The sequence below is a fragment of the Varanus komodoensis genome, unplaced genomic scaffold (assembly GCF_004798865.1).
Source record: "Varanus komodoensis strain SLA01 unplaced genomic scaffold, ASM479886v1 scaffold29_1, whole genome shotgun sequence".
NCBI lineage: Eukaryota > Metazoa > Chordata > Lepidosauria > Squamata > Varanidae > Varanus > Varanus komodoensis.
Window position 1 is genome coordinate 8,211,616 of NW_025335759.1, and position 69,320 is coordinate 8,280,935.

General features: G+C 44.9%; 4 protein-coding genes and 2 long non-coding RNA genes across 11 annotated transcripts; 3 read left to right on the top strand and 3 right to left on the bottom strand.

The window, feature by feature from the left end:
• Positions 1–1,749: 1,749 nt before the first annotated feature.
• LOC123025764 lies at positions 1,750–2,790 on the bottom strand. The gene is made up of 2 exons (XR_006415177.1): positions 2,594–2,790; positions 1,750–1,860 (listed from the first exon to the last, which is right to left on the bottom strand). It is a non-coding gene; the product is annotated as an uncharacterized LOC123025764 (long non-coding RNA).
• A 135-nt stretch (positions 2,791–2,925) lies between these two features.
• Positions 2,926–19,342, top strand: RHCE (Rh blood group CcEe antigens). Its single transcript, XM_044434744.1, has 10 exons — positions 2,926–3,144; positions 5,799–5,985; positions 7,116–7,266; positions 8,474–8,621; positions 12,035–12,201; positions 13,229–13,366; positions 14,590–14,720; positions 15,974–16,053; positions 16,654–16,727; positions 17,114–19,342. Exons 1-10 carry the CDS (start codon positions 3,003–3,005, stop codon positions 17,138–17,140), a joined length of 1,245 nt encoding a protein of 414 aa, XP_044290679.1. The 5' UTR covers positions 2,926–3,002; the 3' UTR covers positions 17,141–19,342.
• TMEM50A (transmembrane protein 50A) lies at positions 12,726–29,544 on the bottom strand. 2 transcript variants are annotated; one of them, XM_044434746.1, is made up of 7 exons: positions 29,396–29,544; positions 24,541–24,652; positions 23,328–23,440; positions 22,286–22,353; positions 20,645–20,737; positions 19,650–19,719; positions 12,726–13,842 (listed from the first exon to the last, which is right to left on the bottom strand). In XM_044434746.1, exons 2-7 carry the CDS (start codon positions 24,631–24,633, stop codon positions 13,815–13,817), a joined length of 465 nt encoding a protein of 154 aa, XP_044290681.1. In that variant the 5' UTR covers positions 24,634–24,652; positions 29,396–29,544; the 3' UTR covers positions 12,726–13,814. The 2 variants fall into 2 exon arrangements, with proteins under 2 accessions (XP_044290681.1, XP_044290680.1); XM_044434745.1 differs by lacking the exon at positions 12,726–13,842 and adding an exon at positions 18,255–18,587.
• Positions 29,545–31,440: 1,896 nt separating this feature from the next.
• RSRP1 (arginine and serine rich protein 1) lies at positions 31,441–37,281 on the top strand. 5 transcript variants are annotated; one of them, XM_044434921.1, is made up of 6 exons: positions 31,441–31,742; positions 32,636–32,694; positions 33,432–34,025; positions 34,438–34,577; positions 34,937–34,980; positions 36,217–36,306. In XM_044434921.1, exons 1-5 carry the CDS (start codon positions 31,669–31,671, stop codon positions 34,943–34,945), a joined length of 876 nt encoding a protein of 291 aa, XP_044290856.1. In that variant the 5' UTR covers positions 31,441–31,668; the 3' UTR covers positions 34,946–34,980; positions 36,217–36,306. The 5 variants fall into 5 exon arrangements, with proteins under 5 accessions (XP_044290856.1, XP_044290855.1, XP_044290853.1 ...); XM_044434920.1 differs by lacking the exon at positions 36,217–36,306 and adding an exon at positions 35,221–35,338; XM_044434918.1 differs by lacking the exon at positions 34,937–34,980 and having other exon boundaries at positions 35,221–37,281.
• Positions 37,282–38,432: 1,151 nt separating this feature from the next.
• Positions 38,433–45,082, bottom strand: SYF2 (SYF2 pre-mRNA splicing factor). Its single transcript, XM_044434923.1, has 7 exons — positions 44,996–45,082; positions 43,967–44,068; positions 42,393–42,518; positions 41,469–41,586; positions 41,275–41,365; positions 39,517–39,615; positions 38,433–38,883 (listed from the first exon to the last, which is right to left on the bottom strand). Exons 1-7 carry the CDS (start codon positions 45,035–45,037, stop codon positions 38,718–38,720), a joined length of 744 nt encoding a protein of 247 aa, XP_044290858.1. The 5' UTR covers positions 45,038–45,082; the 3' UTR covers positions 38,433–38,717.
• Positions 45,083–45,199: 117 nt separating this feature from the next.
• Positions 45,200–58,411, top strand: LOC123025992. The gene is made up of 5 exons (XR_006415231.1): positions 45,200–45,561; positions 54,235–55,805; positions 55,911–55,991; positions 56,276–56,332; positions 56,951–58,411. It is a non-coding gene; the product is annotated as an uncharacterized LOC123025992 (long non-coding RNA).
• The last annotated feature ends 10,909 nt before the right edge of the window (positions 58,412–69,320 follow it).

The window sequence follows — 69,320 nt, forward strand, 5'->3', positions numbered from 1 at the left end:
ATCCCATTTTAACTCAGTGAAAGTTACTTCCAGATGGATGCCCATGGCTTTCAGCTTGAGCTAGCAAACCTGTGCAGAACCACCAGTGATCCTGCCTTTGTCCTTTCTTTATTCTGTTTTCCTTTTCCTGCTTTTTCTCTTTATTTCACAATATAGAAACGGCCATGCTACTGTAGCCCCCATAGCTGCTACCTGGAGTTGTGGATTCATGCACTTGCTGCTTAAACCTTCCTACAAATAAGAAGCAAACCAATTCCATTAGGCTCCAGGCCACAGACCTCGCCCCTTTGGTGGAGTATTTCCTTGGCTGGGCTGATAAAGGTATTTCCATTGCCACCAGCACTACCAATGCTGCACAGCTCCCCTGTTCCCTGATGTATATGATCACAGCCATCTCCCAAAATGCTCTTTCTCCTCCCTCTTGAGGTTTATAACCTACCAATGTTAAAGGTCCATCAACACAACTACATATGTCTCTGGATGTGCAGTAGAATGAGGTGATACTGCCCACATCCTAGGGAGGCTATACCACATCAGGCTGCTGCGGGCACAAGAATCACCTTTTAGCTCTTTCTTAAATGGAAAACACCACCTGTAAGTGGAAAATTAGCATGATGGGGAATGGGCCCCAGTCCTTCTCCCAGATGAGACAGGGATTCTGCAGTCAGAAGAAGAGAATGTGCTCTGCCACCATCCCTCCTCCTCCTGTAGGCTAGGTTTGGGGCACAATTCTGTGCAGGCAGGTAAAAAGCACTGTGATGCTCTGCATGCCGGAACCAGCACAGCTGATTAAAGCACCTGCAGCTCCTGACTTCTTTGATGTCCCAACATGCATAGGATTTTGCTTGTGGCTCAATGAGAGGCAGGGTGGGTCTGGGACGCAGGCGATCTGGTCCCCACTCAGCCACGGAACCCGCTGGGCGACTTTGGGCCAGGCACAGACTCGCAGCCCAACCTCCCTCACAGGATTATTACTCGAAGGGTAAGACCGAGACCATTGGAAGAATTATGGAAGCCCCCTTGAGTTCCTTACAAGGAAAAAGGTGGGATATAAATATAACGAATAAAGAGCTAACACAGATGTTAGCATAGGCAGCATACCTGCAAAAGTGACTGTTTGCCACTTGCATGTTCAGTGCAAGGAAGAAAGGTGGGCTATAAATATAATAAATAAGCTACTCGTGAAAGGTGGCTGAGCACTGCAGAGGAGAAAGCCTTCCTCATGGGCCATGCATAAGCCCTTAAGGCTTGTTCCCTTGGGAATAACATCACACTGAAAACCTGCCCGGTACCTGCTCGCTCCCTGTTGCCTGTATGGATGAGCATCATTTCTCTGGTGTTTCTAGAATGACTTTTCCCAGCTTTACTGGGGGATGTTGGGAACCACACCAGAGACCTCCTGCATGCAAGGCATGCTTTCTGACACTGAGCCATGGCCCTTGCCCAGACAGCATCTGATACCCTCCACACAGAAAGCGGCCTTTTCCCAAGTCAGGCCATGGACCCATCTGGCTTAGCAGTGCCTGCTCAGGCTAGTAGCTTCTCTGCAGGGTTTTGGGCAATCTCTCTCCTCGACTACCTGAAAATGCCAAGGAGTGACCTTGTATATGCAAAGCACACACTCCACAGAACTCCAGCAATAACTGAATTTAACGGCATCACCTCTGGTTGCCGCAGCAGAGCAATTACAGAAGGTGTTTTCAGCTGCAGACCTGTGAAGTATCACAAACACTCCATTCCTTTCCCATATTAGGATCTGTTAGATAATTTCATTTTGCCAGCAGGTGGCTTTCTTTCCATTTCAAGCATCTGGTACAAAATCACAGATATGGTCTTGCAGCATATCACCTAGAACCGTGCCTGTTAAGAGAGAGAACATTTTATTTCCATAGATTCGATGCTTTCCCTAACATTAATTTTGATTTTCCTAAGTTCTTGTTTGCACCTTTAAATGTATGTCTCTTTATCTAGGTGATCAGTGCACTACACAACTGGCCTACTCTGTTGATTTCCAAACCATGCTCCATGAGATAACCATCTCTCTGCTATGAGAAATGATTTAGCCAATTAATTAATAAATGGCAGCTATGAGCCTGAACCAAGGTCTGTTCCCAACTTCTTCAAAAAGGAGGACCAAAAGTCATGGCAAACTCTCCTCACCATTTGGCCCACTCGGCCGCTTGGTTTGTGGCAATAGTCACAATTTGTCACCCTAGATGCAGTTCCATCACGTAACAGCTCAGGTAAGCCTCACTAGAATCTTCACAGGAGAGGGAACGAGGTGAGGAGATGAATGTCCCAAGCATTTGTTGCCTGTTGCAAAGTATCTGGGGTGGCCTAGTCAATCAAGACCAATTAGCTTTACAAAAGAGCTCCTCCTGGTGGACGTGATGCAGATCAACACTGGACCTTCCCCAGGTGAGGGGGGGGCTGTAATTGTGGGGGCCACATCGAGGAGTGCTTTCACTTTAAAATAGACCACTGTTTTCCAATGTGGCCTGCAGTTGCGGCATGCGGGACAAGACCAGGGTCAATGCACATCTTGGTCCGGCCAGCCAAAATTGAATCTTGCCTTCCCCTGTGGTATGCCCACCTTTGATGACACAGGCTTCTTTCGTGGTGACTAGTTGACTGATGGTTGGACCCCGTCTCCATACAGGTTGCTCAGCAGCAGAAGCTCCTCAAGACCACCGATGGCACATGCGAATCGCCTGCACTTGGGACCTCTGTTAACTGCCACATTCTGGTGCAGCCACATCCCTCGACTGCAGATCACAAGACTGACGGTCTGAAATATATCTTTGCAGGTCGGCCTGGTCCCTGGGACTGACTTAGATAAAGACTGGGTGGTTGCTTAATGCTGCCTGGGGTATCTTATCGCATTCAAACTTTCTCTACTACTTTCTTTCACTTTTTAAATTTGAGCTTTATGGAGCATTTGTACAGAACGGAAAAATATTGACTCTTGTTACCTTTTTTATAAATGTTGCAGGGAATTTATCATGGCCTCCCAATATCCTCCAAACCTCCGTTTTGGTCTGTCGGGACTCGTGTACTTTTTGGAAGTTGTTTTCCTCTTTTTATTTTACTTCTTTGTTTCTTATGACCATCAACATTCTCAAAGGGATGCTACTCTCTACCCAGGTAAGTTTGCTTATTAGTTATATGGTGTTTGTGATGTTAATTGAGTAAATTCTTACCTGACAGGAGAGATTCTCTCATAATGAGGTCCAGGTATTATGCAGGTGCCTGTATTTTCCCTTAAATGTGACAAACCCGAGTGAATTGTTTGTGGGAGTGCAAGACAGGGTTCAGAGGGAGCGAAATGGCAGAGTAGCTCAGCTGTAAAGGCATTTTTTGCATGCAAATCTTGGGCAAGTACTAGCCCCAGGATCTCCGGGTAATCTTTGAATGTCACGGTAGAAAATTATACTTGTAACAGATTGGTGTTTTCTGAGTGTAAAGCAGGGTCCACTAAGGTCCACAAGTTATTACTTTCCGAACGCATGGTTAGGAAAGAGGAAGTATATCCAGAAAGAGTAGACAACAGGCGGACCGGATTTGGAGAGGGAAAGCAATTGCCAGTGTATAGGTCACTGCTCTTCCATCATAAGGTTCATTATCCTTAACCTAGATCTGGTCCACAGTCTTCTCCACAAAGTGGGACCTGATCACCTAGCATAACACTCTCCCTCCCTAACCCTGTTTATATGGATTCCTATACATTTGCCAAGCCACATGGGAATGCCTTCTGTGTGTTTCTCAGGTGTCTGTGGGGTGTGAAGCGGCTTTGCTAGGCCTGGGTCCACGTTTTTAAATCTGAGGGGGGTGGATTTCCTCCAAGAGGAAAAGATAAAGATGGTGGGGTGGGAGATGGTGGGGTGGGAGAAATGGAGGCCGCTTTGGCTATTTGGTGGTATAGAAATAAAAATCACCATCATAGCAAATGCATTGTAACTAGAAAGGAACTACCAACTGTCTTTGGCAGACTGGAAATGAAGTGAAGAGCCTATTTAATTGGAAGGGGTTTGGATGAGAAAAGTTGAGATCAGCTTTGGCTTCTGTGAAATTTCAATGAAGGCTAGTAATGATGCCAAACTTTGGCTATACAGATATAAATTAATACGTGTAATTTTGATGGAGATTTGTGCCCTATGGACTGGGCCCCCCAAACTTTGGCCTACCAATTTCTGGGGTGGGGTATAAATCCCTCATCCATATGATGGGATCATAGGGGGTTCCCCCTCTCACTGTGTGAGACAGGGGCGCCAAATGTAGGGTGGGAAACATTTGAGGAGGAAATAGGAAGGGATGGGGTCAGGAAAAGGACTGGAGCCAGAGGGGTGTAGTGGTTGAAGTGCTGGACTGGGTCTTGGGAGATCCCAGTTCTAGTCCTCACTCACACATGAAGCCCACCGGGCAACTTTGGGCCAGTCACTGACTTTGAGGCTCACAGGGGTGTTACGAGGATAAAGTGGAAAGGAGGATGAAGTGCAAGAGGAAAAAGGGAGGTATAAAATGCAGTCAGCACAAACTCTTTCCACACGACATGCCTGCTAAACTGTCTCTAAAAACTTGCTTCCTGAAGCACTTTCCCCGCTGGTCTTTCCACCCTTCCTGCTCAGAAGCTGAAGTTGATAAGCCTTGCTTATCATGGGAAAGGCCGAGTCTCTGCTCTTTGCTGATTCCAAAGCTAGCTTTGTGCAAATATGAAGCCTCAAGCATGAAGGTGCAATTACTGCAAAACAAAACAAAAAAGCTGGGGGGGGGGAGTTGAACACACCCAATCAGCTCTGAACAGACATTGAATGGAAACACAGAAACAGCTCAGATGAAAGAGTTTGGTAAACACCATGCCCAGATTCTTCATAAACAGCGAGTCAACAAAGGGTGACAATTGTGGAGAAAAGGTCCGGTGTGGAAGCAGCCTGAATATTTCAAGTTTGGCATTCTTGGCATTCAGGGCCAAATGGCATGCAATGGGCACGCAATGTGAATTTGTGTGTAGCTCCGGGATCTTCCTTTAATTTGCTGTAGTGTGAGGCTGCATCCAGACTAGGATCAGTGCCATTTGGAGAGGGGAGGATTAAACCTTGTCCATCCCAGTGTCAGGGATTTTAATCTCCAATCAGTCAGGTTCATTTGTCTAACCATGAAAGACAAAAACAAACAAAAACCAAAACCTGCCCGCAAGCTCTCCCAGGAAACTGCTTTACTGAAGCACAAAGCCAGTGACACGGAGCTGCCTGCTCATCAGCGCTCTTACTAACAATTCAAACGCTTTTATATGTTCCGAGCCACTTATCAATCACTGGCTGTCTTGATCTCTCCACATCGACACTTTGAACTTTCTTTCTGCCCACTGGTGCAGGCTCTAGTTCTTGGAGGAAGACATTCTCCATGCCCCTCCCGCATGATCGGCCTTCACACCACCATCAGCACCAAGCTCTGGTGACCCTCACTCTTTCTCACCATGGCTTCCGCTTGCTTGCTGGACAGGCAGAGGGGTCAGGAAGCAAGGGGACCTGGACTACTGCTGCTTCTTCCTGCGCTCATCATGGCCTGGGCCAGCGCAAGAGAGACATGAGCAAGCAGGTGGCAGTGGGGAAGGTGATGGACAGGTTGGGGGAACTCTTTTCAGTGGGCCTCTGCTGGGGTTCGGGCTCTCACCAGTTGTCCAGCCCTGCCCACCTCTGAAGGCACATGGCTCAGGTTCTGATCCCACCAGCCTGTTGCTCCCAGATGTTGCACCGCTGTCCTGATGTGCCTCATCCACGTCAACGTTCTCTGCCCTGCAGCGTTTCAAGACGTTAACGTCATGGTGATCTTTGGCTTCGGCTTCCTCCTGGCCTTCCTGAAGAACTATGGCTTCAGCAGCACTGCGTTTGGACTTCTTCTTGCTGCCTTAGGCACACAGTGGGCCGTGATCATGGATGGATTCCTCTTCCACTTCTCGGATGGGACAGTGCGGATGAACCTCCAAAGGTAGCTCACGCCATTTGCAGCGTCTTCTTCCTTGCTTGGATTCCAGGTTGCGTCAAGCCACAGGCACTATGCCTGTGCGTGGATGGGTTCAGCTCAGTAGCTGTGGGGCAGATAGCTGCTTTGAATAGGCTTACGGACCCCTTACTGTTATTTGGTAGGTGCTGAAAACAGCACAGCCTTGGCACCTGCCTCACCTCCCCAGGCAGGGAATTCCACAGAAAGGGGGCTGCCCCTCCTGCTGATCAGACGTGCAGTGGGCCATGGGTCCATGTGCAACCAGCAGGAGAACATCCTCCGAGGTCCTCCATACCCAGGCAGGTGGGTAAGAGAGAAGGCACTCCCTGCATATCCTGTGCTGAGGTTGCTCAGGAGTATTCAAACAGAGAACCTGGTAGGCAGTGCAGTTCCTTCAGCGGAAGAGCAGCTGAGTTGCTGGCTTGACCTCCAGCGCCTGCAACAGCACCTGAGGCAGCCCCACACAGAATCCTGTCCTGACATGCTCCGTGCCCACATTAGCTTGTGGAAGCATGGGCCAGGGCAGAGAGCTGCCGTAGCTGAACAGCACGTCTGTCCACCCCTGCTTCCCTTCCCAGTTCACTTTGGCATTCTTGGGGTGTGTGTGTATGTCTGCACATTGCTTCAGATATCTTTTTTAAGTGGGGAGAAAATTAATATATCCAATACATACTGAAGCTGCATCCGGTCAATGTAAATTCCACAAGGGAAAGGTGGAAGAGCTGCAAAAGGTCTGCAGATGGGGAGTCTGCCAAGCCTTCCACCTGGAAGCACCCAACATGAGGGACGAAAGTGTGAAAATGCAGTATGTTTCCAGGGGAGGCATGGCTGGGTACCTCCCAGGGGCCCACAGCCCAACAGGGGCCCACTGACAAGAGTGCCCCATCTTGCTCCTCCTCTTTAGTACTCCTGCTTGCTTGTTCTCCTGCTTCTCCCTCTTGTCCAGCAATGCTCATGGTGAGGAGGGGGAGCAGGAGATGCCATGGTCTGCCTGCTACAAAAGAGGGCAGAAGGCCTCCTAATATGAGCAGGAGGGAAGAAAACCCCAGAACATTCCATGTTCTAAAGCCAAACCACTGTGCATATTTCTTCCTGCTATTCTTCCTACATGAAAGCATCATAGAAGCTGTTATGAGTGTCACCACAGTGTTAATCTCCTCTGGAGCTGTTCTTGGCAAAGTCAACCTGATGCAGCTGGTCTTCATGGCTATGGTGGAAGTGACGGCTTTCATCGTGAACAGATGGCTAGCTGAGCATTTTCTGCAGGTACTGTAAGCCACTCTGCAGCTGGGATGAGGATGCCTCCTTTGCTGTGGAGACATCGCTCTTTCTCCCTTGAACATGTCCAATACTGTATGCCATTTTTCTCCGACTTGATGCACTCCAGATGTGCTGGGTTGCAACTTCCACCATGCAGGTAAGGGACGATCAGAGTTGTGGTTCAAGACATCCAGAGGGTACCACACTGAGGGAAGTCTGCTTTGTACTATCTATCTTGAGCTAGCCAAAATGACAGCTCCACCATATGCAAGGGGGAGGTATCAACAGGCATAGGGCAAACCCTAAGGTGGGCAAATGGACCAAAGAAAAGAAGTAAGGGGAGCTCACCTCCAGAACAGTCCAGTGAGGAGGGGGAGGGAAATGGAATTGAGTATAATGAAAGAGGGCACGGCTGACTGGCTGAAACCCTGAACACTCCACAGTACAACCTTTCTGAAAAGCCATTTAAGGCAGTGGCCATCACCACACTCTCTGGCAGCAGATTCCATTGTGTGAGGCATCCTACCTCAGTCTAGCCAGAAGCTGAAGTCCCTCTGTTTGATGTGCTTGGAAATGCACAGGTTGAGCAGGGAAGAAACAGGCATGCAAGCTGGCAACACTCATCCTTAAAGGAGTGGCAACCCCCCGCCCCCAAAGCAAACAAAGGCCCCCAGTTCCTCTGCCCAAGATTGCTACTTGCCAGCTAACTCCAGAACTTTCTTTTGCTTTGTTTTGTTGTTTTATCTTTATCAGACATTTAGAATTATAGCAAATAAAATCAGAGCTAATAATACATGCCATGGATGATTTTTCCTCCCTGCAAAACAGGGCTGAAGCCCAGTTCAAATTAAAACCCTGCACAAAGTCTAATTTTACTTGCCTGTCAAATGCCGAATCTGACTGTGGCAGATGCAACCATTCATGCCACCATGAGCCTCGCATGGAGCTGCTTAATGCTACTGAATTGCAGTGAAGGCTAAGGAGTGTTGGGGGGCATTTGCAGTGGGGCACTGAAGGAGAAGAATTAAAGCACAATCCTAGCGTGCGGAGTCAGAAAAAAATCCAGCATCGGATTTGTTGGATACTTTCCTGTCTAAAGATGCACAGGACCATGTTCCTCTTCCTCCTTCCCCTGGAAGTTCACCCACACATGTCCCAGAGTCCACCCCATTGTGGCTCCATATGATACATCCCCTGTTTTTCTTGTCTGCAGATTAAAAGCCATGTAACCCTGATGCATGTCCCTTTATTTGGGGCCTACTTTGGCTTGATGGTCTCCTGGATACTCTACCATTCCTCGCTGAACAGAACAGTTGAGAAGGAAAGCTCAAGGCCTGTCTCCAATCTGTTTGCAATGCTGGGTAAACTGCTTTCTCTACTTTTTAAAGTCAACTTATAAAATCAGCTGAAATCTGGATAATACTAAAACATTATTAATCTGTTTTGTAAGCTGTCCAGAGACACGATGTATTGGACAGGTCAGAAATACCCCAAATAAATAAATAAACATGTCATTTATGCAATACATATATGTAGCAGCTGGGAAAACAGTAATAGCTTTTCCATGAAAGGCCAAAAGAAGCAGGAATGCTTTAAAAACCCTTTGAAAAGTATTCATAAATTTGATTGGCTAACCTTCCTGGTGAACTATGGGAATTCTGTGGATGTAATCTATCTTGACACCAGCAAAGCTTCTGATAACCTGTTCTATGATATCCTGATTAGCACACTAGCTAAAAGCGAGCTAGATGGAACAACTAGCAGGAGGATCCATAGTTGGCTGCAGAATTAGCTTCCAAAAAGTACCCATCAATGGCACTTCTCCAAGTGAGGAAAAGTAATGAGTGGGTACCATATGGTTCAGCCCAGGGGTTAATGCTTTTTAATATTTTCATTCATGATTTGGATGATGAGGTGTGAGGAATACTTTTGAAATGTGGGTGGGATACACTTTATCCTCCAAGATGGAAACTAAATTCAAAGCTGTCTTGATAGCTTGGAGCACTGAACTGAAAGCAACAGAATGAAATTTAACAGGGACAAATGCCAAGTTCTGCAGCGAGGAAAAAGAAACCAAATCTATTGTTACAAGATGGGGGATATTTTACTCAATATTACTATAAACGAGAAGGATCTTGGAATTGGCATGGAGAAGAGCTAGTGGCAGGCGAGTTGTTAGCCCAGGGTTCTTCAGCCTCTTTCAGCCCAAGGCCTACATTTCATTTGGAGAAGCTCTGGGGAGTTACATTCCAGGAATGGGTGGGGCCCAAATACCAGGGGGGAAAAAAAGGAATTACTCCACTGCATCCTGATTAGTAAACGAGCTAAAATGGACTTGGTGGAACAGTACAGAATGTGTTGCAGCTTGAAATTCTTCCCGCCAGTAGCTTTGTCTTCAGTATTTTAGATGGGGGAAACTGTACAAAGGCCAGGAAAACTGCTGGCTGGGGCAGAAGGGGGCAGAGCTGGGGAGAAACCAGTGTGTCTTTTCTGGGCAACCCCAGGTCAACTGGGTTTGGCCTGTAGGTCTGAGCTCCTGCACTCCTGCCTTGACTCTTCCTTCTTCCACTTCTTCCAGGCCCTCCACAATTATTATTCAAACTACTACTTCCTGTCCCTCCACAATAAATAGGCAGCCATGATGCCATTACCTACCCTTGTGTGCTGTTTGGCCGTTAGTCTGATTTTGCAATAGGGCATTAAAAGCTCATTCACTTTTTTTAAAGCCTTTTTGTTACTTTCCAAGCACTTGCAAATCAAAAGCAATTATATCTTTGATTAAGCACTCCCGGGAGCCCCTAGGAAGTAATGCAAGCCAGTCAGGAACGTCAAAGACGAACGACAAAACAGCCCGAGTGAACAAGCCCGAGTGAACAAATCTGTGTCTCGGCATCAGGGAACAGATGGCGAGAAGGGGGAACGTATGAGATCCTGGAGCTAGCATTTCCAGAGGCAGGTTCAGCACGAGAGACGCTCATCCCTTTGACTTGCAGACAGGTGAGGCGACCTGGCAGTCCGCTCTTTGCTGCGCTTAGTCCACACAGACGCCTGCCTGCCTCCCAGGCCCTCAGTAAATCACAAGTCAGCGGCACCTGTTGTTTCCTATCAAACATAATACTGCAGGGAAGATCCAGTTACAGGTCTCCTTGGTTTGAGGCTTGTTCCGCCACCCACTGATTGCTAGGCTGAATCTTGAGTTTGGATTTTAAAAAAAGAGCAGAAGCCAAAGCAGAGATGATAAACAAGTGGTAGGCAGCCATTTCCTAGTTCTGCTCCTGGTATATGTGTAGGGGAAGGCCAAAGGCAATATAGGCAATCTGTCTTTGAAGGGTGCCAGGTGCTGCAGAGACAGCCTGAACTAGGTGGCTTGTTGGCTACCTCTGGGATTCCAAACCAAGTTAGATGTGGCCACAGATCTGTGCACTTCCAACATGGGACTAACCCAATTACATAAAAATGGCAGGAGGGGAGAAAACCATTTTAAAAGCAAATGGGTGGGCGGATTGAAGAGAGGTAAACCCTCCACCCACCACCTTCCTTTTCATAGTCCTTCCTCCTTTCTTCCAGCTCACTCACTTTCGTACTGGGGTACCAACTGGAAATGGAAGAGCAGGGAGAGGGAAGACAGGGAAGTCAAGCCAGACGTGTCTTGGGGAGGAAGGTTTGGCATTCCTCTGCCACATGTCCTTTAAAGATTAGGCCCCCATCCCCTTCTTTCTATATCACTGGGGATGTTTGATCGGATCCCTATTGGGATGCCTAGTTCATCCCTGACTGCTCAGCACGATGCATGTTCAGGTCTCAGGAACTTCTGCCAATAGCAGAGACAGTTAGGCTTCACCACTGGTAGGCAGTATGGAGGTGGGGAGGGGTGAGCTTTAGTGGGATGGTGAAGTAGCTCACTTTCCAGGTGACCATCCTCCATTTGAAGGGTTAGCAGAGGACACACCTCTGTTTGGACAGCTGTACAGTTCAAATCCCATCTGAAGATAAAAGGAGAGCTTTGAGTCTTAAAGCTGATCACACAGGCATAATGTGTAGCAACACTAGAAGAATGGCAAGAAGGTTAGTGAGGTCCACCAGGTAGTGTGGGGATCTTTCCCAGAGTCCAAAAGCCAGGATAATTTCTTGAAGGCATGCCAAGGCCTCATGGCCTTCAGCTTGTTAGGAAAAGCACCCTGGAGCTGCTTTCCCCAGTCATTTGGTAGAAAAGGGCTGCTTTTGCTGTGAGAACAAAACTGTTTGCCTTAATGAAGCAGCTTTGTGCCCCCACTTCCATTTCTCAAGAAGTGATGTTGGCACCTGTGTGGCTCTGCGACCTGTGGGGGACAGGGATGTTATGAAATCCGTAGCAAGAGTATTTTTGTTCTCTGTCTTGGGGGAGGAATTTATGTTCAGTCGCCCAATCAATTCTGCAGGCATACCCTGGCCTATTCAGGGAAGCAACATGGCCAAAGGGAAAGGCACTCTGTGCTTTCTTTTGCTTGTTCATATTCTGTTTTCATTATATTCAATAACCTGTATATAATATTTGGCAGGAGGAGACTGTTGGGGTGAAGACTGAGGTAGAAAAGTGATTATTTATAAGCATATTCATAGGCTGCCTATACTGCTGAGGTCTTCTTTGTCTTGAGCTGTACTGGTTTTTATTATTTTACTTTCATAAGCCTTGTACCTTGTGAGCATGAATAGGTCACCTGAGGTTTGCTCAAAAAGGATCTGAAGGATTACAGAGGAGACTAACAATTGCTCTTTGTTTTTTGGGATCTACCAGGTACTTTATTCCTTTGGATGTTCTGGCCCAGCTTCAATTCTGTGCTGATAGAAGACAGATCAGGGAAGCTGAATGCGGTCTGCAACACTTACTTTGCCATTGCTGCAAGTTCTGTTGCTGCCTTTTCAATCTCAGTGGCTACCAGCAAAAATGGAAAGCTCAGCATGGTGAGAAAGAAGAACCCACTGTCTGTTGTGGTAGAGGGGGCTTTTCTCGAAAGCGTCATGTATCAAAAAGAGATGCTGGCATGTGGAGGTCTTCACTGGGGTTGGGTCCATCATAATTAGTGGCACCACTAGGACTGTACCACTGGGCATAGGTCTGGGGCCCTGCGATCTGTGGGCCTCCAAATGCAGCCTTCACATTTTTTAAAACTTACCACTGAAGTTGGGTGCACTGCGGAGCAAAGCTGCACTGTGCTGGTAATCTGCTTCTCCACAGGGTCTTTAGGCCTGATGTGGGCTCAAAATCACCTGAGAGAAAGCAAGGCATCTCTTCATATAAGCTGTACTTTGTGGTATCCAAAATTTTACAAGTTTGGCATATGTGGAATATTCCCCATAGTTCTACAGTGCTTATGCTCTGGAATTCCCTACCAGCCCTCAGGGTTTTTGGCACCTTACTGAAAACATACTTTTCCCAGCAGCTATTCCCAGGAAGGGAAGGTTATTTTGCACAAAACCACATCATCTTAAAGAGGACAGAGCTTAGAAATGCCTTTAATGCAAACAATTCATAAATAGCATTAAATAATAAAATACAGAGAGTTTTACAGAAACAAACATATTTAATCAAGTGCAATCCCACTCTGTGTTCAACTGCAAATACACAGTACTTTGGGTAATGTGTTTACTGGCCTCTGCATAAGAAACATGATGGATTGGGGTCAAATATGCAGGTTAAGCGAAAGGCAAATAGGCGAGACAGAGTAGGTTCCCGCAGCCTGGAGGCTTACCTCTGCCCCTTAAAGATCACATTGGCTCCCTCTGCAATTCTGAAATTACTAAAAAATGTGTTTTACATGGAGTCCAAAATGGCATGTGCGCTCGCTCGCTCGCTCTCTCACACACATACACACGAGGGAGGAGACCGTGTGTGCATGCATGTGCACAAAACTACGAGTGCCTTACACCAATAAAACGCTGTTGCTTGGCATTTCTCATGTCTTGATTTCTTCTGTTGTTCATCCCATAGGCCCACATCCAGAAGGCAACCCTGGCAGGCGGGGTGGCTGTTGGTTTTTCAGCTTCCACCATCCAGCAGCCTTGGATTGCATTGCTTTTGGGATTGGTGGCTGGTGTGGTTTCTGTACTTGGCTCTGCCTTTTTACAGGTAAGTGGTCCCGGTTTCAAACCATTCCATTTCTGACTGTGGACAATGGGAAGACTTGCACAGAGCATCTTGGAGGAGGGTGGCCATGCACCCTCGTTTACAGAGAGCCAGAAGGGCTACCTGAAGGCATCTCCTATTTGAAAGGCAAGCCTCTCCAAGTCTGCTTAACACATAACACGAACTATAGAAAAGGAAAGCAGAGCAGAGCCTTGATGCACCTGGATAGCAGTGGGCTCACCAGTGACTGGTAGAATCAGGCTCTACATCAGGCAGGCCAGGGGAGGAATCCAGCAGGTGAGTCTGATATGCAGGCAGATGGTCAAGTGCAAAGTTTCAGTCCAGCAGAGGATCAGGCTAAGGCTGGAACGGCCAAAAGAGCGGTCTGAGGCGCAGCTAAGGTTGAAACACGGGAGAGTGGTCCAGTAGAAGCACAGTCCAAACAGCAGAGTCAGCCAGGACTTTGAACCTTCTTGCTACTGACCTCCAAACACAAGGGAAGGCAAGTGAAAATGCCACACCAAAGTTGGAAAAAAGACATTGTTTCAGGAAAATCTAGGCTGAAAGCAAAGGCATCGATAGCTGGAACTTCCTGAACTCCACCCAAAGTTCAGTACACACTCTTTGCAAAAGCCCTACTTATGGGGAGGGCCTTGCTCTCAACGAGTCTCCTTTGTAACTGAGCATTTCACTGTGGAGCTGTCTGTGTCTGGGAGCTCAGCTCTTCCTTCTCTTTGGATTTCTCTAGAGGCGCCACAACAACAATCTTTCCCACTAGAATGGGACGCATTGCATTGCTATTTAAATGATAGTAATTATATTCACATTTTCATGTATTATTAGAAATGAGTCTATATATGTCGCAAAACTTGTGCCCTCTTCCTTAGTGATGCATCGAGTGGCAATGTGACTTGGAGAGTGGCTGGAAGTATTTGGAACTAGAAATCTTCACTCTCTTCGTTGAAGGAGAGCTGGGTTCTTTTCCAGCGTTGCTACCCAAAGGTCCTCAAGAGGAAGATGCCAGGGATTGCACAAGCATTGAACATGCCTATGGGCACTCATGTTCTGCCACTGGCCCGCCACACTCTGCACTTCACACTGCTATGGTGCACTTGCCACCCACTGTTCTGTTGACAGCCAGCCACATGCCATGAGATACACTTTCTGATTTGCAATTAAACGCTTATTTCTCTCTCTCTTTTTATGTCCCTTTCCACCAAACTCAGAAATACATGAATACAGCAGTCAAGATACATGATACCTCTGGAATTCATTCTACCTTTGGCTTGTGCAGTGTATTTGGAGGGATTGTCCACGTCATTCTTACCCTGATAGAAAACCATGAAAACCTATCCGAGTAGGTTGAGTCTGGCTCTTATGCATTATCCTTGGTTAATTTCTCAAAAGCACAGAGCTGGGAGGGGCCTCATCAGTCACAGCCCCCCTGCTGAATTGGGAAGTCAACTGCTGTGGCACCCTGTGGCCTTAAATGTTTTGTTTAAAAAATACTAATTGCTGTTTAGCAGGGAAACTCTCCAACAGTGGCACAGATGATGGCTTTCAGATTGGATCAGCACACAGAATCAGTGCTTCCTGTGATTGCTAATGCCTGCCTGGGTGTCCAGGCTGCTGGGCGGGCGCACCATTTCTCCTTTCAAATCCTGCTGGCTAGGAAGCTGTTTCATCCTGAAACAGGCCATTGGTCCCTCTGGCCCAGAGCAGCAGCACTGACTAGCAATTTCCAGGGATTCAGGCAGGATTCTTCCTCAGCCCTACCGAGAGAAGTAGTGAGCACTGAACTAGGAACTGACTGCATGTAGGTCAGGTGCCCTGTCACTGAGCTATGATTTCTCCTATGAAAGCTCTGGTCATTGTAATTGGGGAGTGGGGAATGGCTGAATTAAATAAGTAGTTGCCTTGTATCCAATCAGACCATGGGGCCATTGTTTGCCTGCACTGGCAGCTGCTCTCCAGGCCTCCAGGCAGGAGTCCTACCAGCCCAGAGATGAGCATCTGATGCAAGGCATGGCCATCTCCGCTGTGCCTTGCATTTTTTGTGGACAGCTGTTTTCAGCCATCTAAATTTAGGGGCAGAAGGATGGGGCACCACTTGGAAAAGATGCAACTCTGGGGTCCCCCTCCCTGGGGCTCAGTTGTGACACTGTGTGGGCATACGAGGCAGCAGGCAAGGTCTTTCTGCTGTGGTTGTGAGAACAGCATGGAGGCCTGGCCTTTAGAGCACTGAGGCTGCTCAGACTCTGAAAAATCCTATGGTTTCCCAGATGATGCCGGAAGACCACAGCATTGTGCTGTGGTCCCCCCCCCCCTTCTCCATCCCTTTTTCCTTGTGTGTTACATCTTTTTAGACTATAAGTTGATAGGCAGGGACTGCCTTGCTTCATGGACTCAGTGTAAGCTGTTCCAGAAGCCTTTTAGCATATGAAATGAAAATACTTTTAAATAATGCTTGAACAAATGGGAAATGCATTATGGGTATAACACAGGGCAAGTAAAGAACTTTACTTAGCTTTTACATGCCACTTGTCTTTGTAAAGGTTCACTTTAGAGCTTTGCTGTTTGAGAACGGTTTCTTTGTGTTGTTATTTTCAGACTAGGCTACTTGGCCTTAATTGAAGTTGGTGCTCTCAGCCTGAGCTTGGCCATTGGTCTGGCAAGTGGTGTTCTGACAGGTACCGCTCTATGGTTTTCTTTCCTACATGAATACCTAAATTCTGTTACATTGGAGTTTGAATTCCATGCTCATATTGCATATTGATCCTGCAATATTGATAATACATATTTGATTATTTCTGATTGGAAGAGTCGAGTGTCTAATAAATTTATAATTTTTTGTTAGGTGGGGAATGGAAGAGGGAATGACTAACGCATCTTCCCTCCTTGAATAGGGAAGATTTTCTGATTATTCTAGGGATATGAACTATGTATATTCTGCCTCCTTATGGTTACTTCAAGGGCTAGAAGGCTAGGATTTTTACAAAGTGGTATCTTCCCTATATCAAATGTTGCCCAGACTGGCTGTTCTGGTGCCATTTTTCCAAAATTTTTATCACCATCTAAATAACATCTACTGTTAGTCTTTGTCTCTTACTTTAAAATTCCATGTTTTAACTGCATTTTAGTTTTAATAGTTTGCATTGTTTTAAATTGTATCTTATTTGCTTGTGCAAAGAACTCTGTTAGAGAGTGCCGATATAAACATAGAAAGAAAGTGGAATGCTGAAAGGCATTATGGAAACTTGCCTCCATTTGCTAAGAATGTTTCTTCCTAGGTTTCATCTTGAAATGCAAATTATGGAAAGCCCCTCCTGTAAGAAAATACTTTGATGATCAAGCTTATTGGGAGGTAAGATTCAACTGTACATTACTTGGCCAAATCTGGAACCAAATTGGACTGATTCAGGAAACGGGGTTTCTTTGAAGCAGAATGTGCCTAAAGTTAAATGCTTCTAAAGATACCAATTGGCACAGACAGTGTCTGCCCCAAAACTCACAGGGTCTTGGTTTAAAGGTTCTACATTGTATGCTTGCCCATAGACTTCTAGATGCACTCAGCACAGAAATGACAAATCATTTACTTGTAAGTTGCTTTGACCGCAAAGGAGTGGTCTTCTATGTAAATGCATTTAGTAATGTCTTATTTAAAAAATAAGAGTTCCATAAAAGGAAGCAATTCAACAATGTTTCATTATCTGTTTGTCCTCTCATGCAACCGTATTTCCTTATTTTCAGTTCCCCCATGCAGCTGTTGGATACTGAATACAGCCATCAAAACTGCAGGAAGTGAGTGTTTACTCCACAAGAATATGTTAAAATGACACTTGCTTTATTAAAACTGCCAGAGGTGGTATATTTACCTTTTTGTATGGAATATTTGTAAGGCTAGATGAATGATATCTATACTATTATTTAAAGAAAGCTGCCCTCCATCTTCTCTTCTCCAATGTGTGCACTGATCCAAGTCACATGTGAAGATCAACAATGGGCTATTCATGGTTGGTTGAAACTATGTGGGCTGCCTCCCATCCATTCACAAAACTCCAAAATGCAGTGTCCCTGGGTTGTTTTCTGTGATGTGCAAACCTGCAACCAGGGTTGTTGGAGTAACAACCCAGTTTAAGTCAAACCATGGTTCTTGGATTGTTTTGTTCACTGAAAACAAAGTGGAAGCAGTGAGAGGCTGCACACTCCTACCTGTGCAGCCTCAAAAGCTGATGAGCTAAGTAAAACAGAGATGGTGGTTATGTGCCAACTGGGTAGCTGTTTACCATTAAGATACTTAGGATTTTAATGGCAGTGAGGAAAAGAGGAAGAATGTAATGTTAGATCTAAGTACTAACTCTGGCTCTCCACACTCTGTGCTCATGGATTGGTTTTCACATATTCTGCTTTCATTTTCCACTCTGGCCTTGATTGCTCTTCACATTTACAGTGTAGCCTAAGCTATTCCCAACACTTCCTGAAGCTGCATATTATGCGGGCAGACTGGTAGTGTGAGCAAGTTCTCTTTGAATGAGGCTTTGCCATTACTGACCTTCACATTCTGAGGAACCCCAAAAGGAAGACTGCTATCTCAGGCACCCCAGTTGGTGTGCTCCAGACATGTTGGACTACAGCTCCCATACCTGCCAGCATGGTCGTTAGGTAGGGAGGAGCGGAACTGTACTCCAACTCATTTGCAAAACACCACTTGGAAAGCTCAGCTGTACCACCTTATTACTGGATAGTAGGCATAATTCCCAGGCATTTTTCTATTACATTTTAATGCATAGAATTAACATTATCCATTAAAAAACTATCCACACAGAATGTCAGTCACATATTTCCATATTCAAAAATATCTGTTCTATTGTGAAGACACATCACATATAAAGAGCTGTAAAACAAATAGTGTTTAATATTCATTTATAACAAAAACATTCAGTAAGAGGACCTCAAAGTTCTCTTCCTTCTCAGTTTTACATTTTAGTCACATGCTACAATATTTAATGTCAAAAGCTGAGAGTAGAAAATAGCCTTAAATAGAATGAAAAATAATGGAAATGTCTTTCATGATTTTTTTAAAATGGGAGAGTTTTCTTCGTCACTGATACTAGAGCACAAGTGTTACAAAAAGAGAGTGGGTAATTAAAAAATAGCAGGACAGATGCTCTAGGTCACTTATTGCCACAAATCTTCAGTGCGACCAAACTTAAAGACCAGACCTCTGTTAATGAAAGAGAGAGACTAGCTTAACTCCACCAAATATTAAAGACATTTACATCCAAAAGAGTAGAGCAACATCTTTATTTTACTGAAATGCAGGGTAAAAACTTTAAGGTATATTCTATGCAAGTCTAGACAGAAAAAATGCGTACAATTCCAAGCATGCGACCAATAGCATACTCTACAAAAGCCTGCAAGTGACTTTTAATAGCATTCACAAATCTGTGTCTTACAAGAATACTGATATTATTGGGATAAGTGCAAATGGGCCCTATCACCTGCTGTGAAGAATCATGTAATGCAGAGAAAAACTGGTGGAAGCCATTAATTTAGACACTGTCTGAAAATAACCTTTTACACCTTGCTTCCCTTGGAAGATTGCTACAACCAAGTGTAACTCCAGTGGTATTCTAAGCCACAAATTTTACCTTGCAGGAACTTTCCTTCTTTTCGTCCCAACTTGCTCTTTTAGCATGCTAAACCTGTACTCTTTCCAAGCTCTTTGCAGCATGTGATCCATTCTCTGAGCGTCCCTGATGCCAATTTTATGCAGTTTTAGGCAACAAATAATAATTCTTTTCTCTGGAGCTTTTAATTAAAATGTAAACATGTGATTTTAGGGCTTTGACTGTCTTTATTTTATTAGACTCTGATAAAACAGCTGCTTTATCTTGTTTGATGCTGCTTTTTGCCTTTCTGTTTTTGTATGGTGACTTACTTTGCAAATTACAGAATAATAACCAACAATTTATGTGAGTTGCCTTGTGAGTTTTGTATGTAAATTGAAATATGGGATATAAATGGACTTGTTTATATATTTAGGACAACTTAAAAAAAAAGGCTTACATTTTTTATGCCTCATAGTGGCACCCTCACACACCATCTCTGAACCTTATACCAGTACCGTTCTTTTTCAGCACTGCTCTGAACCCTTGTTTGCTACTAAAGGTTCCCAAAACCTCTAATGGTCTTCATGAACCTTGGCTATAGAGTAATCACAAATGTTGATCCACATTAAACTTAAATACAAGCAAACAAAGAAAAGAGAGGAAAGTGTGCTTACCCAAAAAAGATAAAAGCATTCTGGAAGAAGACTGCTATTCCTGGGTATATTGATGGTTTTTCTGTTTTATCTGAGAATAGAGTGGGAGGGGAGTGCTTCATTTGGTTTTCATACATTTATTCTTAGCCCATTCTCCCAACACAATCTAACATTTATTTTGTAAATTTTGAGGGCATCACTAGATGGCTTCTTAGGATACCATTTCTATAAGATCTGGCAAATAGGTTTTGTTTATCTGCTGTATCATACTGCATTTCTATCATACTTGTTCTCAAAATGGTTCACAGTAACAAAACAAAACATTATATTTAAAGTTGCAATCAACAGCCAGACATCTTAAGAAAGCAGAAGTTCAACTGGAGTTATAGATAAGAACAGTCGACAAAAAAGAAAGAAAAGGGGCAGCTACTGATGGCTCATGCATATCCTCTGAAGGTCTCAGCTTCTGAGTCCAGGTGCTGAAGTTGCAATTCTAAATATACTTAACTAAAGAAGAAGACCCACTGAACCCAAGGGGACTTACTTCTGAGTTACAGATTATAACTTTGGTTTCTCACATTTGTAGTACCCCACCTTTCTTCAGTAGACCAAGGAGTATATGGAGAGTTCCCGAAAACCTGCCATCCTAGCACTGGCCAAATCTAGACTTGCCTAGCTGTGGTAAGGTTGCTGCATGATGAGCCTTCAGACCGTAGCTCTCCAAAGAAAATGGAAGAGGCTGCAGCAGTTAGCACAGTTTTGCCTTTGGAAAAGTTTTGCCTCAGGGCCATACTTTGGGCAGAAGTACAACATACCGGACATTTTGTACACTGTTCTGAGAGCTTTTTGCTAATTGACCGGTTTAGAAAAGCCATAAATAAATAACTTATTTAGTCCCTTGAGTGTTCATGTCCCTCTAGAAGGCTTTCATAAGCAAAAGAAGGAACACTGCCCCCAATCTAAAATCACACGCTAAGGTGTTAATTTCAAAAGGTAACCCTTAACAGTGAACCTACCATTAATAACATAGCCTCCAAAGAGGATCCACATAGATGCAATCAGAGATCCAAATGCCAACATAAAACCGATGAACAGCCAGATGCGAGCACCTTAAAAGAACACATTCATCTTTATTATTTAAATGACGGCTCCGTTGTTAAGAAATAGTTTGCCAGAAGATGGCACAAATAAGCTTCCCCACCAGAACTCCATAAAGCCCATGTACATCATCGCCACTACCACTGCCTTTCATCTTGCAAGGAACTTGAGGCAGCTAACAAGCTTCTCCATTTTTTCATCCTTGCAACAACAATTCTGTGAAGTAGGTGAGTCTGTGACTACCCCAAGGTCACCCAATGGGCTCCATTACTGAGAACCCAGATCACCTCAGTCCACCACTTTAACCACTATACCACACTGGCTCTCTTACATGGTAGATTGTTTTGTGACTGAAAAAACTCTTGAACACACAGATATTTCAGAACTGTACAAGCTTGATACATCATATCTTTTAATTCTCCTCCCTTGCAAGACAAGCATTTTTCCATTCTCAATTTACTCTCTCAAGAGTGTGCAAGGCAGGGAGACCTAAGTTCAAATCCCTGTGTGGCTATAAAATATAAATTTTTGTAAACTACATAATTGTGCATTTGCTTCAGGTTCAATTTCAGAAAAAACCAGCTCTTCCTGTTTCTGCAGTAGCCAGCCATGGAGCACACTGTAAGTTTGTCAGTCAGTCAGTCAGTCAGTCAGTCAGTCCGTCAGTCTACCTACCTACCTACCTACCTACCTACCTATCTATCTAGAGAATTTGTATGCTGTCCCATCGCATAGCCTCGGGGCGGCTTACATAAAACAAAACAAAACAAAACAAAACAAAACAAAACAAAACATAATACACATAAAATCCAGATCCACCCTGGCTGCAGATTAAAACCTATAAGCTGATATTAAAAGTTATTAAGATATTGTTGAAATAAAAAGGTCTTAACCTAGTGTAATATAATTAAAGCCAACTCCCACCCATCCTTCACAGAGATTTCTTTTTAAATTGGTTTTGAAGTTGTTTACCACCCACCACAAATGAGGCACCAAATGAACATCAGAGTAACTGAATGCACATGCTGTGCTTTAACACCCCCCGCCCCGCAGAAGACAGTCCCCAAAGCAAGAAGAAGTAGAACAAAGCAGATGTTTTGTTCCTGACTATATGTGGCCAGATTCTGTAAACTGAACAAATCAATCTTTTATCCTTATTTGCCTATCTATGGGGAAAAATAGAGTGTTCCTTTATTTTATCCACGTTTATAATAAAAAACGAGCTTGAATGGATGTGTTCGAAGTAAGAGGGAGCACTGTACTTTAAACAAATATTTTTGTGTTGATTTTCATAGGAAGAATAATGAAAGGAAAAAAAATAAATGCCACAGTGAGTGTATCATAAGGAGTCAAAATAAGTTAAGGCAACAAGGACACAAATAGAGCAATAAAAGTAATCCAAGTCCAGGAAACAGGGGGAAAATGGTTGGATTACTTTGGAGCAGTCACAACATTATATAACAGCCCGATTAACTTAAAGCAAATTATATGCAGAAGATGTGGAAATCAGATTGCTTCAGTGCTTAGCAACAGTTGTAACTTTCACTCATGAAGATTACCTGTTTGCCCAAGGCAACCTTCACTGTAACTATCCCCACGCACTTGCCCGTTGGATACTGCATTGATCCTGCATGAATAAAACAGAAGATAATTCAATGGAGGCACTTAGCATTTAGCATCTGAATGGCATTTCTGAGTGCTCAAAGTGCTTCACATGTATCACCTTGTTCTTGCTGGAACATCACCACTCATGGTACAGGTTGGGAATCCAGGCCACAGTGACTTGCCTAATGCATGGTCAGGCCTGGACGAGGGACTTTCCGCTTTCTAGATCAGGGTTGTATCCAGTGGAGCTTTGCTTCAAGAGACACCAGCCATGATGGGTTATGTTGTTCAACCCTGGATTGCTTCTTGCAGGGTGCTTTGTTTTAGACAGCAAGCCACCCTGACAGCACACGGCTTTTCTAGGGATTCTTTGATCTACAATGGGTTTGCATCATCCAAACTTGGAAGAGCCATTCCATTGTGGGTTGCAGGGATTGGATCCCTGCTGCTCTTCACAATCTTATCGATGCCATCACCAGTGACAACCCCTCCCATGATGCCCAAGCAGTGCTTTAAAGGGACTATCCCAAGACTATAGGCTATCTAGCCATGTCTATTTCTACGTATATTACCCTTTCCACTGTGTAGGTGCCTTTGACAGCTGAAACCTACAAAGAAATTGACTGGGCACACTATATAGAGCAGATGGCCGTAAGAGTACACTTATGAAAGACCAAGAATAATAACAATAAACAATTATGAACATAATTATGCAATTTCTGAGGCACTTATCTTTAAAGATCCACATTGCACATTTTTGAGGCTCCAGGAAAAAAAAGAAAGGGGCAAACAAAAATTTGTTGGGGTTGGGATGAGGTGCCATGGAGGACAGTGAGATACCAGCTGGCAGATCAAGGATGGAGATTCTTATTATTAATCAAACCGAGAAGCTGACTGAGGAAAACCAGCTAACATATCAAATCCTGTGTTTTAAGGTACATTTTAAATACAAATTCTACAAGAATATTTGGAGAAATGTGAGCCGCTGATACCTACATTAGGAATGCAACTGTAGCTATAACTCCACAAGCATGGTATGAATGGTTGAACTGCTTCGGATCTTGATATTTAACAGCTGCATCTATGATAATCCACCAGCCTGTAAAAAACTATTTGAATACAACAGTTCACAATGTGAACATCAACACAATGCCTCTGTAAATCAACACAATGCCTCTGTAAATCTTACCCCAGAACTCTGAGACACTGAAAACGGCACCACTCAGGAGTTCATGGGAGAACTACAATGATCACAGACACATTACTGCTAAGAAAAAATAGCAATGCTTCAATATTTGATTGTCAATATTTGATTGTCAAAGACTATAATAGAGAAGTTCCAGTGTGAACCTGTAAAACTATAATTTAATGTATTTGATTCTATTTGGTTTGGAATTGTGGTTCGCTTTCATATTATGGGTGTAAAATCTGAATAGCAAACTAGAAATGTACTATTATCACCATGTAATCTGACTGTGGATTTTTTAAATTCTTACCTTCCACATCCATTTGGGCCCTACAAAGAATTGTCACAGACTATGTACCTCTAGTGAGCCCTGACCTTTTGGTCTGATTGTTCATTTTTGTACATATGGATAGATGTTATGAACAGTTTTCATTTTGCACTCCCTGAGAATCCTGCCAACTGAAAACTGGCAGCATTGGTTGGACATATAGACCTTGGAAGAGGGATGGTATTGAAAGGAAGCAGGGGTACAGATTTCTGTTAAAGAAAACAAGTTGAGATTCAGGAGTTTGGGATAACAACAACTCAATCTGGGACAGTGTACAGTGATTAAAGGAGCTTTCTAATTCCAGGCAGTACTGGATGACACTCTATTTGAGGCTGCCTGTAAAATAGTTCAGATACTTCAACTGGTATGAAATGCGGGTGCTAAAGTAGCGGCAGGAGCTAGGTGGTCCAATCCTGTGACACCTAGTTTCTGGTGGGTTTTTAGACTTAGTGTAGAGTGCTGGCACTGGCTTTTGAAGCTGTAAACGGGGGCCAGGTTATCTGAAGCACTGCCTTTATGCATCCCAACTTGCTGAGAACAATATGAGAGGCCCTGTTTGTATGCCTATTTATAGGAAGAGGGTCCAGTGAAAGTACTATAGATACCAGTAGAAGTTTTGCACCAATTTAACAGAAGCAAGACTAAGGAAGGCATTTGCAGAACAAGTGACAAATAGGAGGATTAAATGTACAGACCAGCACTCCTGCACCAATGGAAGCGATGGTATTTCGCTTTTCTCCCCAGTCAATACATTCTGAGCACCTCATGTTTTCAAGGAAGCCAGACATATTTTACTGCTTTGAAAACCTAGGAGAGAAAATAAATTTCATTTAAGAGCATGGCTAGCATTAGCTGTATGTGCTGCTTTGAAGATGCTCATCAAAAAACAAAACAACAAATTCCCATACTAATCCTCTAAACAAAAAACAAATACACAGGTATATGGTGTATTTACACACAAAGATGTGAACATTCATTAAATAAACTATATATAGTTCTTATCTCCAGCAGTCTGAACAGCTCAATAATGCAGACCAATATTAAGACCAAAAGAAGAACCATGATGGATCAGAACAATGGTTAATCTGTTCACACAGTGGCCAAAAGCAGCTCAGGAAATTCCCAAGGTGATGATCCTCTTGCCCATGTCCCCCAGCAGCCCATGTATACAAGCATATTGCCTCTGATACTACAGGTAACATACAGCCATCCAAAGTATCAGCTATTGATAAGCAGTCTTCCCCAGAAATTTGGCCAGTCCCCTTAAAAGCCACTCAGATAAGTGGAACTTGCCACATTTGTGAAGTTATTTGGTCCCTCTGACCTGTTACTAAACTTTCACAGATGTTTAACTCAGTTGTGTGCAGATGCTTTGTCACTGGGGCTCTTCATGCTTCAGCCAAAGATCAGTGACATCAGATAAGAATCTTCCCTCACTAGGCAGACTTCCAACCCAATGTCAAACATATTTATTCAGAAATATCTTGTTGGCTTGGATGGAGCTTATTCCCAAGGGAGTGTGCACAAGGTATTTCTGTGCAGTTATTTACAGGTCAGTTCTGCTGAACAGTGAGTTACTCTCAAGCTTGCAAAGCAGTGGACTGCAAAATAGCCATGGAACCTGCTGACACAGACCTCTAAATTCTTATTAGCTGGAATTATCTTATCATCCATGCATCTTTTACTGCAGCTTGGTAGTTTCTGTACCTAAAAATAGGACAAAAGAGAGCCAGCAGTCCACATGTTGAACCAAGTTCCAGTCTAAGTCCCCACTCAGCCATGTAGCTCATGGGGTGGCTTTGGGCCAGTCATGGAATCTTAGAGTAATCTACCTCACAGGATTGTTGTGAGGATAAAAAAGAAAACAGGAGGCTTATGTAAACTGCCTTAGTTGAAAGAAAATGGCAAATTAAAATCACAATGAATGAATAAAGTTCAGTTACCCAAAATAGAAGGCAGATGGGCCCCAAGGCACCACAGTTAAGGCTGCCACCCTAACGGCACGTATTCCAGAACAATCTGTTAGCTGTGGGATTTACTTCTGAATAAAATGCATGGCGTTACCCAAAGGATGGATGGATGGCCCAGCCCAGTGCACTGCCACACACACTACTGAACACACTGGGGCTTGCTTCTGAGTAAACACTGGTTCATCCTTCAACAGTGGTTCATCATTTTTAAATTTGCATAATGATACTTTTTATAACATTGCAAGTCGCCTTGTGAGGATGGCATGCCCTCATAGGCAGGCTTAAAATGCTTAAAACAAATAACCTAATCCTATGGAAAGCTCTATATCTTTGCCATGAAAACCCCATGGCCAGTACCAAAAGGCAAAAAGATATGACACCGGAAGATGAGCCCCTCAGGTCGGAAGGTGTCCAATATGCTACTGGGGAAGAGCAGAGGGCTAGTACTAGTAGCGTCAGAAAGAATGAAGCGACTGGGTCAAAGCCGAAAGGACACTCAGTTGCTGATGTATCTGGTGGTGAAAGGAGAGTCTGATGCTGCAAAGATCTGTACTCCATAGGAACCTGGAATGTAAGATCCATGAATCAAGGCAAGCTGGATGTGGTCAAACAAGAGATGACCAAGACTGAACATCGACATCTTAGGAATCAGTGAACTAAAATGGACAGGAATGGGTGAATTTAATTCAGATGACCATCAGGTATACTACTGCGGGCAAGAATCCCTCAGAAGAAATGGAGTTGCCTTCATAGTCAATAAAAGAGTAGGAAAAGCAGTACTGGGATACAATCTCCAAAATGACAGAATGATCTCAGTTCGAATCCAAGGCAAACCATTCAACATCACAGTAGTCCAAGTCTATGTCCCAACCACTGGTGCTGAAGAGGCTGAAGTTGCCCAGTTCTATGAAGGCCTACAATACCTTCTAGAATTAACTCCAAAAAATGATGTCCTTATCATCATGGGGGATTGGAATGCTAAAGTAGGAAGCCAAAAGATAACTGGAATAACAGGCAAGTTTGGCCTTGGGAGTACAAAATGAAGCAGGGCACAGGCTGGTAGAATTTTGTCAAGAGAATACAATGGTCATAGCAAACACTCTTTTCCAACAACCCAAGAGATGACTCTACACATGGACATCACCAGACAGTCAACACAGAAATCAGATTGACTATGTGCTCTGCAGCCAAAGGTGGAGAAGCTCTATACAGTCAGTAAAAACTAGACCAGGAGCTGACTGTGGCTCAGATCATGAGCTTCTGGTTGCAAAATTTAGGCTTAAGTTGAAGAAAGTAGGGAAAAGCACTAGGCCACTCAGGTATGACCTAAATCATATCCCTGATGAATAGACAGAGTGCCTGAAAAACTATGGATGGAGGTTCACAACATTGTACAAGAGGCAGCAACTAAAACCATCCCAAAGAAAAAGAAATACAAGAAAGCAAAATGGCTGTCTGAGGAAGCTTTACAAATAGCTGAGGAAAAAAGGGAAGCAAAAGGCAAGGGAGAAAGATACACCCAATTGAATGCAGAACTCTAGAGAATAGCTAGAAGAGATAAGAATGCCTTCTTAAATGGACAGCGCAAGAAATAGAAGCAAACAATAGAATAGGGAGGACCAGAGATCTCTTCAAGAAAATTGGAGATATGAAGGGAACTTTTCATGCAAAGATGGGCATGATAAAGGACCAAAATGGCAGGGACCTAACAGAGGCAGAAGAGATTAAGAAGAGGTGGCAAGATTACACAGAGGAACTATACAAGAAAGAGCTTAACGTCCCTGATAACCATGATGGGGTGGTCACTGACTTCGAGCCAGACATCCTGGAATGTGAAGTCAAATGGGCCTTAGAAAGTCTGAGCAACAACAAAGCTAGTGGAGGCGACAGTATTTGAATAGCTGAGCTATTCAAAATCCTAAAAGATGATGCAGTAAAAGTGCTACACTCAATATGTCAGCAAATTTGGAAAACTCAACAGTGGCCACAGGATTGGAAAAGGTCAGTTTACATTCCCATCCCAAAGAAGGGCAATGCCAAAGAATGTTCAAACTACCGCACCATTGCACTCATTTCACATGCTAGCAAAGTGATGCTCAAAACCCTACAAGCTAGGCTCCAGCAGTATGTGGACCGAGAACTACCAGAAGTACAGGCAGGATTTCGAAGAGGGAGAGGAACTAGAGATCAAATTGCCAACATACGCTGGATCATGGAGAAAGCTCGGGAGTTCCAGAAAAACATCTACTTTTGCTTCATTGACTATACTAAAGCCTTTGATTGTGTGGATCACAACAAATTGTGGCAAGTTCTTAAAGAGATGGGAGTACCAGACCATCTTATTTGTCTCTTGAGAAACCTAAATGCAGGTCAAGAAGCAACAGTGAGAACTGGACATGGAACCACTGATTGGTTCAAAATTGAGAAAGGAGTTCGGCAAGGCTGTATACTGTCGCCCTGTCTATTTAACTTATATGCAGAGCACATCATGAGAAAGGCGGGGCTAGATGAATCACCAGTTGGAATTAAGATTGCTGGGAGAAATATCAACAACCTCAGATATGCAGATGATACCACTCTCATGGCAGAAAGCAAAGAGGAACTAAAGAGCCTCTTGATGTGGGTGAAGGAGGGGAGCGCAGAAGTTGGCTTCAAATGCAGCATTACGAAAACTAAGATAATGGCATCCGGTCCTCTCACTTCCTGGCAAATAGATGGGGAAGAAATGGAGGCAGTGACAGATTTTATTTTCCTGGGCTCCAAGATCACCGCAGACGGAGACTGCAGCCAAGAAATTAAAAGATGCTTGCTCCTGGGTAGGAAAGCTATGGCAAATCTAGACAGCATACTAAAAAGCAGAGACATCACCCTGCCAACAAAAGTGCGTATAGTCAAGGCTATGGTTTTCCCAGTTGCAATGTATGGCTGTGAAAGCTGGACCATAAGGAAGGCTGAGCACCGGAGAACTGAGGCCTTTGAATTGTGGTGCTGGCGGAGACTCCTGCGAGTCTCTTGGACAGCAAGGCGGTCAGACCGGTCAGTCCTAGAGATCAACCCTGACTGCTCTTTGGAAGGCCAGATTCTGAAGATGAAACTCAAATACTTTGCCCACCTAGTGAGAAGGAAGGACTCCCTGGAGAAGAGCCTGATGCTGGGAAGGATAGATGGCAAAAGAAGGAGGGGGCGGCCGAGGATGAGGTGGCTGGATGGAGTCACTGAAGCAGTGGGTGTGGGCTTGGGTGGACTCCGGGGGATGGTGGAGGACAGGAAGGCCTGGAGGAATGTTGTCCATGGGGTCGCTGTGGGTCGGACGCGACTTCGCGACTAACAACTGAAAGCTCTGTTAAGGCTGCCATACTACAGATAATTACTGCGCCGCAAGTTCCACTGAACTATAGGGCTTGCTTAGGAGTAAAGGGGAGCAGGCGGGCGAGCTCCCTCACGCCCTGCCGACACACCCATCTTCGCCAAGGGCTCCCCGCGTGGGACAACCTGGCCCACGGTCCCCCTCGGCCAACCAAGACCCTCCCGCGGGGGATTAGGGGACTGGGGGAAGCCAAAGAGGTCCTGCTCCATTTACCTGCTTAAAAGAGCTCTCGTGAGGTAACCGGCCCGAAGACAGAAGCAAGCTCCGCTCACGCTCAGCTGACCTTCAGTCAAGCCAACGCGGACTCCGCCTCCTCCCCACCAAGTAAACAAAAGGAGGAATCCGGCTTAGGGACCCGGATGTAGAAAAGGCCGAAGCTGCCATTGCAGACGGAGCCTTCACGGCGAAGGCGCGTTGACGTCACTCTCTAGGGTGGCCGCGGGGCGCACGTTCAATTTGCGCGTGCGCAATTGCTGCACTCGAAATCTTACTTTCTCCCGAGTGGTTGGTTATTCTGAGGTTTGCGCGGGAGTCAGAAGCAGATGCGAGGGGGGAATTCCCGAGTGCGCAGGCGCAATCTTTGCGACGCTCCTTAACATGGGGGGATAGCTGGCACGCACGCTGTATGAGCCGGGCAAAATGCGTTTAGGCGTACAGTTAACGGTCTGCTTCTAAGGAGCCGTATTGCGGCAGTCTTTTCCCAAAGGGCTGCCTTCCAGATGTGTTGGACTAGGTGGCTTCGAATGCCTGGAGTTGAACACATTTGGCAGGCAGATGGCGTACAGTCGAATGGCTGTAGGAATTTAGTAACCTTGTCTCTGCAACAGATGTACAAACCAAAGTTTGTGCTATTCTAAACGCAAGTAAGTCTGGGGAACATGGGATTGATTCAAGCATAATCCCCTGCAAATGCTTCCTGCTCTGGAGAGAAGCAAACACTGCTTTCATCGGTCACAGCAGTCGAAAAAGATGCTCATTTAACGTGAAACCCCTCGGAAAAAATCCTAGCCTCAATACCATATTGGGCATGCACATGATTGGCATGTCATGAGCAGAGCTGGCTGGAGCCGGGGATCAGACTAGATGGCCTGGGAGGTCCCTTCTGACCTGCTTGGTTTCTATGAACAATACAATCCTATGCATCCCTGTGTAGGAGTAAATCCCAGTATTTTAATGGAGCTTTGTTGTTAATGTGCTATCAAGTCATTTCTGACTAATGGTGACCCTATGAATGGAAGTTCTCCAAAATGTCCTGTCTACTGAAGTTCTGTTCAGTTCTTCCAAGTTTAAGACTGTGGCTTCCTTGATCTCATAATTGGTCTTCTGTCTTTTGCTTTCGCCTTTCCTAACATGATTGTCTTCTCCAATGAGTCTTGCCTTCTTGTCTTCTCCAATGTGTCCAAAGTATGACAGCCTCAGTTTTGTAGCTTTGCTTCTGAGACAGGCACCAGTACCTCCTGGTATTATGGCTTGGTATTACTTGATGTATATCCTGCCTTTTTCTTTTCTGAAGAACTCAGAACAGCTTACATCATTCTCCTGCTTTCAATCTTATCCCCACCAGAGCCCTGTGAGGTAGGTTGGACCGATAATCTGTGACTGGCCTGAAGTCACCCAGTAAGCTCCTTGGCTGATGGGGACTAAGACCCCATGCTCTTAACCACTACACCACACTGGCTCTCAAGCTGTTCCTGATTGACCAGCTACAATTGTATTGCCATCCCGTTTTAACCTATTATTTCATTCCATTATCTTTTAATGGTTCGTAGGTTCAGAATCTGTTTAGATGTGGAGTGGTATTTAAGTGTTGCACATAAAGACGCCCCACTACGTTTTGCACCCATAGGAAAGGGAGCGTCCTTCAGCTGGGGCTAAAACTACTCCCCATGTTTGCAAAGCACCCTGTTTAGCTCGGTTACACTTCTATCCTAGCTTTTCGTCCCCTCCAAGGAACCTAAAGCAGATTATGTAATCCGCTTTTACTCTCTCCCTCTCTTCTACACAACTTCAACCCCTGTGAGGTAAAGTTAGCCGGAGAGTCCGTGACTGGCCCAGGGCGCGCCGTGGCCGAGCGGGAACGAGCGCGCACGCGCGCCCCTCCCCCACTCCACCGCCCGCTCGTCACCGCCGAGGCGGGGCAGGGAACCAGGCCCGGGGAGGGGCTTCCTCGCCGCTCGCGCCCCTGCGCGTGCGCACTGGCGCCACGGTTACGCAACGGAAGCGCCCCTCCCCCGCCGCGACGTGCTGGAAGCTTCTGCGCCCTCAGTCGCGGCTGGCGCGAGCACCGGGCGGCTGACTTGGCGGCGGCTGCTGACGGGGCGGCGTTTGAACGCGCTTTGTGGCCCGAGAGTGGCCTTTTTCGTGGGCCACGCCTGACCGGCAGAACCGAGCGGGCTGTTTGGAGCGCGTCCTCGCTGCGACTCCCGGGCGTTGCTCCGTCCTCGCGGCTCGGCGGTTCCCTTGACTCGCTCCGTGTGCTTCTCGTCATGGCGATCACCAACGAAACCGGGCTCTCCCCTCAGGCTCCGCCTCAGGGCCAGGCCCCGTCCTCCTGGTACCAGTGAGTCTGAGGCGATTTTTAAAAAACCGTTATTAATGGCAAGTGCGTGGTGGAGGCAGAGACCTGGGGCGGATAAAAGCCCGGAGAAGCAAAACGGGTGGGAAGCAGGGTTGTCGTGACCGCTTAGAGAGCAACAGCTGGCCTTGTGTTGAAAGAGGGGCTGCTTGGTATTACTGCCTTCGTGTCGACGGTGAAGGAAAGCGAGATATAAGCATGGCCGTATTAGGTTGAGTTACCTCATAGGCTAGCTTGGAGGTGATGCATGGCTGTGGGCGCCAGGGGAGATGCGTTTAACAACCATGGGTGGGGAGAGAGTCATGTTTACTGCCTTTCCTTGGAACGAAGAGCTCGATAAAAACGTAGCAAACGAGCAAATTATTGGTGGGAAGACAAATTTAGTGGCTTTATGGTAGCCCCATAAAGTAGCTCAGCTTTAAAGCACCATCTCGCTGACCTCTTGTTTTTCACGACGCGTCTTTCTAATTGTAAGTTCGTAAGTTGGCAGGACCTGGTAAACATGCAGCAGCTTTTGGGGGGGAAGGTGGAAGAAGAGGTGGGCTGAATTACGGCTAATCAAGTCGTTCAGAATGCTTGGAGGAAATGTAGAAAGTAGAGATTAATGCTTTTAACTTTTAATTTGTCATGGCCGGAAACTGCTTTGGCTGCCTCATAACTGAAACTGGAATATAAATAGAGCAAGTTACTCTTGGATTTTTTTAAAAGTATTGTACAAAGAACCTGCATTCCCCCCCTTTCGGTTTTTGGTCCACCTAGCAAATCAGTTCCATTTTTTTTCTAGATTGGAGAGTGACTAAGGAAATTGTAGACAAAGGAATTGTAGGAGGGTGTTTTGCTAGAATTGGCTGAAACCCTGGCACTCTTTGTTTTCACAGGAGTCCCCAGCAGGTCTGTGAAAGCTCTGAGCAGAATAGGAAATCTGCAGCAGCTCATGGTAAGTTCTTCATGGGCATGCATGTTACATCGATTCCACTCATATCTAAAATATTTGAATTTGTCTAATTTGCTTTCAAGAATTCTTCTGTGCTTGGGGGAGCAGGGTTCAGGTCAGAGCAGCTTTCTTTTCTGATTTGAGCATGATTTGCTAGTTGCTCTAGTTGGAACATTTGAAGATAGAAAGGCTTTTAATGTGGTATGAAATATTGTCAGCATAGCCAAATGTTTTAAGATTATTCATAAACACCAGTACAAGGAAGAGTAATTTCATAAGAGATTTGAGGAAGCTGAACCTTGGGTAGTAGTTCTGTGCAGTGAAGCTAAAATGGCTGCTGTTATATAATAGCAGCCATCTTGACTAAGTACTTAATCTTGCCTACAGCTGGTTACAGTGTTAGTAAGTGTAGTGCTGTGCCTCTAAATTCTCATTTCACTGTTTTGTGACGTTAGTATAATTTGTATCAAAGTGAATCTTCGTTGCCTCTCTAAATTCTGAACTGCTAGGACTCAAACATTTCTGTTGGAAACTTGCTCCTGTGATCAAATAAAATAAAATGCACCATTTATGTTTTGAGAAAAAAAAAATAAAAAGCTTGTTTCTGAGTTAAGAGGGCAAGAGTACAAAAGAACATAAGATAATATTTAATTGTGCTGTTGCAGCTGACAATTCCAAAACCCAAAAATGCAAGCTAAATCTTACCTCTCTCTTTCCCGAACACCCCACCTTCTTTAAAGCAATGGGAAATGGGCAGCTGAAAACAGAAGTCACTTTCTATAAAAATATTGAAAATCCAACATCAAGCAAGAAGACAGATGAGATGACAGACTTCATGGATGACTTGACACTCAGTTCACCAAAAGAGAAGTCTCGTTCAAGCTCAAGGAGCAGTTATAGCAGGAAATCTTCCTCAAGATCATCTAGTAGGTCATCTTACAGTTCACAGTCTAGCTCAAGCACTTCATCCTCAAGAAGCTGGAGCAGGTCTAGGAGCAGATCCAGCTCACGTGCTAAAAGGAATTGTTCCCGGAGGAACAGAAGATATTCAAGATCTTATTCCAGGAGTCGATCAAGATCACGCAGCTACAGATACCGAGAAAGGTACCATCCTCGATACTATCGGAGATACCGTCGCTCTCCTCCAAGATACAGGTCACGGAGTCGGTCTCCTAGAAGATCATACTATAGAAGGTCTTATTCCAGAAGCAGGTCAAGAAGCCGAAAATACTATGGATTTGGAAGGACCATATATCCTGAGGCTTATAGAAGCTGGAGAAGCCGCTCTAGATCAAGATCTCGCAGTAGAACTCCTCTGCGCTTGACTGAAAAAGGTAGTGGGTGAGGAGATGCTGAGCAGGATACTTTGGTCTTAAAAGTTCCACTAAAGAAATTAACCCTAGGCTGCCAGCCAAAGGTTCCAAACATATTTTCCTTATCCAGATATGGAAATACAGATCCTTGCTGTACTTTAACTGGTGAAAGTATCACCTCTTGTAGAGGTGCTGTATATTGAAAGTCCTTGTGGAATGCATGAGTTACATATATGCATTCACTCCTAAGTTGGCTGTAGGATCACAAAGTAGATTTTGGGAAGCCATTGTATAAAAGGGAAAGTATTACAGATCTATGTATCTCAGTGTTAAGTGGATGGAGGACTGAATGAGTGGCTACCGTGTAGGTAGATTTTTTTTCCAAATGAAAAATTGGTATACTAATGTAATAGTTTGCTTTCTTTTTAAATAGAAAAAAGGGAACTACTGGAAATAGCAAAGGCTAATGCAGCAAAAACCTTTGGACCAGACATTTCCTTGCCAGCCAGCTTGAGAATGAATCCAAAATCCAATGAAAATGTAAAACCAAAAGATGACAGCATAGGGTCTAAGGTAAGTATGAAACAAGTCTTCAGATGCTAGCAATGTTCCATTATTAGAAAACAAATACTTTCAAAATTTTATTCTCAAGTTTTGGAAACCAAAGGGAAAGAAATACAAGTTTAGCTCATAAAAGTAGAATTGCCAGATCTTAAAATTCTTTGGGCTATGAGAAGATGGTCTCAGAAGAAACCATAAAGTGTTTTCAGTTTGGGTTGTCTTTCATATGTCTTTGTCCAGATAATGGTAATTTAAACCCATTTTGAATTTAATAGGTGTTTTAATACCTGTCAACTTGTCATGTAACCACTTGTTCCCAGAAATCATCCAGACACACAGTCCATTTCACATGCTTTATTTCTGTCTTATAGAAATCATGAATATGGTCTTCAGCACTGATGAAGAAAATCTGTTGGTAATTTAAGTGATTGTGGGTGTAGCTGTGCTAACTTAGGGGAGGGAAATATGAGTCAAATGAGTAAAAGCTTTGTCATGTTACACATTTTCAAATGGTTGGAAAGCTTTTACTCAAATGAAATCTTAGAGTTGCTCCTTTGTATTAGGAGCCTAAGTTTTATTTTCTAATTAAAACAAGGGTTTTACATACCTACAAACTGGAATAGGTGTCCCTCACGATATTTGCAATATATTCCAGATGTTGAAAGAAAGTCAGAAGAAGCAGCTTGCATCACTTGCAGATAAGTTATTGATCTTTTTTCAAATCTCTGCAGTTTTGATATGCAGGAGGTAATGAGGTCACAATTTGAATGAAGGCTATACTTTATCAAGTCATCTTTTCATTATCTGGTGATAACCAAAAATTTGGAGATGGATATGAGGGCTGTACACAATATATATACTAAAAATAGCAAACATGAATTCTAGCAAAAGTTGTGCAGTAACATGTCTGCACCTGGGATTTTTTTCCAGATAAGCAGGTTCAGGACTGCTTCTGCAGTAGCCATTTTAAGCTTAGAGGCTAGACCAAAACCTGTACTCTGCTCAGCCATCTAGGTGGCACTGTTTAAAATACAATCCTTCCCTCTTTAGCAATTAAGAAAACAAGCTGAAGAAGGCAAGATGGAACTGTGCTGCTGCAGTGAAGGACATAGCATTCAGTACTAATGTGATTCCTACCTCTGAGATCAAGAAACTGAATACAGATATTTCTCGAGCCTACTTTGCAAAACTATACAAGTACATTCAAGAGGCATTTCCACAAAGTTTGATGAGACAAATATACATGCATGGAATTGCAACCTTCATGTTGGAACTAAAAGTATATTCAAATAATATTTTCTGGACACCACATACCAACTAATGTACATGGTTATTGTAATTTTTGAACCTTGCAGAACTTATTTCTGATCTGTGAAAACAGATTTTCACCTAGTGATTTTCTACAGCTTGTATTAACCATACAAACTGTTCTGAGGACTGATGCTTTGATTTTGTTAGAAACATTGGAGGCAGGGTAGTCTGGGTAGCACTTCTTAAAATCCAGTGCTTTTAGTTGTTTATAAAATGAAGTTCTAAATTGCAAATAAGCGCTGTTCTTTGGAAACATGCACAGGTATTCATCCTTGTGTGTTTCTTTTGAGGCTTTTTTTAAAGTAGCAATGTCCTCACAGTTAACTTTTTTTTCTTTCAGAATCCAATGAGCCTAGCTGCTCTGAAAGCCTGTCAGCTTTCTCAATAATGCAGCTGCAGTGTCCCAAGGAAAAGACAAGAGATCCCATCTGGGCAATGGATTCCTGTTAAGAATGAGGAAAATGGCTCATTCCATGATGTTTCACCTAAAAGTGCATCTTTTATAAGACACTAGTTCTGTTTATTGAGCTGTGGAGGCACATTCATTTCAGGGTTTAAATGCAGAATACTTAATTTGTGTTAATTTGATACTAGTTTTTCCAGATATAAAATGAAAGTACAGAGGCCCAGAAATGACAGTAGGAAATTCTATGCTTCTGTAAATACCTTTAATGTGACTACTGGATTAAATTACAGGTGGGTAACTTTTCTATGTGTAAGTCATCAGTTTCCATGTTCTAATGTGTGTGATTTATTATAAATCTGTGTTTTGTATGTTTTCAGTACTTGAGTCAGCACTTTAAACAGTGTGATTTGTGGCTCTTGCTGGGTGTTCAGTTGGCTTCTGTAGTTGCCCCATATTTCATTTTAACCTGAACACAGCCTTATTTTACAAAAGGCAAGAAAGGGAAAAATGCCACTTCAAGTGGTAAATTCCTAACCCTTGACTACTGTTTTGCTATGGAATCTATGTAGTTGTTCTTTGTACTTCTAGTTAAAAAGTTTCTAGTATTCAGAGAATCTGAGCTTGTGCATGTTCGAAGTACCACTGTCACTAGGTAAGACCTTGGTTCTAGATTTTGAAGCAATCTTTTTCCTTAGCTGTTTGCCTGAAGGGCTTATAATGTAACGATGACTCCCAAGAGTAAAATTTAAGCAGGTTATATTTCAAACAGACAGGGCTGCCTAGGACAAAGTTGGTTGTGTTGGGAATCCACAAGTTATGCAAGTTTATTACTGCATTTTAACATGGTGGGTTTATCAGTAGGATGGACTGCACTAACTGGTTCAGAAGCTAGAGTTAAGTAACGCTAAGTAATGCTTTGTAAGTCGCACCTTCCCTTCAGCCAAAAACTGGAGCTATGTATAAACTGAATTTTTTTAAATAAAAGTACTCTAAATATTATGTGTAATTTTACTGAACATCTTGTTTCACAGCTGAAAGGGAGTGGGATCTGAGAAGAGGCTCTGAGTTCTTTTGCCCAATAAACCTGTCCCTTGGTGCTGGAAGCATAGAGGGCATATACATTATGCCACTGACCAGTGGAATTTGGGGTGAGCTGTCCCTTGTTCTTAAAGGTGGCCTGGAAATGCTTTAAATAAAAATAAGTTGCCTGTTGGGTGGACCAGATAAGGGACCTCCCACCTGGCAGGAACTCACTAAACATCAACAAAATTGCTGCTTGCAAGGGATACAATATTCCAGGAGATAGCAGAGGTGGATGCCAATCTTCGTAGACTTTAGCTTAACCTAGTATTTAGGGATCCTCAAGTTGAAAGTAGCACTATTCAGGGCTGTGACTTTTTTTTTTTAATCTTACTCTGGACAGCCATACTTTCTGGAAAATGTGCTATTGCAGCTACATTACTTGTCTTGAGGACACATCATCCTTCCATCTGGGTTTCATGTAGTTCACAGTAATGTAGAGGATCAGGTAAGTGTTGCCACAAATGCTTGTTCTTCTGGACAAGGATAAACAGCTCTATTTGAAGTAGGACTGGACATCTTGATTAGAAACCCATGATCTATCAACCTAAACCTACAAGGGATACACAGTAGTGAAGATGGACTGCTCCAGCTACTCTCAACAGCCCAATCCAGCATAGGAAATGAGGGATGGTGGGACTTAATAGACTCATATCCCTTATCTCAGTCTTAAGTAGTCCAGGTGTTTGCTTTTAGCAGCTGAAGTGCATGGAACTTGTAGTCCTTCCACAAAGAAATCCATGCCTAGCTAGCCTTTGCTTGCATAATTTCTGCAATACAATTTAGGTTGGGGAAATAAAATGTCATTGCTGCTGTTGCTGTTCTGGGATCCAGAAATATTTGCTAATCTATTTCAAGTTACAGGCAAAAAGATTTCTACATACCAGGCAAATCTTTTTGTCTCATTTTTCTACACTAATCAGTTACACTATAAAATGTTTGCCTAATAACACCTAGCTCTACCCAACCAGATACATAACTACCATAATTAGCATTTTACATCAGAGCTTTAGTAGAAATGCAGCCTATAATTTTCATGGAGACCTCACATTAAAAGAAAAACCTGAAGCTACTCAGCAAACAAGCTTTATTTGAAACTTTGTTTCCATGAAGAGAAAAGGTGCAAAAGCTGATGGGTCCATTGGTAGGTTCCAATCCAAGAACTAAAATTGTTTCCCACTGTCAATATATGTGACAATGTTTAATTGAATTTAAAAAGTGCCTTTTAAAAAAATTCCTGGCCAAGGCTTTCTACGAGCTTGTGGTAAAGTTTGAAGTCCTCCTGCAAAACAAGTTTGACATGGTTCAGAAGGCCAAGATGTCTAGCACTGGGCAAGCATTCCTGATCTTGCAACTTAGACCGCTGTTCCTCTTTCTAGGTTTTGTTTAATTTCAGCAGTATATTTTCCATAGAACCTCTCCGCCTTCTTATTGAACTTGGCATTCCGCTCATTAATGTAGTCAATATCTGCATCATCATTGTAAGCACGTCTCCGACTGTATTTTTCACGCTTTTCAATTCTGGAAGAGAAATTTATTCACAGAAACTTGACACACATGAAGCTATTTCCATGTAACACAATAAGATTAATGGCTGCTGATACTTGTTCCAAGTACATATGAAAACAAGCTATATTATTTGGAGTGACTAGGAGGGCTGGTCCAGCCTGTTGGCCTTGCATGGCAAAAGGCAGTGGGAGGAAGAGACAACAGAGAACTATTACAGGATTTGCTGCTCCCCTCTCTGTCAGCCAAGCTATTTCTGCCAGTGGGATATGGATGTCTGTGGCATATCTGCACGCTCTCTCCCTCTTTCTCTCACAACTTTTCAGATAGAATGTACTTTACAATGAAATTAAAAGTTATTTACAATTTTAAAAAGTCAATCCATTAAAAACCTGCAAAAGACAAATTTTCGGCCATCAAAGACCCAATGATACTTCCATTATCTTTGAAACACAGCAGCAAAGCAAAACAGATGGACCTTCCAGAAACAGGCATCTGTAGTGCTGGGCCATGACTGGACAATCTCTGCTCCTAGGTTCAGACATTAACCCAATGTCTGAAAGGAATGGAGCCTGGAGAAGACCCAGCTCAAGGAATTAAGATCAACATTGTAATCAATTTTAAAGCATCAAATAGCTTGTTACTTACTGTTTTTCAAGATCTGAAACCATTCTGTCAACCCCTTCTTTACATGGCACATGAGTTCCATGGAGAAGACTATTTGAAGTTGGATAAAACTCTTCACCGCTGAATATTACAGTGTGGGTAGATGGGGGAGAATGAAGCTTTGTTAGTGATAAATATCTGAAAATTTATTCTAGTTTTCACGTTCAACTTCTCTATTTCTAGAACACAGAAATACACCCCTATATAGTGATCTATTGGAGAATGCAAAGAAGTAAGGGTGTTGCTGACCCTGTAATCTTCACTGATCTGTTTTCCAATTAGTGAAACTTCATCTGCATGCTCTTCAGTACAAAGCAGAGCAGCAGGTAAACAGATGCTCATTGCAGGAAAAATTGTTATTTGTATTATGGCTTGTGTTGCTGAATATAGACACTACACCACCTGGAAAGAACTTTTATTCGCTCCAAGGGGCTAAAACTCTAAATTCTAAAATTTACAGAGATTCACATGACTAGATGTACACCCCAAGAGACGTTACCTCCATCAGTTTGTAAGCTGTGAACAACTGAATTATTTGTTTTGTATTAAGGTAGTGTTCAAACCAAAGCCTAATCTAATTTAATCTTGTTCCTGACCACACACAAAAGCGCATTTACACACTTCAGTTCACTTTTGCAGAATACCCTCCACCCTCTCAATTCTTGATTTAACACTCAGTTTTTGCCTTCCCACAAATATCTTTCCACTCCTTGTGAGGGGAAAAATCACAGAAGATGACTGCAAGATTCAGAGCTCTTAGAACTTTGGCTTCCCGGAAAGAGTTGCGGCAGCTGGTTTATTGTGTTCTGTGCTCTCATGGGCAAGAGACTCAAGGATACCTACAAAGCTGCACAATGAAGGCTTCACAACACATTGCCCTTAGAGCTACCGTAACATGGCTTCTCTCGAACTGTGGCTCTCCAAAATCCCTCTTGCATATTTCTATAGCGGTTTGCCAGTTCTCCACATTTAAAAAGCATTTGTTTTGTTGCAAGTGCTTTCTATGGTTCCACCAGAAACGCAACTAACATAATCCACTGACAGGTTATTTTCTGTATGAGAGTATGCAGGGATGCTGAATCTCAGGTTGGTGGGGATGGGGGCAAATCTGGCCTGCATCCAGGTCAAACCTGGTCCTTCAAATTCCCCAACTGGCCATATCCACTTCCCTGTCAGTCCCCAATCCTTTGGTGGTTTCCTGGCTTTAAGCTAAATACGCTGGTATTTTGGCCACAACCCTTTGCCTTCAGTTTTGGCTACCACTAGAATACAGCCTTTGAGAGAAGGCAAATCCTGCTCTTGGGCTGATAAAGATTCCATATCCTTGAAATGCACCAACTATAGAGCAAGTAAAGCAATACAATTACACGGCAGCTTTGCTAAGACTGTACTTAACGACCAAAGTATAGCAGCCCGTTTATCAGGCTCCCGGTAGCTGACAGCAGCCAGCACAACAGATCACTAATAGGGGCACCTGCTTCCAGCTCTCCATGCTACTGCTTTTGCTCCCCTGCCCTCCCATGCAGGCAATGCTGGCAGCTTCGTGTTGGTGGTGGAAAAGGTGGCAGCTGATGAAGGGCAGCTGCAATGCCAACGGGGCTGGTGTAGTTATCAGTCTGGATAGCCTCAGTCACCTTGAGACTTCCAGTTATGTCGAAGCCGTTCAAAGGTCACTGTGCAAGCAGGATTATACCACAGGCAGAACATGAGAGACCAGACAAAAATGAGAGTCATACTTGCCTTTCTTCTTTCAATTTTTCATACTTCTCCAGGTCGGGTCGGATTTGTTTGGTCAACCTCTGGTATTGTCGTAGTTGAGCAGCTGCATAATCTATGGAGTGAACAAACATGTTCTGGAACAGGGAACCTTTTACTAGATAGCCTATTAATAAGATTCCCTTTTGCTTAAATGGGGACAAACCCTTCAGTCTTACCTGAAAACCCAATATCAGGATTCTTCTTCTTCTTCTTCCTTTCAAATCTCTCTGCATCCTCTGCACTGATTTCTAACAGTTTCACTCTCTCATAATCTTCTCCTTTTGCCAAGCACTCCTAGTAAACAGGATTTAATAGTTTAAAACACAGATCCTCAATCTTTGTCACACTAAGCTTTCCTAAAACTGTGTGTCCTACCTGCAATCTTATGTACAGGCACTAGTAAGCTGCTGTAGATTTTACTCTTCTAATATGATAGCTCAGGTCTCTTCTAACATCTCTCAAAAGCATATGCTACACCTTTGTACAAATGCAAAAGCATATGCTACACCTTTGTACCCACTAAGCCAGACTTAGTGGGTAGCCTCAGGCAAGCATATGACATTAGATAATTATGGTTTTGATTAAAATGGAACTGTAGACACAAACTGATGTTATAAATGTAAAACCATTTTTAAAAGTCTATTTCATTTTGGGTTTTTTGTTTTGTTAATATCAAATTTGTGAAGTCCTGGAGAGCACCAGAAATCAAGGATGTACTTTATTTTATACAAACGTCCTGTCTTTTTCTTGGCTTTAAGCAAGTTACCCCATCTGAAACACAGGCATACAAAATTAGAGATGTTCTGAAGATAACTGGGGTAATGTATGCCACTTACAATGAACATATTTGCATATCTGATGCAAGCCCCACTGTACGGGGTAGACTTACTTTCAAGTAAAGATACATAAGATCAGGTTGTAAGATTAAAAAAAATGCTTTATCTGGCACTGCTCACTGTTGCTCTTGACAAGTGGGAGTGCATAAAGATGAGAAGCTATGTGGGCCCATGGCATGCTTTTAGATCTTTTGTGGATGGGGTATTATTCTAACTGGTCTGATGGGAAATGTAAAACTTAGCACTGACTGGTTGCTTGTTTACCTTTTTCTTTTCTTCCACCTTCAGCTCCCATTCTAAACGAGCCTTTTTTGCTTCCCAGTTTGCTGGCAACTTCAGCCTTTTATCTTCCTCAACAACTTCCTGGTGGTTCAATTTGCGGGCTTCATTCTTTTAAAAGACAACAAGTCAGAAATACATTAGCATCCTCTGCCTTTATTATTAATGACCAAATCTGGACAGAGGTATGAGCTGGAAAAGAGCAGCACTGAATCTAATGTTCCTTAAAAGTAGAAAGGGCCATCGTCTATTAACTACTGAAACACCAAAAAGATGCAGAAGAATAAAACCTGGTTCATGTGACAAGACAAGCCACGGCTTAAATAAGCCATGGGCCGTCAAGAATGACCTAGAGAGAGCAGACACACTGCCTGTAGAAAGCCTGCCTCTTCTTTTACTCAATAACCTACAATCAGCTGCATCCTGACTTGCTAAGCATATCCTCTAAAATGAGATTGTTTAAACAACCTAGCAAATAACAACAAACCGAGGTTAGCTACTGAGTTGTTTGGCCCTTAACATAGTCCATGTTAGGATACGATGCTCAGCGACCTACTAAGAAGCTGCTCATGGATGGCTGATTAAAAGCACAAGTGGCAGGTACATGGTAGGCAGCATGCTGCTCTCCCCTGTTCATTGCTATGGGCTGTCATGTTGGGCAAATCCACTTTCTGTGCAAATAAGCTCACACTGGCCATTTCCCAGATGTATGCTTTGTCTTTATGAGACCTTCATTGGTCTCATCTTTGATCATCTCAATGATCTTTGGGGAAACATATGCATACGAGTTAAATAGTACAATTTCCCAGAGGCAGAGGGACCACTACAACTTTTGGAAATTTTATTTATTCATTCATTCATTCACAGATTTATATGCCACCCATAATTGCCAGAATGGCCTCCCTAGGTGGCTCACACAATAAGGAACACACTTTGGATTCAGGTCACTACAGCTTCAATACAATCTTGGAAAATTACAGTATCACGACCTCAGTTTGTTGGTTGATGCGATTGCACAGGCTCCAACATCGATTCCCACCATGTCTGAAACTTCCTCCAATAAGCCATGCGGCTTGGGTTTGGATAACAAGTCATGCTCAGGAAGACAAGGTAGATAAATGATGCCCAACACACACCACAACTTTAACAAGCCACCAAGGTTTGTTTAAGCTGCAGTGATTACACAAGTCAATGCCATTTTTATTTGGCGCCTTTACTCCTTTGAAAGATTTGAATTCCTTAGATTGTCACCCCGTAGGAAGCAGGATTGTTAGGGTTAGAAAACCTGTTGTAGGCTTCTTTGGGTCCATGGGAAAGAATGGGGTATAAATCAATGAAGTTCTATATATACCTCAGTCAAAAACTCTCTTAATACCAAACTGGCATTATATGAAGAAGGCAAATGTTATTTAAAAATAAGGCCAGGTTTTCCTTCTTGCACAATGGCAGCAAGAGATGCCCACTGAGCATTTCTGCTAGATATGAATTGCAGGCTACACAACCCACCAGCAAGCAAGGAACAGAACTCTAAGTAGCAAAACCCTAACAGGATAGCTTACCCTTTTTAAATGAAGCTCTCGGAATTTTCTAAGCCGCTCCTCTCTCTTCTGTGCAGCCACCTCTTCTGCTGCCACAGGATCTTTTGATGTATCAGAAGTGGCCTGATGTCACCCACAAATATCAGAAGAAAAATATCAGCTTCTAAATGCAAGCATTTCATGCCATAATATATAGAGCAGTAGCATTCTTAGCAACCAAAATTATTATAATTAGCAGACCAAGTGAAATAGCAAACATATTTTTCACAAGGACAGGGGCTTCCAAAGTAGGTTTTGCATAGGCAAATTTACTTCTCTGTAACAATAATGACAAGCAACACAATTCAACAGTTATAGTTATGCTGAGCTTCCCTCCACCTTTCAATGAAAGAACATCTGCAGGAAAAAGGGACAGCTAAACCCATGGAGAATTTTACAGATCCAAAGGAAAGAAAAAGAAAACACCCTCAAGAAGACCCTTCAATGTCATCAATATATATGCCTTCAGTGCAAGGCAGTAGACAGGAACACTTGAGAAGAATCTTTCCCAACCCACAATCCCTCATACTTCAAGAGCACCCAATCCAGAATCGTGCAGTACACACAATTATTTGGATAGCAAGTGAAAATATAAAACTAGTGTTTTCTACACACTAAAGAATGGCATTTATTCCTGACAAACCCAAAGCGATTTCCCCTTCCGTGTGATGTAGACTCCTAGCTATTACAGTAGTGAGACGAATGAAAAGGAAAAGTTGCTCCCACCCTGCCCCAAATTCCAGTCGACTCCTGCCTAGCTTTGCCCATTATTTACCCACCCTACAAAGCCACTACATTAAATTACTTGCTCGTCCTTCTGAGTCAGCCTGAAACGGGGTCCCTAACACTGCGCACGGCAGACGAGTTTCACCAGAACTCCTTTCATCTCTAGCCCACCATGGGAACTGTAGTTCAGCGCATCTGGAGAAGGCTGTGCTAAGACATACAGCGCCCCGCCTTTGCCCTGCGGTCCCTGCTCGGCCTCCCTCCCGTTCTTTCCAGGCGTCTCACCGCGACAGGCGAAGAAAGCCCACCCTCCGCCACCGCAGCCATCTTCGCACTGTTTCGGTAAGCCCCTAGCCACTTCCTGCCTGCCAGCACCTCCTCTTCCGTTTCCGTCCCTTAGTGACGTAAGCACGAGGCTATGACTGCAAAGCCATGGCAGAGGCCATAGAGAGCAGCCCTCCGTGGGAGGAAAGCGGGGAGAAACCCTTGAGGTGGCGCATGCGTGGTCAGCGCCGCCGCTGGGGGCGGCTGTCTTTTATGGCAGCTGCGCGGCGTCGCCGCCTCGAGAGCGGGAATGGAATCGGAAAGAATTTTTTTTAAGCCCCACCAGGACCAGCAGCGCAATTCACGTGCAACAGACAAAGCGCGCGCACTGTGTGGATAAGAACAGCAGAGATTCTTGCAGCATCTTAAAGGAGGAGGACTAAGCATGTACGCGTCAGATACGGAAGCTTTTCTGTCGAAATTTTCATAGGGTTGGGCCTAACACGTTTATCCTGGCACTAGCTAAGCCTCCGGTGCTGAAAGAAGGCCAGAAATAAAAGAAGAAAAAGATGTTGAGGCTCCACCAGGTATATATTTGTGGTACATATAGTAATAATTCCCATACCTCAAGAGGCTAGCTTCAAAGTACACAAGTATAAGTTGTACTAGGAGTGAAGACTGAATTAGGAAAAGGATAGATAAGCCCAGGGCTACTATATAGAGAAAAGAAATCCCCTTCCTGTACATCATTTAGGGGACAGTATTAATACTGTTAATATGAATAATATAATTAATATTGAGAATACTGACCCTATTATTAATTAGGGTTTTTTTAAAAAAATGAGTTTTCCTCTAAAGACTTCAGGGCAAGAAAGTCCTATTTCACCATTGCAACAACCGTGTGAAGTAGGCTAGCATTAGCACTGGCCACTGGATAAGTATGTGCATTTTTGCTTTAAGTATCCAGCCTTGCTTTATAACAAAAGGGTATTATTCGTGCAAATCAGGAGTTCAGATGGCTTTTCTAGAGACCACCCAGTCCAGCTCCTACTTGGTGCAGGAAATACAGACCTGTTATCAGAAAACACCTCAGATAACAGTGAGCCCATTCAGAAAGAGAAAATGAACAAGTAGTGTGCTTGGCACAGGCAGTGATCATCTTACTTTATAAGGCCAGATAAGGTTTAGTGCTTACAGCCATAGGCCACTGCAAACAACACACATGTAGAAATATGCCTAACAAAGGGACAGAGATATGAGCAACTGGGCTTCCCAGTTCTAATTCCACATACTAAAATTTGCCCTTCCTAAAAATATCCAGACATTCCTTTAAAGTTACCTTGTTCAGATAAATCGAAGCAGAGGCCTCCAACCTTTTGGACTTGTGGGGACATTCGGGATTGGAGGAACTGCTGTGGGCACCACCAGAAAATGCTTCCCATGGGTGGGGTTGTCTGGGCCTGGCTGGTCAATTGGTGCACTGGCCTGAGTCTTGCGGGGTGGTTGATTCCCTTGGGTATGTGCTTTTAAAATTGTGTCTATATTTCACCTGACCACACTGATAAGTCCTGCTTTCTCAGTTGTTAGTTCCAATCTTATCAGCACAAGAGTGCCACGTCGATGTTGTGTAACACCCTTGGGAGAGACAGTGGGTGCTTCCAGAGGGCTCCCCCAGTACTTAACACCTGAAACACCTGGTGCAGCCATGCCTGCCTTCCCTCCAGAAATTCTTTGTGACAAGACAGAAAAAGCTCCGGGACAAACACAGGAGGATTACAAATGGCCAGTGTCTGAATCATTGCCCATTTGATGCTATGAAGCATGGAGAGGGCACCACAAAAGCCCCAGTAAAATAGAGACATAGAAACAGAACGAGTCAGAAGGGGCCTCCCGGGCCATCCAGTCCGATCCCCAGCTCCAGCCGGTCTGCTCACGACATGCCCGCCATGTGCATGTCCGGCCTAATAGAAACAGAGACGTGGTTGGAGATATTGGCCTGGCCAGTCCCCTGGTTCTGAGTATTGCTTTTAATCTTTTTAAAGGTTTGTGTGTGTGTTTCACCTCCCCAAACCCAACCCTCTTGATTTCTCAGTAGCTTTGTTTTAGCTCCAGCTGTGCAGGGTGGGACTACTCAGTTTGCAGCGAGATGGTGTACTTCTGCCACCATTTCAGTTTTCAGAGGGAAATCTTTTACACGGCACTGGTAAAACTTGATTTCCCATGCATGCCGATTCATCCTGCCTTTGCAGCAACCTCTCATCGTATGTGGACACGAGAGGGCAGCACAGCTCTGCATATTCAGCTGCAGATGTTGTGATGAATTGTCAGTCATCTCAGACTCATGGCGACCCTGTGAATGAAAGCCCTCCAGATTGTCTTGTTCCTGACAGCCCTGCTCAGCTCTCATAAATGCAAGACTGTGGCTGCAATTATGGAATCCATCCATCTTGTATTTGGCCTTCCTTTTCTTCTTCTGCCTTTGACTTTCCCCAGCACGATTGTCTTCCCCAGGGAACCTTGGCTTCTCATGATGTGTCCAAAGTAGGACAGCTTCATCTTTGTCATTTCTAGGGAAAGCTCAGGCTTGAGCTGCAGAAGTACTGGAGTAGATTACCATCAGGAATGGCAGTCATTTTTCCTTTCCAAAAGAAACAGTGGCATCTCTGAGCACATGATGACTTTTTACCTGGAAAGGAATTATTTTTTAAATGGCCACAAGATTTTAGATATATTTTTTCTCCCAGAAACCATTGTTTTTCAGCAAATATACCCAAATAGGAAGTCTGAGGCAGTCCCCTGCAGCCAGGGACTCAAGTCCCTCTGCCTGATTCAACCATTCACCTTGGTCTGGGCAACTGGATTTAGCACTGATTCCTTCAAAAAACACACCAACCTTGTGGGAAGAGTTCATTCATAAAAAAGGAAGGAGTAAGGGGAAAGGAAAGGAGAAAGGGTAAAAGGCAACTCAGGAATCCAGAGTAAAACACTAAAATTAAGACCCCAATTCCAAAGAGTGTGCAGACATCACCCAGCAAAAATAGCAAATGTGTCCCTATTCACCATGACCTCCGTCATGGGTCTCCCATGAGCAGAAGTCACCAGACACATTCTTATCCTGAGGGAGACAAAAAACCTGCTCCAAATGTCAGTATTCCTGGGCCAAATGTCAGGCAAGGGTCATTCCCAGCAGCCACGTCCGCAGCCCAGGGGACTAACAGTACAATCTTATCCTTGCCTACTCAAGTCCTATTACATTAACAGGAAGTCCTATTAATGTAATAAGAATTACTGCATAAGTCTGTGTATTTAGGGCTGCAGCCTGTCAAACAAACAACACAAACATCTGTTACATATGTAGGCTATTCTGACACTTTTCCATTATGCCTTTTTTCTTGTAGCTTCGTATGAATAACTACCTCACTGATAGGTAATAATCCAAGTATTAACACCTTGTAAGGACACTTGGTTCAGCCATTCTAGTCCATATATTCAACAAGTAAACTCTTCATTGATAGAGTTTACTGTATTTCCATTAGCTAATTTCATCCCTGTAAACAGGACACTCAGTCAATAAAGATGAGCAAATCAAGGAACCAGTAAATCAACAAAATGAATTAATCTGCGAGTCAGTTAACAAGTCAGTCAGTCAATCAATCAAATATCTCATGGACTGAAAATCACAGAATCAGAATAGTAGAGTTGGAAGGGGCCAGGGGGCCATCAGTTCCCACCCTGCTGAGTAAAGCATTCCTCTCAGATGGCTGTCCAGTTGCATCCTCTCGTGTGGGAGAGCCCACCGTCTCCCTAGGTCATGGGCTCCATTGTTATACTGCTCTTACAGTCAGGAAAATTTTCCTGATAACTAGCTGGAATCTGACTTCCTGTAACTTGAGCACATTGTTCCATGTCCTGCACTCTGGGATGATCAAGAAGAGATCCTGGCCTTCCTCTCTGTGACAGACTTTCAAGTCCTTAGAGAGAGCCATCCTATGTCCCTTCAGTCTTCTCAAGGCTAAAGAGGCCCAGTTCTTTCAGTTACAATGCATACAAGTCAACAAGGGCTTGGGAAAGATTCCAACAGGTTCTCAGCGAAGGGGTGCCAAAGGGCTTGTTCTTTTGGTCCAGCCCCCTTTCTCTTGCACGCTTGCTTGCCCAAGCCCCTATTATCCCCCAGAAGACCCTGAGACCACGACCTCTGAAGTCCCTGTCTGCCCCCCCTTGCCTGCTCCCCCCACTCCAAGTTCATGTACATACTGCTTGCTCATGGAGCCCAGAAAGGTGGCGAGGAGAGGACGCAGCAGAAGAGATGAGTGTCTCTTGGGGCTGCCCACTCTTGCTCCCCACTGACATCCGCCAAACAGAAACATTCTAAAGACCTGGATTCCTGAGAGCCCGGCACAGCCCACAGCCTTGTGTTTTGGGGTGGGTGGCCACACTTGGAATTTTGTGAGGTAGCAGGGCATGCTCTAAAAAAGGGTTCCATGGAGGACATAGCTGGCCACAACACACACATTTCCCAGAGGGCAAACTGGTGATCCTGAAGGAAAAGCACCATCTCCAAACGCCTCAATGCAGAGATGGGGTCTGGACTGCAAAGCGCACAAAAACGCAGATGGCGCCGGGGGCAGCTCTGCACTCTCGCCTTCCGGTTCATGCAAAGAATCCTGAAGAGCACAGGCGCACACAGGAGAAAGTCCCAGACTCCCTGCTTGCCTCAGCTAGCCAAGACCAAGGCAGGAGCTGCAGGACTTTGTGCTGTCTTGCCCCACATAAGATCATGCCCTAAACAACTTAAGAAACATTCTGTGCCCTAAGAAGCTTTTAGGAAAGTAAAAACCAGGAGGGGCAGGAACTCAAGAAAGGCATCTGCAGGCACACTGGCCTTGTTCAGTCATGGGGACTGTGTTGGGAACCTGCGTCCTACAGCTCGGAGCCTGCAGCCCTTGGCCTGCACCCTTGCGGCACCCTACTTTGAAATAGGGCAGGGAGGAATGGCAGCCAAGCCAAGCCACACCAGAGCACAACTGGGAGAACTCCACGGTGGCTGCCTCCAACCTGGTGCTCCCAGATTTTTTGGATGCCAGCCCCTGGCAACTTTGGCCAGCATGGCCAGAGGCCAGGAATGCTGGGGTTCTGGTCCAAAACATTGGCAGGTCAGCAGCCCGGGGAAGATGGCTCAAGGGCTACCAAGCAGGAAGGGATCCTCTGTGGCTTTTTAAAGAACAAGGACCATGCAGCATTTTCCTGGATGACCCCTTGAGTTGCCAAGGTGCCAAAGTCTAGATTCTAACACTTGGTTTTCATGGAGAAAGGCAGAGAAGAATCCCACCCCACTGCCCGGGAGCTGGGGGATAAAAACCTTGTGTTCAAAGGCCATTCTTCTGCTTGCAAAGAAAATGGAAGAAGACACCTTGATAATGCACCCCGTTAAAAATGCCTTGTGCACTGAGATCCAAAATCCATAAGGTTTGTATTTGAGAGGAAGTGACTTTGTGCTTTCCCAGACTGGGCAGTTCCTGACCAGAAGGAAGGCATGTCATTGCCTATAGGAAAACTATCTGGCCTTATAAAGGGTTTTAAAAGGCTTGTGCAAATCTTGTGCGAACCCCCCCCCCCCCGCCTTCACATATCTCAGTCTTTGACTTCTCTTTTGCAGAACTGGGCTGCCTTCTCTGGTTTTCCAAATTGTAAAAAACTTTGGGAGGCGAGGAACCAAGCCATGTGAGCAGAAGCAGCCATTGCCCCTGCATCTAGTTGGGTTGAGTTGATACCTCTTTAAATCATGTCCTGACTTAAATGTAATTTTTGGTTTGGTGTCCTGTTGGGTTGCCATTATAATCATTCAAAGCACATGGACATATAATCGTTTGGCTGTGCAGCAGAAGAACCTGTCTAATGTGCTTAACAGAAATTAACCTGGTTAGAACAGTGCTCTCTTGAAGATGAGAGAGTGCTGAGCATCAAAATCAATGTCTTCACAGCCAAATGACTGCAGGGCTGGCTTTGAATTTCAGCTAAATGCCCTTAAACCACGATCCTAATTGTGTTATATTAAAGTCCCTGATCAGATAGTTCAGATGATGATATGATGGTTGTATTGGATGTGGATGACCAGGAGAACAAGAGATGACATCCAAGTAATTCCGTGGTAGAATTCCCTTTATGGAGGAAATGGCTTGAGGCCCCCCTCCCTTCGTTTAATCATAGGACGGTAGATTTGGAAGGGGTCTGTAAGATCCAACGAGTGCCCTGAAGCGTGCTGGACTACAACTGCCATCATTCCTAGCCAGCACGACTGCATCTCACTCCAGAGGCCCTTAGGGACAGAGTCCTAAGAAAGGAGAGCACAAGGGTTTGGAGCTCAGCATCCCTCCAAGAGAAGGAATCCGCCATGCAGGCAACTGTCCTCAGGTCATACTAGAGTCTCTGGGGCCCCAGCCTGCTTCTTCAGGGTGCTCATCTCACAGCGGGAGGCGAAGACTGAGCCCCGGCTGGGGCAGCCCACGGCTGTCAGGAGAGCCATGAGCCCCGGAACCGGGACTTCAGTCACCGGGACATGAGCGCCAGAGTTCCCCAGAGGCAACAGCCTGGGCTTTGCCTGCCCTGCACACCAGGCGGCCTCTGCCAGTTTTGCCAGGGAGACAGCTGGGAAGCAGGATGGGCCGTGGCGTCTCCCGCTTCTCCTCCTCACCAGCTTGGTTGTCTGCGAGAAGCACTGCTGCCTCCAGGAAGAGTTGGAGCAACTCCGGGGCCTGTTAGCAGTGGCTGCGCTGCTGGATGGCCCCTCAGCGGCTGCCCAACCTTGCCTGCTTCTGGTGCCGAGTCTGACCAGTGGCATCTCCAACCTGTGTCTGGCTCAACATTAGGGCAGCCCCCAAAGTCTACCTGCCCCCCTCCAGGGTTTTTGCAGTCCACCCTCTCCCTCTCCCTCTCTCTTTCCAAATATTTAATCGCCTCCCACACTCTCCTCATCCTGTTCCCTGCTGATAAATTATGATGATATTCTAAGGTATTCATAACCCTTTGCTGAATGATGTCTTTAAGTGCTTCAAGAGTGGACATTTTGCTTTGCAGTATCACGAGTCATCTTCTGGTTGGTAAAAACTCTTTTCCTTTTTAAAAGCCGGAACCTTACAGAGTTTCCTGCAGAAGAGGGGCTGAAGTCATTAGCTGTGAATTTAAAATGAAGCCGATTTACAATATATATCACAGAAATAGAGAATGCCATGAGTTGAGTAGTATTAAAATATTCTCTTGCTCGCTCACTCCCTGGCTTGTGCACAAAGGTACCCAAGCAGGGTTTAGTGGAGTCCTAAAATATATGGCTGCTCTTCCTATTTGGGCTAATCAGTATCTCTAGAATCTGATTCTGGCTCACTCTCAGATGTGATAACTGCTTTGCAAAGCAGGCGGGTCTTGAGCAGGAGCCATTGTAGTTACCGGCTGGGGCAGTCAAACACCCCAAAAGAGGAACAGCATCACCTAAAAGGAGGGCATTGCTTTGCAAAAAAATCAGCCCATGCTCATTCGTTGATATTGATGCAAATTTGGAAATAATAATTATTTTAATTTGAATAAGCCGCCTCACCATACCGACGGTGACCAGATGGCTTCCTGTGCACCTTGATTTTCAGTCCTGGCTGTAGGTGAGCTGCAGGGCTTTTGCATTGCTCAGGACTTGGACCAGGCAGCCGTCAAATAAAGAGTGCCTGTTGAAACGGAGGACCGTCCTCTGCAAAGGGCATGTGGCCTGCCCACAGTAGCAGCCCTGGCCTGATGAATGCCGGCTGCACAAGCCAAAAAGAAAGACAATGGCCTGAAATACTCCTTTGGCCAACAGTGCAACTGAGATGGGGAAAAAGGCACACGTACCTAGAAGTGGATTAAAAATAGCTGTTTGTTTTCTTGGGTACGTGTCTGGCCGTCGGCTGACCTGACCGCTGGCTGGCTCTCCATCCCGGGCAGTGAACTCAGATAATGTTTGGAGTGGCAGGAGAACTGGCTCACCATGGAATGGATGGGTAACGTGCGTCCCTCCTGTGGCCCCTGAGCTAGCCTGGCAGCTTGAAGAACCCCCCAGATGCTGAGTTGGGACTCCCCTGCTTTGGGGAACAGGAGGCTGCAAGCCCTATTTACTCCCTGAAATGGTTTGGCCCACTGCTTCCAGTACCTCCAAAGGACTGCTGCAAACTGCAGGTGCATGGTGGACTCGGACATGTTGCCACCCTGCCTGCCAGCCCCACTGTGGGAAGGACCATCGCTCGCTCCTAGGAGCCCCTGCTCTGCATGCAGACATGGTCCCAGGTTCACTCCCTGGCATCTCCATGCAGGGCTAGGAAAGAGCCCCACCGAGCACCCAGTGGCTGGCTGTTGCCAATCAGTGCTGACAATCCCAGGAAAGATGGACCAGTGGTTAGCACTGGGCATCTCCCTATGTTCTGCCATCCTCTTCCTGCACCCCACGGGATGCCACAAATGGGGAACCCGCCACCAGTTAATCAGCTTCGTTTCTGCAGTAGCAGATTTTAATTTGGCATACAGATGAACTAATTAATAATGGATGCAGTACTGCATTAATCTAATTGTATTATTTTCAGATGTATACATAAGTTTGTGATGCAGCTGCATAAATGCATAGCGTTGCAATCAGATATTTAAAAGAAAACAGAGACACAAATAGGAACTTACACTAGGCTTTTCAGTGTATGGGTGCCCAGCATGTATTAAAAGTGACCAGTATCGCAAGGTATGGGCATCCAGGTCATGAACCCAATATTGCAAAGTTCATTGGCATCCCCTTGTTGGCCTCTGTGCATGCTCACACCCACAAGAGGTTGCTGAGGCTGCCCCTATGGGGCCTTTTCACACCTGCAGCCACCATGTGCAATTTCATACACTTCACCCGAACGATGCCACCTGGTGGAGCTTCCAAAACTGTGCTTGGATAGCCCATTAGAGGACCAGCTGACACATCTGGTGACAATGGCTGGGACTGTTTCATGCGGAAAAGCATCAGCTCTGGGGAACTGCAGTGGAGATGTGCAAAACCATGCACAGGTGTGAGAAACCTCTGGCAGGGAAACATTACTATTGTATTTCAATGTATTTTATCATGTTGTAAGCCGCCCCGAGGTTTCGGCAAGGGGCGGCATAGAAATGTTATAATAATAATAATAATAATAATAATAATAATAATAATAATGATAATAATAATAATAATTCTGTGCTCTCTTGCATATTGGGCAATTCGGGATCGTTAGAAGGAAATTCTTCTTCGCATGGTGCACAGTTAAACTACGCAATTTGCTACTGAAAGATCAAGGTGATGGGCACCAATCTGGATGGCTTTCGAAGGGGAGTATACCACTTAATGGAGGAGAAGTCCATGCCTCCCACATGCATCCATACACCACTTGCTGGCCAAGGCGGGGAGGGGCCTGTGGCTTTCAGGGCCTGTTTGTGGGCTTCTCACAGGGGTCTGGTTGGCCTCTGTGCAAACACGGCTCTGGATCAAAGGCAGCTTTGCTCTGATTCAGCGCAGCCACTTAACCTTCTGCTTACAATGCAGGAGACGTGGACGTGGTGTGGGAATAAAGGTATTATGGGTATGTCCCTATTTTTATGTGCAAAAGGCTGAAATGTGTTTAGGATTGGTCAAAACGCATCCAACAAGGCCACAGGGCCGTGCGTTTTCAGTTCAAGAGAGCGCTTGTTCCCTGACGTTCGCAGTGTCGTGTCCCAGGGACAGAAACAACCAAGCGCCCGGTCATGTGAACCGGTTCTTTGGTGTACAGAGGAATGTCACACTGCCGCCATGCACCTGTGCCTGGAGAACAGTCAGTCACTGAGCCCTCCACCCCCCCGTCCCGAAAACGGGGGCATCGTGTCACAGGAAATGAGCAAAAGGAGAGCAAACTCTCCCAGGCACTCAGAGAAAGATAATGTAATGCTTCCCTCAGATCAATGTGGATTTTGGTTTGTGAGTTATTAGGCCAAGGTCATAAACAACCCCTGAAACCACAAAAGTAAAAAAAATAAAAAAAAATCTTCATTTATCTCCTGTGCTGCCTTTTCACAGCCTCCCCTCCCCAATTCTTTTCAGTCCAAAAAACACCCTTAAACATCTATTTCCTACTGCACGGGCCACATCCTTCTGTGCACAAACAGATCCTGCAGGATCTGGAGCCTAAAGAGCTGATCTGAGAACTCGTTTTTCTTCCATGATCGTCCATAGCAGGGGGAAAGGCCTTTCGGAACAGCTGGAGCAGAAGTGCCACCAGGAAGAAGCCTGGGCCACTTCAGGAGCCCTCCAGGGGGGCAGCTGCTTGATTCCAGGGTCCATTACCAGGCCTTGGTAGCAGCACTTCTGGGCAATTGTGGCAGCCGCCTCTGGATTGCAAGAGAGAGGGAGAGAGGCCCCACTTAGTCTTGAAGCTCACGCAATTACTCTCAGCCTAACTTCCCTCACAGGGCTTGCTCTTGTTGGCTCTTGCTTGCCAACAAGTTGTCTCTGATAACACATAATGACCTTATGAATGAGAGCTGTCCAAAACGTCTGTCCACAACAGCTCTGTTCAGCTCTTCCAGATTCGAGGCTGTGGCTTCCTGTATGGATTCCATCTTGTATTTGGTTTTCCCTTTCTTCTTCTGCCTTTGACCTTCCCTGGCATGATGGTCTTCTCTAGGGACCTTTTTGCCTCCTCATGATCTGTCCAAATCATGTTAGTCCCAGATTTGTCATTTTTGCTTCTAGGGAAAGCTCTGGCTTGATTTGATCCAAGATGCAATTCACAGCGTTCTGGGAGGACAGAACGGAGGAGAGGAGAACCATGTGGGTCAATTGGAGTTCCTTACAAGAGGAAAAGGGCTGAGATAGAAATTTAATAATAAATAAAACTTACAGAAACTTTTCTTTTTTTCTTCATTTATTTCTAAGCAAGAATAATTATACAACATGTGGAAAATTCCAGAATGGTCAAGATTAACTGTCAGTGTAATCCTACATTTGTCTATGCAGGTAAGTTTTACTTAATTCAGTCAGACTTACTCTTTGATAAGTAGGTATGGCATTGCATCCTTATGGACTTACCTGGGAGTAAGTTCCCTTTGAACTCAGGCAGTCTTAGTTCTGTGTAGATACATATAAGATTGTATGGTAGAGATTACTCTTAAGGGAGGAAACAAGGAAAACTTTTGAATGGTTTGGTACAACTTATTTATTTACTTATTTTGGTAAATAGTGTTGCCACCTTGATTTAAGCAAGTATGGTGATCCCTGCTATTTTAATATTGTGATTTCAGGACCTGGGAGAGCTGCCACAGGCTGCTGAAGTTGCTCTGATCAAATCCAAGTGCTTGGTGAGCATTACAGTCACATCTGTGGAATTTAAAAGGCTGTCATTCTAGCTTGTAGCTGGAAGATGCCATTTGCCTCTTCCATTAGGGGAGAGAACAGAGGCCTTTCAGGTCTGGGCTGCTACTGCAGGCAGTAGCAGGCCTGGGGCCTGGGTAGCCCTGCAAATGCTGGCAGAACTGGGGACACCAGTGAGCTCTGGCTGTGGGCGGTATAGCAATGTAATGTAGTTGTAGTAATAATATTAATAGCGGTACTTCATTTCTTTCCCAGCTGCTGGTAGGGAGACACAAAGGTGGGAGGGGCAGAGTACCTTGGCAGGTGCCAAGAAGGTGTTTGCTTGCCTCTGGTCTCGAAGAACAAATAACTTGAGCTGGTGCAAGGCCGCTTGCTAGGATTCTAGGACCTTTGAAGGATGTCAGTCTTCTGAGCCATGGCATGGCCTTCTTTGCTCTGCTGGTTGCTTAGTACCATAGCTTAGTGGCAAAGGCCCTGCTGTACTGTTGGCTAGGAGATGCTGCATCCTACCCTTGACAGCCCTGCTCAGCTCTTGCAACTTCAAGGCTGTGGCTTCCTTTACAAAGTCCATCCATCTCATGCCTGGTCTTCTTTTTCATCTGCAGCCTTTAACTTTCCCAAGCATGACGCTCTTCTCCAGAAACGTTTTGCCTAAACATGTGTTGGTGCTGCATTAAAAGAACACACAGAACAAAACCAAAACAAAATCCTACTGGACCACAAGAAAAGACACCCACGCTCTCCTTTGGACCACCCACCCCATGCCCTTCCGCAGTGCTCTGAGAATTTGTGTGTTTTTCCCTTCCCCACTGAGACACATTCAAGTTCTGCTCCAGCCTGCTCTGTCCTTGAAAATACAGCTGCATGATTTAGTTTCCTGCTTGGACATGATACAATTTTGACTCCTGTGATAGACAGGGAGTGAGCAGAATGCAGCAAAAAGCCGCAAAACTGGATTCTCTTTGAAAAGAACCAGCTAATGATTGCTTTCCTTGCATCTGTCTAGGTGAAAAACACACTTATGCTGTCAATATGGATTACAGGGTAGATGGGTGCCAGGAACTAGCTCAAATGGAGCTTCTTTAAAACATGCATTGATGAAGATGATTATGGCTCCATTTTGCCATGAGAGGTGAGATCAGCCTGTATCCCTGTAGTGCACAACAATGGCTAGAAACATCAGGCAGGTATCTGTCATTTTAGGGAAACTGTTTTGGTCCTTGCATTTGTGAGCCTTAACCCTAACATGCAGAAGGCAAGCTGGATCTGCACAGATGCTCCATTCTCTATTTTCTTACATTTCTCCTTGGTAAAATACTCTATATTCTGCCTCTCCTTTGCTTTTGAGAAAGAGGTTGAATTCCTAGACTCCCTCCCTACCTCCCTCCCTCTCACACATCCTATCCTTTCACACACAGAGACATGCTGCTTCTGATCAATTCACACACATCAGTTCATATTCCTTCACCCCCACATCAACCTGAGTGACTTGAAAGATAACTTAGAAAGCAGTTGCGTATCTGAGGATGCAGTCTGCAGTACATAAAAACATAGGCTATGACAAATGGACAAATCATCCATATGCCACAAAATTCTTCATTGCTTTTATGACAACTCCCTCTATGAATATCATGCATCGTGGGAGTTGGACTACAACTCTCATCATTCCACAGACAGCATAGCCAATAGCTGGGAATCCTGGGAGTTGTAGATTAAAACATCTGGAAAGCAGCAGGTTGATGAAAGATGGATGAGCACAAGGGTGACATGGCAGAGATGCGTCATTTCAACTTTACATTTGACTTTCTGTTGTTATGTGATCGAGAAGGTGGAATCTCTGCTGACCTGCTTTGAACCACCCTGAGATCTACCAGCAGATCCCGATGGGCCTCCTGCCGGCTTGTATGAAAAGCCTCACGGAGAAGCGCCCTGCAGGTGCCAGTGGGAAGACCTAAGAGGATGAGCGGGGCCGTCTCGCTGAGCAATGGCCCTTTTCATCTGATTAAATGAAATCCGCTGCTCTGGAAGCTTTTGAGCCAGTTCATTAAAATGAATTCAGTCCCATGGAATGGACTCCTCATTTGCTGACATCGATTCTTTAATTGCATTTGACCATATGCCCTAGACTCTCTGTTTTCTTTAATGGATGCTCATGCTTATGAATTTTGCTCTGGTGGAGTAATACTTTGACTGGTGAGAAGCAGAGAGAGAAACAGAGAGATAGTCGTCTGGACCGAGCAAAACGCACCTGCAGAATTGGTGGTGCTGAATGTTGGCTTCCCCGAGCCGAACCGCTCCTGATGCAGGAGCAGCAGCTGGTGCTCGGCACGGGTCTGCCGACATATTCCCTGCTCGGCATGTCACCCAGTGGGGCTTGGAACAGGATCATGATGGGCTACTGGGAGGGGCCCAGTAGAGGAGAGGATTGTGGGTAGCTCAAGGCAGGTACGAACTTCACAGAGAAGTCTCTTCTCCTGGAATCATGTGTTCCTGAAAAGCCCAGTCCAATGGGGGGGTCACTCCGTGACCAACCTTTTTCAGTCCGAGGGCCAGATTCCATGTTGCAGAAGTGGGATTCCATTGCAGTCCATGCCCAGGGACACAGGCTACAATGGGTAGGGCTGAGAAACACAACTCTGTCAAGCACCGTTGGTACAACTTACTGGAGAAAACAAGTCTACTCAGGAGCAAGCATGAGCAGCATGCCTACTCAGAAATAAGGTAGACAAGCTTCCGAAGTTCTACTCGGAAGTAAGCAGGACTACATCAGCAGCACCTTCAAAGAGCATACAAAATATTAAGTCTCGGTATGTCTATTCATGAGTAACTATGAGCCGCAGGTCTACCCACAAGTAAACATATCTATAGCTTCTCTATAGGCTGAAATGGCTGTTCCTGCCTGGGGCTGGGGCTGGTTGAAATCTGGATGGGTGACTTAATGTTGGGAACCATCCAGACAACTTGGGCTATGGGTGGCATAGAAATTTGAGGAGGAGGAGGAGGAGAAGACGAAGACGGAGAAGACTCACCACCACCATCATGAGCAGCCCCTGGATGTGTGCTCACAGCTCTTGGCTTGTTGTAAGGAATCAAGAAAGAATTGCTTAGCAGTGCTCTTTCACAAGCATCCCAAACATCAAGGCTACTCAGATTTATGAATGGGCATCATGGCCACTCAGAGGTAAGCAGGGCAAATGCTTGCATGACTTCTCAGAAGGCAGTGGGGCCGTTTTCTCTGCAGTTTTCCCCCTTGGCTGTGCTTTCTCTCATTTCCCATGGACAGCTGAACAGGAGTCCCTTCCAGAGCTAAGCAAAGACAAGCAGGTACAGGTGCTCAGGAGATACAGGCCTTGTAAGGCCCCAGGCTGGACCTTTGCCATCCATGCTGTCGCTTTCCTAATATAGTTGCCAGATCATAAGTGTTGAGGTTCTGGGATCGATTCTTAGGGCTTCAAGGCCTGATAAACAGACTGTTCCCTCATGTGGTGCAGTTCCCATCTTCAGGGAGCAGCTGGTGTGGTTCTTTCCCATGGAATGGGCTTCCATGGGAGGTGGTTGAGGTCCCATTGGTGAAGGTGTTCAAGGATAGGCTAGACATGTACATGATGGGCATGTCATGAGCGGAGCTGGCTGGAGCCGGGGGTCAGACTAGGTGGCCTGGGAGACCCTTTCAGACTCACTCTGTTTCTGTGTGTCTATGTTTCCATCCCAGCTGTGAAGGGGATCCAGGGGCTGGAGGTCCAATTCCATCTCTGAGTCAGAGTCTCCTCAGCCAAGGATCTGACCAATCTTATGGCGCCTCAGATGCTATCTAGGGGCTGTTGGATTCCTTACTCAGACTTAAGGGTGCAATCCTAAACACATCGGGGAGTAGATACTTTCCAACTCAGAGGAATTTATTTGTTTGCAAATGGGCTTGTATATGATGATGTTGTTTGGTGATTAATGTATGGATTTGATTTAAACCATCTAAAGCCTGCAGACACACTTTTCCATAGCAAAACTATTGAGCACTTGGTATCTGTTATGTATTTAAAATATTTATATTTCACTCTTCCATTGTAAAAAGAATCTCTTATAACAGCTTCAAACATACTGTAAACATGAAAAGCACTCCACCAACAGCAAACATATACAAATGCAAGTGTTCTGGTGCTGGTGTATCATTGCGATTGCTGTAGAGACACATCTTCGTTTTGCATCGCTCTTCTTGGGAGTGAGCTGCTTTGGGCTCATGATGCGCAGTTCAGAATAAGGAAGTGTGGAATAATGCATGTTGGGGCTAAAAATTCCAACTCACAAGTATACCTGGGTGGGATCTGAGCTAGCAGTGACTGAGCAAGAAAGGGATCCTGGGGTAGTGGTGGAGAGCGTCATGAAAATGTCGGCCTGATGCTCAGCTGCTGTGAAGAAGGCAAATTCCATGCTAGGCATAATTAGGAACCAAGTAGAAAATGGAACTGCCAACTAACTTCCCATCATCCATGGTCATGGTGCCATGAGGGTGTTTTGGTCCATATCTGGCAGATACCAGATTGCGGTGGAGCTGGCCTAAAGGAACACATTCAATACAACTTTTCAACTTGGCAGGCCAAATGCCTTTGAAGGAGATGCATCTTGACCAGTTGGCACAGGACCAGATAAGCTAAGATGGAGCAAAGGAATTTTCTAGGCTGAGAGTTCCATGAATTAAGGTGCAGCCACTGAGAAGGCCCTGTCCCATATTACAGCTAGTCACGTGTCTGCCACTGATAGAGTGCAGAGAAGAACCTCTATTGCAGATCTTTAAAAATGAGTGGGCTTATATGCATGGAGATGGACCTTATCACTCGCTCCATCCAAAAAATCATTAGAGATCTGCAAGCAAATGCAAATATATAGACTCTGATGCATCAGGCACACGTCAAGCGCACTGTTCGGTCACGATAATCACCTCTACAGTCTTTGGCTTGCTGTTTACCACTCATGATGGGTTCCTGACTGCTCCCTCTGTGCAGAGGGCTACTCTCAAAGTCATCTTATTCACATGTTTGGTTTGCAAAGCAGAAGAAATAACCCCTGGACGCATTCAGAGGGGCTAAAACAGAAGAAAACAAAAGTCCATCCAATGCCTGCACCCAGAACACTGCTGCAGAGGCAGAAATATTGAAGTCTATTTCTTAAAAATATTTTGTGCTGTTTGCAGAGGTAAGAGGAAGTCGAGCAGGCGTCTCACGACACTCACTTCCTTCCTGGGCAAGGGTTAGGAGGGAGCGTCCAAAATCAAGGGGGAGGCAGCGAGGAACAGAAAGCCCCTTCACAGTCTGACGGAATCTGACATGGGCCATTGAGCTGCCCAAGTGGCGTTTACAGCGAAAGATCTGGAAAAGAAAATAAATCTCCAAGCATGGCAGCTTGCTTTAATTAACAACATAATCAAGCTTTTGGCTCGGAGGAATGGATCTGTGTTTCAATGGTGGACGCAGCCCCTGTGAATGGAGCGAGGACCAGCCTGGCCTTGCTGGATAGAGTAACACGTGAACTGGGACCATGACACCAGCCTGCCTTCTGTGCGGACGCCAGAATAAATCCAAGCTGGGATCGTTCCATACCGCTCTCCCTGCTGAGCATCACACACCAAATTCCTTTGTCGGAGCAGAGGGGGGCTATCTGGAAACCTGGAGCAATGTCTAATTGCTGAGAGGGAAAGAAAATTGTGGTTTGGCTTACGACAGCATTTTTAAAATTAGGGGTTTTTTACATCCTGGAAATGGCACATTGCTCTGGACAGAATAAATACATGCTACTGATAAAGGCATGTTCCTAAGTGCTCCACAAAGAGTTCTCAATAGCTCTTACAACAAGTCTGTCAGAGCCCACTACAGGGTGGCCGTACATTAAGAACAGTCCTCTATTAAAGAGCTGCTAGAGGGCCAGCTTCTGTCAGAAGGAATTTGAGGGGCTGCCCTGCCCAATTTTGGTTCAAAGAATTCTGACACCTGTCACCCATCACCTCTTGGCACCTGAATAGCCAACTGATCAGGCAGGCAAGGAGGACACCTGAGCATCGTCTTCTGCACTTTAGTGTGCTGTTCTGCATCTCCATTTGTATTCGTTTCTAATAAAATTCTGCCTTGCATTTCTAAGCATATATCAATTATCTTACCCAAACCACGACCCTCTTTTCGTCTCTGTTTTGGTGCTGCATGTTCCTCTGTTCCTGCAATTCAAAGGTGACCTTCTCCTTCCCATCCTCATGTTTTACCTTTTTGCCATGAAAACAAGAACATCTTCCTACTCAGCCCGCCACCCTTGTTTCCCCAAATGCACCAGAAATGCAGCATTTCAGAGCTTTATAAGGGCAACCTCTCTGTCAAAGCATGGCAATTTGCTAGGACCGGAACAACTTTCCTTAGCTGGACAGGCCATTACCAGGTAAGAAGGGCAACATATTTGATGGTTTTCTGTCCTTCCAGTCATGGGAGCTTGGTTGCTATGCTGTTGCCCCACAAGCCTGGAGGAGCGTATTTTTTCTTATTTTTGGCTCGTCCCAAAGAGTGAGTTTTCTTTTTAAGTTTGCTTAATAATATGTACACATTTTTGCACACTTTTGCTTATCCATGCATGTATCTATGCAATGTTTCCTTCAAACACATGTTGGTTTGCATGTAATTCTCCCTGTGTACATCTTTTCTCATGTACATATTTGCATGCAATTTTGGGACGGGAAAAGTCCATTGAAAATCTGGAGAAGTGCCAGTTTGGAAGGACAAAGGAGTTTTGGTTTGCAGGTAGGTTCAGAGGTGCAAAATTAGGTTACTTGAATTGCAGTGTGAATGGAACCACTGTCTCCCTCATTGCTAGCTGCTCCAATAGGCACTGAGGGGACCAGCTCCCATCCAGATGCCCACACAGAAAACAAGTTCAGGATAATACCTTGCTGATGGTTCCCAGAACCCCAGAGCAGCCCTGCACTGCCTCTTTGCTCCTGAGCAATGCCCCTGTGGTTGTTTGGTTTCCTTAAAAATAAGTCTAGGGAAAGTAACAGACAACTGCATGTAAAGGGGAGCTTGGCCTGAAGGAATTACTGCCATTAACAAGCTAGTGTGCTGCACTTTGTGTAAGCAAAGGCCGGAGAATAAACTGCTGTTGTTTCTTCAACCTGACTGACACATTTATTGATCACTTTTTCCAGCAGTTCATTTATGAAGGGCAATTGAGCTGGGCTCTTGGGATCGAATAGCCTTTTAACAAAACCCTCCAGCGGGGCAAGGGTGTGCACACACAGTGTTCAGTAATTTACTTCTGAAAAATGACAGATGGGTGGAAAGGAAACAGGTCCAGCTCTTATCCCTCCCTCCAGCAGGAAGCACAGGATGGGTGAACAGCTGCCTGAGAACTGCTGGAAGCTGACAACGGGCAGGGCAGCCTGAGAATCATGAAAACCAGGCATCGCTGGGGCATATAGGTGGAAAGGCGCTGCAGCCAGAATTCACCCTTCCCCATCCAACATGGCCGGATGGTGCTGAAGATCCATCTCACCCTACATCCTGTTTCTGCCACAGGCTGACCACATCCTTCTGGGAAAATTACTTAGCCCCGATGTACACAAGAAGCAGAATGAGATGGTAAGGTAGATCGGACTGTACCATTTCAGACTGAAGGTGTGTGTGAGAGAGCACACTTTTGAATACTTCCTCATATCCTTCAGAATATAGGAAAAGAACCCAATCAGGGCAGGCTGACCAGGGATCTTCCTCTGTAAGGCATCTGTTTATTTTTTCCTTTTTAAAAAACTTAGCAAAGCAGTAAAAGTGGTCTTCCCCTTACACCTTTTTTGAGGCCTTAGAGGTTCCATCTGCTCACTATTGCCATCCCGTTTCTGCTGTGTGTGTTATGTTTCTGCCATCTCATTCTGCGGTGCTAGGAACAGGTAGGGCCCGCAGGTGGCTTGAAGAATTCCTGCTCTCCAGGCTGAATGGGATCCTGGACTTCTGCCACAAGTCCTCCTCAACACATCTGACAGGTTTGGCAAAGGTGGCCACCACAGCGGAAGTTACTCTTTCGGATACCACAAGATTCTCTTTTAATGCTCCCTGGTAAAGGGGTTTGCCAGGTTTTGCATTGACCAGAAGGGGCATTAGGCAGTGGAAGGGAAGTAAGGGAAGAATCCCCGAAGAGAAAGAACGCAGGCCGGCCCTCCTCCGGTTGGGTCCTTCCTGCCTCTCCAACAGGGTTTTCTGCCATCAACAGCTTTGCAGAAAGGCTGCTAATGAACAGCTAATTTAAAGGTTTTAGTTAATGCATTTTATGACTGTACTGTTGTTTTCCTTCTAAGCTGTCTTGGTAGGATTTTACCCTGAAAGATGGGATATAAATAACTGTAAATCAATTCATAGCACAACCTAGGCAGTGAAACTTGTCTCTAGTCTCATGAAAAATTATTCCCTGTCTCTGCACTGAAGCTCCAGCAACAGCATCTGGCCACTTGCATACATTTCAGAAGCCCCTTGCCTGAAAAATAAAATAAAATTAAGCTGAAAACCCAACAGACTCCATCTCAAGTCCAACTTGGTTGTTTACCCTGCTGTCCCACATGCTTTGGCGTCTGACAAAGATGGGCTTGGAAGAAGTCAAGGTTTAATGAGTTGCAGCTGGTGCAAGCAAGGGCTTCATGTAATCACGGCTTCCTTTCAAATAATCCCGCACTGTCCTTCCTGTACAAGCACCACCTTCACAAGCACGTCAGGGTGGGGCTGGTCTGCAGCCAGGGCACGCTCCGCACATTAAGAGCTTAGCATCACCTGCAGTGTAGCGACTCCAGAGCAGAATAGCAGGCCGGGCTGCACGAAGGTGCCCCTCACCGATCACCAAGAAGGAAACACCACCAAAAAAGAGGGCAGTGGCATAAAATTTGCAGAGGTTTCTAAAGTGCATAGATGCCATTTTAGAAATTACAGTTCAAGCAGAAAGAAAGAGGGGACATCTTATCCCAGAGTGGGAAGCAGCATCTTGGCATATCCATTGGTCTGTGGCAAGAGGTGAACAGAAGTGCAGGTAAATATTTTGTCTGCTCCAGAGGCAAGCTGAAGGCAGGTCTCGATTGACCGGTAGACCTCTGGGTGATCTGGTCTGGAATTATTTAACGATAGCAGCAACAAAATGCCACCAACCCTTGGTAGGCAGGGCTGAAGGAATAAAGCTGGAACCAAAGGACAGGCCAGAAATACCAACTTAAAGCCCTTACTGCCAGGAATTAAGCTTTAGAAGAGGCAGCCCAGCCTTGTAGAGGGAGGAAAAGCTGCACAAAATCTGCCAAACCATCATATGCTTAGTGCCTGGGGTGGGGGAGGGATGAGGTCAGGGGATGGACGTATGTCCACTTGGGGCATGTCCAAGGGGTAGCCCAGGGCCTCAAAAGCCTGAGGTTTTGCACCTGTGATAGCTGTTGCATGCAGTGTTGCCACAAACAGCCCTAGTCTCCCAAAACAGTTCTTACCAAAGTGCAAACACACAGACAAACACAAAACCATAAAGGTCCACTGCACTGCAGTGCAAGCCCTTCTCAGTGCCACCTCCTCCAGCAACTGCATTTGTGTGTGACACGACACCACGTTCTCAAGACAGTGGACGCATTATGAGCAGGCTCCTCAGTAGCAGCACATGTCTTTGCGCATATAGCGCGACAGTGCTCCTTCACAAAAAAAAGGGGTGATAGTGTCGCTTTCCCCAGAGAGGCGGAGCTCTGGTTGTAACGTGCATGCAAAATGGGTGAAAAGTCTTTGGTTGGAACTGGAGAGGCAGACGGATCCCCTTGCGTGGTTTCAACAGTCAGTCCTGACAACTTGGCTGTGAGTAAGAACGAAAAGCTGTGCCCAGAGGAATTCTCCTCAGATCTTTGGTGTCTCTGCACATGTGTGTGCGCACGCACGCACACACACTTTTTCTCTCTCACACAAACACAATATGGGGAGAAAATTAAGATCCATTCAAGTCACAAAAGGATCAATTAATCCTTCGGCCAAAACACTGTCAGAGCCAAGTTGAATGTTTGGTTAAAACTCTTAACTAGAGAAACCAGTGTGGTTCTCCACTCTTCACCCTCCTTTACTTAATATAAAACCCATGATGGTTTTCATAAAGCACATCTTCGGCTAGAAAGACATCAAACCAAAAAGCCTCCAAAGGGGAGGGTCAAAAGAGTTAACGCATCTAATCCCCCTGCCCTCTGCCTTTCTCTTACTCTTCTTCCTCCTCAGCGAAATAATTAGCAGTGGTTTAAGAAGCCTCATGATCTCTTTTATTGGCACAATAATTATATAAAATATATCTGGAAGACTATTTACAAACTTCCCCATAACCATCAATCACATCCTTTCAGAAGAAAACGGAGGGACTTAGCTAACCTCAAGAATTTGCTAATGCAACAAAACGATTTAATGGCGGAGTCGTGTGTTTGGGGGTGGGGAGGAGAAAGAAGGGTCCTTTTCCCTCTCTTCCCTCACTCCCATTACTATGGAATTCATAATAACATCAATAATTAAATATAAATTGGATTTAATATTTTATGCTGGCGACATGCAATTTACACTCTACCCAGGAATTCAAAAGGTCATGTCTGATATAAGTGAGGGAGCCCTGGGCTTGTTTGTGTCCCTGGTAGCTGATTATGTGCTCACTCAGGGTTAAACCAGATTTGGCTGAATTAAAAAGCAGTCCTGAGGAGGGACATCTGGACTATGGCTGTAGGAATTAACTCATCCCCCTTTCAGTATTTCTCTAACTTGAAGTGTAATCCCTGGTGGATGCAGCGAGTTGCAGGACTATTCCTGTCTAAGCACATGTATGCAGAGATCAAACCAGTCAGTCCTAGAGGAGATCAACCCTGACTGCTCTTTAGAAGGCCAGATCCTGAAGATGAAACTCAAATACTTTGGCCACCTAATGAGAAGGAAGGACTCCCTGGAGAAGAGCCTGATGCTGGGAAAAGGGGAAGGGGATGGCAGAGGATGAGGTGGCTGGATGGAGTCATTGAAGCACTCAGTGTGGGCTTGGGTGGACTCTGAGGGATGGTGGAGGACGGATGGCGGATGGGTGTTGTTCTACCACCACAAATGTTCTCGGTGTCATGCAGGTGGTGGTTGGGCTGCCCATTTTTGAAAAAGGATGGAAAGAAGACACTGAGGTCCTTGTCAGCACGGCCGGGCGGTCCAGCCAGGCCTCATCAAGACACTTGGTCACGTGGAAGTAGGTCCTGCAAGGATCGTGTCCCAGGCGACATAGCACAGGGCTTTGAAGCTGAAATTTAGCAGGGATTAAATAGCAGCTTTAGCTGTGTTTGAGTTTGGGTTGTATTCCCACCCTGCTGCAGCATCACACACTCAAGCCAAATAATACTCCGGATGGTTTCTTTTCTTTTTAATAATACTTTTGAGTGTTTCCAAATATAACAAGAACAACATTAAACATGTAGCAAGCTCTGCTTTTGAAAATTGATAAAAGATTCATGTTTAGAAATGACATTAAAAAAGGAGACATTAGTGATAGAATCAGAGACTAGTAGAGCTAGAAGGGGCCAGAAGGGCATCAGGTCCAACCTACTGCTCACTGTAGGACACTAAGTCCCACTGTCCCACTCAGATGACTGTCCAAATGCTTTTTGAATGCTTAGCCCACAACATCCCCAGGCAATAGGTTCTGTTGTCATAGTGCTCTGACAGTGAGGAAATTCTTCCTGGTCTAAATCTGGTTTCTCTTACCTTAAGTCTGCTACTCTGTGTCCTGAACTCTGGAATGTATGAGAAGAGATTTTGCCCTTCCTCTTTGTGAAAACCTTTCAGGTACTTGTAGAGTGTGATCATATCACCCCTCAGGCTTCTCTTCCTGAGGCTGAGCATGCCCAGTTCTCCCAATCTTTCCTCACTTTGCTTCCAGGTCCTGAATCATCCTTGCTGCCCCCTTCTGTACCCTTTCTAGCCTTTCTGCATCTTTTCTGAACTTAGGTGCCCAGAACTGGACACAGTGCCCCAGGTGAGGTCTGATTCGTGATGTGTACAGGGGAACTAGTACTTCATGTGCTCTGGAGTTGTGCACTCATGTCACAATACACCTTGGCATAAGCTGTTGGGGGTTGTTCACACAACAAGCAACACATGGCATCCAACAAACAACCTGGGTCACCATGGGGGACACTGAGGCAGGGCTGGTCCCCCCCCCCCCCCCCCCCCCACTGTGATCGCACATGGTTTTTGTCTCACTCTGCCTTTTATTCCCCTGCCTCTTCTCTCCAGAGGCTGAGACCCCTGTTTTGACTGCCTGGGTGGCACCTTGCGCAGGCTGTCAGAATTTTGTGCAAAACAGAAGTTTAAATAGGTTTGTAATTTTTAAAAAATGTTGTTCACAGCAGGTATGCAACTGCAGATCTTAGGGCAAAAGTGACCTCAGAGCAAGAAAGAAGGAAGGAAAAGGAACATTTTAAGCAGATGGGGAGGAGAGGAAGTTGGAGAGCCCAGGATCTGAGACACCCTGAGCAGTCTCCATCTTTCTTCCCCCAACCCACCAAAGGACCCTCGCCAGATGGGTTGAAAAGTCCACCTAGAAAAAATCTCCAGGGATGGAGGACAGGAAGGCAAATTTTGCCCCCATCGTTCTTATAATTCCGATGGCTTTAGCTCGGCAGGGCACAGAAATTTTGGGAAATTCTGAGTTGAGGGTGAGCAGTTAATAGGACTGTGTAAGCCTTGCCGGGAAGCACGTCTAGTCTCAGATCTGCCTTTTGTTATAGGTTATTTCAGCTTGAGATGGGATGTCCAGTTTAATCAGTGAAACATTGGAGGATATGCACTTCTTATTTTTCGGAAAAGGTTGTGAAACCGAGTCAAACTTTTCTTGTTCTTTTTTCTGTCCCTACCCCACCCCCAGCTTTGTTTCCAGCTTCTCCACCCTGCCCCCTTCCTCTTACAACCTTTTTCTTCTGCTTGGTGTTCAGATGAGGAA

What these genes read in the sequence shown, in the direction of transcription:
- RHCE (XM_044434744.1), top strand. Translation starts at nt 3,003, where the DNA reads ATGGCCTCCCAATATCCTCCAAACCTCCGTTTTGGTCTGTCGGGACTC. An exon ending in TAGCTGAGCATTTTCTGCAG is followed by an intron (nt 7,267 to 8,473) that starts GTACTGTAAGCC and finishes TCTTGTCTGCAG; the next exon opens with ATTAAAAGCCATGTAACCCT. An exon ending in ATGATCAAGCTTATTGGGAG is followed by an intron (nt 16,728 to 17,113) that starts GTAAGATTCAAC and finishes CCTTATTTTCAG; the next exon opens with TTCCCCCATGCAGCTGTTGG.
- TMEM50A (XM_044434745.1), bottom strand. Translation starts at nt 24,633, where the DNA reads ATGTCTGGCTTCCTTGAAAACATGAGGTGCTCAGAATGTATTGACTGG. An exon ending in AGGTTGCCTTGGGCAAACAG is followed by an intron (nt 20,738 to 22,285) that starts GTAATCTTCATG and finishes TGTTCTTTTAAG; the next exon opens with GTGCTCGCATCTGGCTGTTC. An exon ending in TGGAGGCTATGTTATTAATG is followed by an intron (nt 19,720 to 20,644) that starts GTAGGTTCACTG and finishes CTCTATTCTCAG; the next exon opens with ATAAAACAGAAAAACCATCA.
- RSRP1 (XM_044434918.1), top strand. Translation starts at nt 31,669, where the DNA reads ATGGCGATCACCAACGAAACCGGGCTCTCCCCTCAGGCTCCGCCTCAG. An exon ending in GCCCCGTCCTCCTGGTACCA is followed by an intron (nt 31,743 to 32,635) that starts GTGAGTCTGAGG and finishes TTGTTTTCACAG; the next exon opens with GAGTCCCCAGCAGGTCTGTG. An exon ending in TCTGCGCTTGACTGAAAAAG is followed by an intron (nt 34,026 to 34,437) that starts GTAGTGGGTGAG and finishes CTTTTTAAATAG; the next exon opens with AAAAAAGGGAACTACTGGAA.
- SYF2 (XM_044434923.1), bottom strand. Translation starts at nt 45,037, where the DNA reads ATGGCTGCGGTGGCGGAGGGTGGGCTTTCTTCGCCTGTCGCG. An exon ending in GAGAGCTTCATTTAAAAAGG is followed by an intron (nt 42,519 to 43,966) that starts GTAAGCTATCCT and finishes GTCTTTTAAAAG; the next exon opens with AATGAAGCCCGCAAATTGAA. An exon ending in AGGTGGAAGAAAAGAAAAAG is followed by an intron (nt 41,587 to 42,392) that starts GTAAACAAGCAA and finishes CCTGTTTACTAG; the next exon opens with GAGTGCTTGGCAAAAGGAGA.